Below are 72089 nucleotides of genomic sequence, written 5' to 3' on the forward strand. Positions count from 1 at the left end.
ATTTAATACAAAAATAAATAAATAAAAAAGCCAAAGGTGTTACTGTCCTGGCTCTCAGGAAGTTTAACACATTATTCTCTCATAAAATAAATGAACCATACTCTCCATCAAATAAATAAATAAATGACAAAAATGAGTCTTAAACCAGTAAAAGCCGAAATACTGTTTGAGTTTGAATTCAACATGTAGGTGTGAATTGATTTGATATAATGTTTGGTGTGGCTCATCTTAGTCATAAAAAGTTTCATCCTTAAAATTAATTTGTTTTTTAGTGGGCTCAGTATCACATAACATGTACATCTGATGGTGTTGCACAAAAAAAAAAAAAAAAAAAAAAAAAAAATCGGTTACATTGGAGTACAACCAGGCGACAGAAATGCAAAGAAAGTAAATTTACTGTCCTGTAAATTAACTGTATTATTAACACACTGTAAAGGTATTGGAGCTTATTTATGGCATCTATGATGAAAACTACTATGTGCTTAACAACACACATGCCCTTAATAATTACAGTGTGATCTAAATGTGTTGGCAAGTCTTTTTCATCAACTGAAAAAAAAAAAAAAAGTCAAAAGCTTAATGAAATCAAGTCAGCTAATAGCCAGTGGTAACAAACAGATAATACTTTATTTGTGTCAGCAGTAACAAACATTATAGTTTATTTGTGCCAATCGGAGGTACAAAGGGCAAGTGCCAACATGACTGCTTTTCAGGCATTTCACAACCCTTAGGCTAAAGTCACTGTTTATGATGAGTTAATAATCCACCAGCAGTCCCAGTTCATTGAAATCTGTTCTGTTCTGTAAAGAGAACTGAGTGACAGAGTGCAGTCTTGGGTGCACAGAGGGCATACACTGCACACTTGTCATATTTTACCCACCACTGGGTTGAAATCCACCTTCCGTCACTGTAGTCGGCTTTATATTTAAAGTTAAGTACGTTTTACTTCACAGTCGCATCTACTATCATGCTACAAGCAGTTGTTGATCCAGTCTCAGCTTTCTTATTATTAAAATGATGCTCTGAGGACATTTGTGTGTGTGATATGCAACCACTCCTGATAAAATCAAGTTAAGTTCAAGCAAAGACAGAGAGAAAAGAGATTATTTCACATTTTGACCTAAAAACATTAAAATAAATTTCAGCTTTTTAAAAAAATGTTTTTTTTTAACCCTTTCATGCATACTGGTCACTACAGTGGACAGCTATTCTAGAGCTGTTCTCTTGTATATTCATGAATTTTGTTGTTCTTTTCCTTTTTTTTTTTTTTTTAAACACATATCTTTATTAAAGTTTTAAGGCACTACATATCTTTTCTGACATGAATTGGTAAAATTATGCAGATCTCTCCTGAGCATAAAACCCCAGAATCACAAGCCCTCCCCATAGTTTTCACACAATTTATCAGTAAATACATGTTTCTGTGCACCAAAAATTAAACATGTGGTGTCCAGTTGAGTGGACATTTTTGCAACTTCGTGAAAAATTGGTTCATAAGAATTTTTTTTTTTTCATTATTATTTTTTTTAATGTGTTTTTCTTTTAATTTTAAAAATTATTTTATTCTTATTTATTTATTTTTCAGAAGAAAATTTTCAATCGCATTGTTTGTTTCATGCCTAAAGAGGAATAAAAACACTCAGGAAAAAAATTTGATTAAGGTTCTCATAATTTATGCATGAAAGGGTTAAAGAAATTAGTCACACTGTATGCATGGCAATACACTTTTATTAATTAATGCCTTTAGGTTGGAATAAGCCTTACTTTTCTGATGCATAATGCAACCATTTGTTTTATGAGAATACATCACCCCCACCTGAGTGATGGGATTTTTTTTTTACCCCATTTAGAACACGTAGCAAGCGCCCAGTTTAACAAACTGACAAGATGAACTTTATTTTACGGTGGCCTCTGTCCAGTCTAATGCTTTACTTGCTCGAGCATGTTATTTCAGACTAACCTCAAGTCAAACTCATATCTCTGTTGCTGTAAGAGACTTTGATTGACTTGTGTGCATGTCAGCAACCGCCAAACACGTTGAAATCCAAAGGGTGTATGGGCAATGAGTGACCTGAACCAATGTTTATCTTGAAAAGATATAAAGAGTTTGGGATCAAATGTGCAAATACCAATGGAACAGCTATAAAATACACTTCAAGTGAAGGGATTTCGCCTATGATTGAATAAACATGTCTCCATGTTGTTAACCAAAAAGACCCAAACATCCACTGGTAATCAAAACCATCTACTGATCTAAACTGTTTAATACCTGTTCACTAATTCTACCAATGCATGTAAATATTTGGTGTAAAATGCAGTTTGTCATCTTTTCATGGTCATCAGATATGATCCATTTGGAAGTTCAGAGGCTCTGTAGTGAACATGGAAACACTATCATCTTCTACAACATTGATTCACCAGTAAAACCCATGACGTTTGATAAATGACAGTGAATGGACACACTTTATTTATGGTCAGTTAATGATATATTTTACTGAAAAAGTCCCTTTTTCTTCAGTTTTCTCTGTGTTTGATATAATAACCCTTACCTTTAATCTGAGATTTTATCAGCATCTATGTAATCAGTGAATTAAATACAGGAAAATACATGTTTTAAACTGAAAAAAACAAAAACAAAACACAAAATAAGAAGGATAATGTTGCAATCAGTGGTGATAAATCACTTAAGAAAAGTTAAATATAGAAAACAATTAATTTGGGAACTGCAACAAAATGAGCTCTGGGTCTTTATGGGTTAAACTAGACCTCATCGGCCTTTTGCATATGTACATGTCTGTGTATCAGTGTCTGAGAATTTCAAGAAAATACAGCCGATAAATCTTGTTCTTAGTTCTGTAACATCGTATAATTGTGAACTTTGTCTAGAAAACATGAAAAAGGAGGTAGGGAGTGAGGGGGCGTGGGGTTCATCTGATCAGGACACATTGTCACCCTAATACAAATAAAACCACATGATGACACTAGTTTCATTCAACTTCTGTTTGAATGATCAGAAGAAAAGGTAAAAACATTCTTTTTTAAATATTTTGTTGTAATGTTGAAGTCAACAACTCTCCAGTGGTCAACAACTCTGAATTTATTACTTTATTAGTTACAGCAAAATACTGTAATTGAAACTTTATTATTAAAACAATTCTTTCTTTCGGGTCATTTTCATCGAAGTGGTTGAGCAGACAGTTTAAAAATAATTGTGTTTTTGTCTTTATTCGTTGGACAGATGGAGGCAAAAGCGCTTGTTTTTAGTCTCATCTTACTAATTCAAGGTATTCAGGTTATCTTAGCTTGTTTATTGGATTTATGGTATGGCTTCCTTCACTTACATGCATCTGTTTCTGCAGCATGTGGACCACTTTTTGCTGAGACACTGGACCAACCTGTCTCTCCTGGAATTTTGCAGAGGCTGGCGGAGAAAGCTTGGTATTTATCAAACCCACTCTGCTCATCCTCAATATTCAGCTTTTTGATGCAACCAAATCAGACATCTCTGTCAATGATTGCCAGAATCCTTAAAGTATTTTGCAAAGATCAGTTTACACAGTGTTGGGGCGGATGTTTACATGTACCTTGTTCTTGTACTGTGTCTTATAGGGAAGCAAAAGTCAAAGTCCAGGATTTTGGAGAAGCAGCGCTGGGCTTTGCTGGTGCTTACTATGAAGACCACATCCAACCAGTCACTGCAAGCTACACGGACTGGGCCTCAGGTTTAAAAAGCACCTTGTGGGAGAAGATTAAGACAACAATTGATGATTACTCGCCTTTTAATTGAGTTAGTCCTACTGATCATCACTGATTTTCAAAACGTAGCAAAAAAAAAAAAAAAAAAAAAACTCAATAAATGAAATATTTCCACCAGATGTTGTTATGTCAAAGCTTCCAATGTTGAACAAATGTTTGAACATTTCACAAAGACTCAAACAAGGTTGCATCAAATAATCCTTGTGGCCTTTGTGGTAGATGTTTTTATGACATGGAACTTTAATGAACACATACACAAACAGATGAACTTCAGTGATTCTCAGGAATTTTTTTTTTTTTTTTTTTTTTAAATCAGCTCAAAAAAAAAAAAAAAAAAATCAGCAAATGACACTCATCACAAATAAGTACAATGCAATTTTATGATTTAAGTGTCATTTGCAGTTTCCACATCACATACAGTGCTACTACTGGCTAATATTTCCCCATAAAGACAATGAATAAGTTACACTGACATACATTACATACAAACTATGTAACCACTGGTATGTTACTACTCTTTATCTTAAAAATTTCTTGTCTGCAAAAATCCAAAATAAGGGCAACTGAAATTAATGATTAGTAGTAAATTACACAAAGGCACAAAAGGTCAAAGGTTGAGTTTAACTTGCTTTATTTTAACATCCTAATACACACAGTATCTAGCATTAGCATTAGCACATAGCACACACACAATAGGAAGCACAAGCAGTGAGCAAAAAGCAAATGTTTTAAACATAATACTGTTCATTTATTCATTTGCTTGCACTTTATCTTGTGCGTGAAGGGTGAAAGGTCAGGGCAGAATCCAAGCGCAGTGTGTCTAGACAGGTGTTGGTTGAGTGACCTGCTGACCATGTAGCTCTGGTATTTCTCCACAGCATACGTTATGAGGAGAATCTGACTTGCCATGAAAGAAAATTGACTGGTGTTGATCTGATCAAAAGTCTGTTATTGCAACAGGTTACAAAAGACGAGGTGTTTTAGAAGATTTTCTGCAATGTGTAGAGTATGTTGGTTATGAAGTGCATTGATGTCTGTGCTCCAAATGCATATGCAATCCAACATGATAAGTGCATACTTGAAGATCCTTGCATAACCAGTCAAAGTCATATTTCCACAGTATTTAGAGTGAATATCATGTACAGTGGACTTTGTTTAGGTGAACATGTGTGTGGGTGTCTACATGTGCACCCACGTGTATGTGTGTAGGTGTGTGTGTATGCTCGTCAGATGACGTTTGTTTGCAGTCCCCCCTATATCATCCTGTCCAGATGTGAGCTCCGAGTTACAGACAACTCGCACTCAGAGAAGACTGTCATTTCTGGGACCTGTACACCAAACACAGAAGCAGGTAATTATTTCTCTGAATGCATCAATGGCGTCTCTTCTGAAACTAATTTGGAAGAACTGAAATTATTGTGTTGCATTTATTGTTTTTAGCTTTATTAACTTGTTCATCTAACTTGCCTATTACCCCGTCTTACTAATTTAAAATGTTAGATATGGAGATGAAATGTTGACTAGTGAAACTAAGGTTTATTGTTTTTTCTGTTTCAGAGATGAATGCAAAATATGCCATTGCGCTGATTCTCACCCTGCAGGGTAAGGCAACAATTGTCAGAACAGCAGTCGTTAAGGGATTGAATCTTAAATAAAAGCTGAAGTACATCTTTAGTTGAAATATGAAAAAATGAAATGACTATATCAAGTCTTCCTGTGTTGAAAAATGACATTATGTTATAGTTTGAGTCATGTGTTGCAGGAATAATATTTGTATAACTGATCCCTATTTCTCTATGTGAGATTACAGACAGAAATAAATATTTTTATTGAGTGACTCTGGCAGACTAAGGTTTTATATTTTTAACACTGACTCATGAAAACTGATTGAATGCAAGTAAGGTGAAATAGTCTCCACAATTTTCACAGCAGAATCAGTATAGTTCTGAAAAAATCACAACCTAAAAATGATTGCTTTGCATGTCGATATTTAATGACATTTTAATATCATAAGTTCTGTCTTGTTGAGTGCATGTTGTTCTATTCTGTTTTGTTTTTCCTAGTCTCCCTGAGCCTGTGTGACATCCCAGCACCCTCTCCTGAACTTGTTGAGAAGTATGACAACTATAAGAGAGTTTTCTACCAAAGGCTTCAAAATGCTTACAACAATCTGATGGAAAGAGTTGAACAAGCAAAACAGAATGAGCACGGACAAGCAGTCATGAGCTATGTAGATAGTGCAAAGGCAAACCCTAGAGTCGGCGCTGCGATCGAGCTGATAAAGTGAGTATTCACAGAAAGTATTGAGAAAACCTCAGGGGAAGTTTTCTCCATAGTTAACGTCGGTGGAATGTAATTTTGAAAGTGTTCCAAATTGAAATCCTATACGATTATTTTACATAACTTCTTTTTATTTGTGCAGGGGTGCTCATGAGGAACTCCAGCCCGCCATAGATGAAGCTCGTACTAAAGTCCTGGGGGCTTATGAGCATTATCTGCGCCCACAAGTTGGCCAATTTCTCAATGATGCCATTGAGAATATCAGGACTTACCTGAATGTATACATGCCAGCAAACTAATAAAAAAATGATGTAACGGAGCAAACCACCTGTCACCAGCCTGTAACAGAAAATAGATAATAGAAACTTTGTCACTTTTGGTTGAGATAAGCAATGCCCGACACAAATGCATCTATTGGCTCTCCTCAGATCTGTAACTTCACCAAAGAGAGTCAAATCAAAAGTATGGGGAATGTCAAAATCAGCTATGCAATTTGTGCATTTGCAGTGTTTTGTATTGGATACAATAACCAAAATCTGCATGTGTTTGTGTTGTATATGTATGTATGTGTTCAATAAAGTGAAGTGAAAAGTATTTCGTGTTTGTTTTCATCAAAACATTAAAGGGTTACACAGATAAAGCAGATGCTCATAGCATTTTATTATATTATTAGAGAAAACATGTACCACATTTTTGCTGGGATTCAAATAAGGGTGGATCTTATGCCAACAAATAACTTAGCCATCTCATTAACAATTTGGGACCAGTGAAAATTAATTTAATATAATTGTTGTAATTATTTAAACAGTTAATGTAATGGTAATAAGTATTGTTACAATAATGATGGGATAATCGACTTCTACTGGAACACATAAAACATATTGTTTAATATTCATTATATTATTAAATGTATGATTTCCCAACACAGAGCACTGCCTATTAAGTGTAATAGATGTCTTCAGTATGCTGGTTTGGGGAAATTTTAGATGATGATCTAGATGATGTTGTCCAAAAACTGTGGGCTGTGCTCATTTATTAAATTGTGCTAAATTTCACGCATGACATTATTTTTGATGAAGCATAAAAACTGAGTCAGAGTTGAAGATGTTTTATAAAGACTTGAAGAGGACAGATCAGAAACACCAGAAACATCAGTGTTATGCCAATATGCAGCTAAATGTCATCCAATCAAACAGAGCAGACCTGCCATGACACTAAATCAGAAGAATTTAATCAAATGTAAACACTGTCGCCCACAGCTGTCCTAACAGTGACCCATGTTCTTGAGTAATAAGAGACATGACACATGATCACATAACAGGTTGGCAATGTTTACTTGCAAAAAAGTGTGATTATCAAAAACTAGTAAAAACCATATCCAGATTTTTCAATTTTGTATAAAATGTGCTTCCAGAGGCAGAAATGATCTTTATCTGATTGTAATGTGTATCAACTGGTGTAAAATAATATTTGTACATAAAGTTAAACTTAACCCATAAAGACCCAAACATCTACTGGTTCCAAAACCACCTACTGATGTAAAACTTTAATATTTTCTGATTAACTAATCCTATCAATACATGTAAATAATTGGTGTAAAATGCAGTTTGTCATTTTTTCATGGTCAGATATGACCCATGTAGACGTTCAGAGGCTCCATAGTGAACATGGAAACACTCATCTTCTACAACATTGATTCACCAGTAAAACCCATGGAGTTTAATAAATGACAGTGGATGGACATATTTGTTTTATATTCAGTTATTTGTGTCTTTGCTGAAAAAGTCACCTTTTCTTCAGTTTTTTCTGTTTTGATACAATAATCCTCAACTTTAATCCGAGTTTTTATGAACATCTACATGATCACTGAATTAAATATAGGAAAATACATGATTTTCACTGAAGAAACAGAAAGTGAAGAAGATAATATTACAATAAATGGTGATAAATCACTGAAGAAATGTTAAATATAGAGAAATCATCATTTGGGAACTATCATCAAAGTAGCATTGGGTCTTTATGGGTTAAATTAAATCAAACAAAGCTGTTATTATTGCTTGCAAAACTAAATGTTCAACCATCACTAGAAAAATAATTTCATTACTTAGACAATATTCTACTTAAACAAACCTTCTTGGCTCATAACAAAAGTAATCAATATTTACTGCATGTGAACAAAAAAATAAAGCATAAAAATAAAGTTTTAAAACTGAAAATCAAGCAAAGTTCATATGTGTGTACCCTAAACAGCTAAAAGCAAACAAAACTGAATGGTCTGCATCATGTGTTCCAATTTCATTAAAGTCTTGTCAGGAATTCTTCTGACAAAACCAATTCCTTTCCATTTGTGATTAAAACACAGCTGATCAATGTGCTTGCTTAATGATAAGCTTACAAAATGAAGTGGTCTAAATTTGTAAATCTAATCTTTCTGACCTAAATATTTCATAACCTGAGTTAGCCAGATGACGTGTTCAACACACTCTCGACCTCGGTTCGTCTTAATAGGACTTAGGACTATTGTAATGTGACATGAATCACCAACGTTGCACAAGTAACAAATTCCTCCTTATGGAGGTTAGTGAACGGGGCAAAGAGTGTCCTGAATGAACTACCATACTAATCAGTTAAGAATAACTCATTTTAGAATTAGCTTCTCAGAAGTGGTGGGACATTGGTGTGATGCCCCTGTGCCTATCAAGTCAAGTTAGGGATTATTCTTTATTGTTGGCTGATGGTGTTAGTGTTTCTTTTTGATGCTTCTCATGCAATTCTTGTGTTCACATAGATACGCACAATGCCTGCTTTATCAAGATACTATTTAACCCCTACAAACACACACACACACACACACACACACACACACTGGACAACAGTGTGGGTTTATCTCCTGTCGAGTGCACTTTGGCTCTGGAAGCGACAAGTCAACACATTCGCACTCCTATATAAACAGGTTGGGCTAACAGTGCCTCTTATTCTTCTTCATCACAGCTCTTTCAGGAGACAAATACAGTGAGTACAGTCACATTTGTTTCATATATTTGATGGTACACAGTAGACCTTTCTTTGATGGGTGTTGAGTTCAAAATAAGCTTCAAAATAAGCTTCATGATCTCTAGTAACAAATGTTGTCCTGCTTTAGGGTGAGAACTGCGTACTCCTCACACAGTTTGTATGTTAAATCAAACCTATCAGTTGCAGCATGTGGAAAATCTAGGACAATGTCTCACCCTAGTGGAGACGTGTTGACATCTACTGTTACAGCCTTTGTGTTCAGTTTCTCACAAGTGTTTGTGAAAAGCTTAATAAACTGTATATAATAAACTTTTGTCATGTTTTTGTATGACAGTTGCCTCACTAGTGACACTATGAATAAGCTGCTGGTCATCACTGTGCTGGTTGCACTTCTTGCTCTCAGTAAGTATCCTTTCACTGGGAAAAGATGTTTGTTTCTTGCCTGAATTTTACACCCTTTATCTTTTCTGTCCTGTTTTTGTGAAGATGCTGAAAGCTTTCGCATGCCGAGGCAAGCTGAGGAGGAGCGTGGGACGCTGACCAGGTTCACAGATGGCGTCAAGTATTATTATAATGAAGCCGTCAACACTGCCAGTGGATACCTGGAGAGCATCAAGGGCTTAAAGATAGAAGAGAAGGCAACGTAAGGATCTTTAAAAGGCAGAATTACCATTGCAGGATGGAAAGATTAATGGTTACCAACAATTTTGTTGTTTTCTGTGTGCTGCCCACAGGAATTTTTATAAGGACGTCGCTGAAGTGGTGAGCACTTATGGTGGCATAGCGCAGGACCAGGCGTACCACATCCTTTACGGCCAACAGTAAATAAAAACTGATTTCCAGAGACATCACTGGAAACACAGGAACTTTATGGCTGATCCTTCCAAGCTTCAACACCATATGAGGAGTCAAAATGTCATTTCATGACCTTGGTCATATCACACAAGCTTCAAAACCTCCAACAGCGTCATCAAAAAATGATTTTTGTTGTACTATTTTGGGCCAATGATGATAACCCACAATGGGACTGTAAACATTTTAAAAATTCAACCAACACAGAACTACAGAGAAAATGAGATGAAACAACTTGACAAGAAAAAGCAAAAGGCGCAACATGTCATCGTGTAGCCGTACATGTTCCTCAGGGTGTTATCTTATTATTACAAATAATTTAATGGTCTATCACCACATACTGTTGCTTTTATTTTCTTCATTTGACCCTTAATGTTATCTGAGCTCCAAATGCATTTCAATGTTTGTGTCATATCTTAAAATAAAATATTTATACAACATACAGTGTCTGTAGTTCATACATTACTGTTTTGTATTTCTGTTTTTATTCCATTACATTTTATGTTAAAATATGTTTGGTAAACTGTACACATTTTACCTATCTTTTTGTGGAAAACATGTTTTCTTTCATCTCGAGGATACAACTGCTTGCATATTTATGTTTGCATGAATCTGCATTGAGACAAAAGACTCCTACCAGCTGAGGCAGCATCAGAATGGTAGTGTCAGTCGCAATTAATAATGGATAAAAGAAACAACATGTACAATGTGAATGCAAAGAAACCAACAGAGATGGAAAAACAACAAAGAGTATGAAGTTTGTTTTGTGGATGCTGACAGGCTGTGATGCAAGAGCTCTGAGTTCTAATTAATGCACGTATCTCCAACACATGGCCTCTTCTGAAGCTACAAACAACACAAAGAGCTACATTTGCTTTCAACTATCATCATCGTGTTTAGTTGTTACACATGATATACACTACTGAAACAGAGAGCTGAAGCACAAACAGCTCTTTGGGAATATTTTATGAGTTGTACAGTACTTCTGATTAAATACATGGAAATGCGATCTCCAATTTGGCTTTGACACTGTACAGCCCCATGAGAAATGCACTGATGATGATTTACTCTATTCTACCAAAACATTTTAAAGCGTTGGATTCTGGTTTTCATCCAGGTGCATTAAAACCACATGTAGATTTGTCCACCAGGAAACAGATACCACCAAATGAGCTCAGGCGAGACAAGTAAAGAGCTTAAATAACAATGGAAATAGAAAAAAATATAACTGACAGAGAGTGAAAGGTACATAGAACAGTAATAAAGCATTATGAACCTGCAGAAAGTGTACATGTGTTTGGGAAGCTCACTTTTTCTTCTTCAAAGTCAGAAACAGCAAATACAACTTCAATAAAGTATGACATAACTACTTCAATAAGAATAAGAACAGAAAAATAAGGTAAAAAGTAGCTGTTTCACTTCTTTCAGCACCAGAGATATGTGAAGAGAGACAGATATGTAGATTATTTCAGCAAAAATAAAGGTTAAAGGTCAACCCTTTATAGGGCACCCATAGAAATACTGTAAAATTCTAAATTTCAATCTTAGTGTGTTATTGGATGACCTAACAAGGCTTTATTACTTTTGTGAAATATTTCAAAGTGTTTTATTATGTAGAAAATCAAGGTTAATAAAGTACCATATTTGGTTCCCTACCCATAAGTGGTAAATAAATAAATACAAGTATATATAAAAAATACAATGTAAGAATAAGAACACATGTAAGGTGACAGGAACATGTATTTTAGAACATTAGACCAACATAAGTGCTGATCCAGACCCCTGCCCACATCCACATTCTCCCTTTGAACATCATTCCTTACATTAGTACCATTACTTCATGGTACCTAACAAAGCAGGTACACTCACTGTTCATGCCGAGGTTGACCTTACAGACCCTGTAGACCACATTGGACCTGAGATTGTTGACTCGCTGTCCTCACTGTAAATGTTGCAGTCACTGTCTTATAATGTATGTCGAAATTACAAAAAATAGTCACTTAACCAATAAAGGGTTATGGTTGACTTGCTTTATAATCCCCATAGGAAAGGGGAAATTCACCCCCTGCGTTATTACATTTATCCACCCCAGAACAAACACACTACCTAGTATCAACACTGTGTGCACAAATCTTTTTCCTTAATAATTTATAACCTTTATTTAACCAGGAAAAAAAAACCCTGAGATTAAAAACCTTTATTTTTAAAGTGTCCTGGCCAAGACAGTAGCAGCAGAAGTTACACAAAATAGAGATCCCAGTCCAATACCCACACTAAAAATACACATAAAACACAGTAAAAGTCAGTTCTAAAACCATACATAAAACACTAGAATAAGAACATAGATATAAAACACTATCATTGTTTTAAAAAGGTACTAAAAGTAAAACAAAGTTCCTTTCAAAGCAGAACCTGATTCAATTAATTAGAAAAACATCTACACCCAGATGTGTCCTTTTCCCATTCATTAAAATGATTTAAAAAGACCAGTTCCTTCAGTTTAATCTCCTTCTGTAGGTTGTTCCAGGCAGTGGGAGCAGAATATTTAAAGGCTTTCTTTCCTAGTTCAGTTCAGATTTTTTGGAACTCGTAGAGATAACAGATCCTGGGACCGGAGACTAATTATTTAAGTCATTCTAACAGATGTAGACCAGCAAATATGATGGAAGCAGACTTTTATAGATAAAAGAATACCAATGTTTCAGTCTGCGTGTAAAAACATTTGTCCATCCAACTCGAGTGTATAAAAGACAATGATGAGTCCGAGTTCTGAGGCCTGTGATAAACCTCAGAGCACCGTGATAAACAGTATCAAGGGTATTTTAACACTGAGACGACACATTCATATAAGTAATGTCCCCGTAATCAAACACAGACATAAAAGTGGCAGCAACAAGTCTCGTCTTAGCCTCAAAAGAAAAGCAAGATTTTATCCTGAAATAAAAACCCAATTTTAGTTTCAGTCCCCTAAATAGTTGCTGCATGTGGGGGGGTGAAAGACAGTGAGTTAAAACACCAGATGTCTGCACTCAGATACATGCTCAAATTGATGGTCATGGTAGTGGTGATTAAAGGAAGGTCCTGTAATAATAATAATAATAATAATGATAATAATAATAATAATAATAAAAATAAACTACTACTACTAGATTGAGATTCAGTGTATTTATCTGAGCAGGTATTGTAGTTTACATAACATCACATCAGCAGTAAGCCTTTTGTGCTGCACTGTAAAAAAAAAAAAAATCCTGTTTTTACAGGAAAAAAACTGGCAGCTGTGGTTTCCAGAACAATACTGTAAAAACACATCCAACTGTCAACATATTTACAGAGTAACATGTAGATTTAACATTGGATTTAAATGGTAAATGGTCTGCACTTATTTAGCATATTTTCTACACCTTAGAATAGATTGTGTCCAAAGCATTTTCCAAATCCACCAGGTCCAACTGGGAGCAATTTAAGGTTCAGTGTCTTTCATGGACACTTTAACATATGGACAGATGGAGCCAGGATTCGAACCACCAACCCTTTGGTTATTGCTCTACCAATTGCTCTACCAATTCTACCAACCATTAATTTACAAATTTAAAATGTTACATTGTTAAATGTTTACTTTACACACACACACACACACACACACACACATATATACATATATACACATACATACATACATACATATACACATATATTAAAAAAAGCAAATATGCTGTTATTTCAACACTATAGTGTTGCAATTTAAACGGCACCACATTGTATTTCAATTTACAGTTTTATTTTCTAAAAATTCTACATTTCTACATACAAATCTGGTTTGTTAACATACTCTTCCTGTAAGAACTACAGCTATATTTGATTTAATCGTTAACACAAAAATCTTCTCAAATAAACAACTTTGCATTGTATTGTCAGTTTTTTTATGTTGTAATTTTACAACTTTTTGGTGTTAATTCTACAGTCATTTTTTACAGTGTGCTCAAAAGGAGTAGGATGAAGTACAAACTTATGAACTCCTACCCCCAACTACTACAAATAATAATAATAATAATAATAATAATGATAATAATAATAATGATAATAATAATAATAATAATAATAATAATAATAATAAGTTGTATTTCTGAGGATTCATTATTTTATTAAACAACCACAGTGCTCTCAGTCCATTCAAAGTGTTAATAAACATCTAACTCGAATATTTAGTGACTTTTTCAGTAAAATACATCATTGACTGAACATAAACCAGGTTTCTCCATCCACTGTCATTGATCCAACTCCATGGGTTTTACTGGTGAATCAATTATGTAGAAGATGATGGTGTTTCCACGTTCGCTATGGAGCCTGTGAGCGTCCAAATAGGTCATATCTGATGACCATGAAAATATGACAAACTGCATTTTACACCAATTATTTACATGCATTGATCAGATTAGTGGATAAACAGGTGTTAAACAGTTTAGATCAGTAGATGGTCTTGTCGCCTGTGGCTGTAAAGGTCACCCTTGGATGCTTCATGGCAGCACCAGCAGAAATAGTTTTACAGCAGTTGGGATCAAGAATGATTTTGCAATAGTCTAATTTCACAGCAGCGAGGGTTTCCCCTGATAGTGCATATATTTTAGAGCTCAGTGATGAGCACATGAATTTCCTGTGCAACTCAAATCTGTTTTTTCATGATAGTGTGACCATATGGAATCTGATCTTTTCTGGGTTGCCTCCTGAATGAGACACACGTCTGGTCTTTTGGAAAGCAGCCTTAGCTTCAACAGGCACATTGAACCATCTTTTATGTCACTGTAAATGGAATTTTGTCACAACTCTGCGCTAGAGGTTGTCCCTCACATGATTTAAAGTAGATCACATGCAATAAATACACTGTTGCACATAAAGTTGGAATAATTTGGTTTTCAGGCATATTCCTGTCATTATACTTATTTATTCATATCAATAATCACCTTTGATCTGGTACAATGATTACATACCGAGTCCCAGTTATCAAGAATAAATCACATTGGTACAATCATTCCATGAGGAGAGGTAAAAATGTTCTATTCCAACATGGACACAGTAGTAAACTAAAAAAAACAGACTATCATATATTATAGCAAAACACTAATCCTTTCGTGTTTTAGCTTTCTCACAACTATTACTTGTTGTTGAGCAATTTTACAGCTTGTATTTGTGCATTTAATGAGGGGAATCATCTGGATCTTTCCAGCAGCTGTTGTACATATGACTCAGTTCAGGACTGTGACCAGTTTGCAGTGATAAGAAAAAAAATCATTTAATTACATTGGTTTCTTGACGTTTAACCTTTCCTACATGATTTATCACCCTTTACTTTGACATTATCCTGTTGATGAAAATCAGGTGGTTTTCTACATTCAGTTTACTGATAATGAAAATGTTCTTAAAAGCTAAAAGTGAATTCAAAGGTCATTAAATCAAAACTTTAGAAAAAAACTAAAGAAAAACTTTTTCAACCAAGTATGTCATTAAGTAACCATGACCACCACTGTCATTTGTCAAACTAGGCAGGTTTTATTGGTGACTTGATGTGGCAGGAAATGATGGTGTTTCCACATTCACTATGGACCCTCTGAACGTCCAAATGGGTCTTAACTGATGCCACTGAAAAGCTGGGAAACTGTATTTTATCTGAGTTATTTATATAGTTAGTGCTTCAGAAGTGTGTAAACATTTTAGATTAGTAGATGCTTTTGATCACTGGAGGCTGATTAGGTTTTATTTATTATTTGTTTATTCAAGGTTACTTTATTTGTACCCGTGGGTAGATTTGTTTTGCACTTGAGGCGATTGCTTTGGCATTACAGCAAGACATACAAGACATACATTGAACATGTTAGACAGGTACTTAATCGAGCTTACAGACAGGACAAAAGTGCTCAGTGTTCCACCATTCATTAGTATAGCAGCATGGATAAGTAAAAGAATAAAATAAATAAGATCAAATAAATAAAAACAAGATGCAATCAAACACAATAAAAACCCAGAAAATAAAAACAGTCTGGGATAAAAAACCAGGATGAGAACATAAAACTTAAAAAATTTTAAGTCACAAGTAATAATAAATAGAGCAAAGAAATAGAATAACTAACTAAAATAAGTTAATAAAGTGCAATGTCACCATTTCTTATTGAGCTCAGTGACGGCGACAGGAACAAAGCTGTTTTTTATAACGCTGTGTCCTGCACCTTGGGACTAAGAACCTTTGTCCAGAGGAAAGGAGCTGGAATTCACCTCGTAAAGGATGGGAGTCATTAAGAACTGATGAAGCCATCCTCTGTACCTGTTTAGTGTTCAGGGAGGCGGGACAAGACTGGGACTCACCAATCAGGTGACTGGACCATCTAACTATTTGATTCAGTGACTTTCTCTCTGCAACTGAGGTCTGACCGAACCACGCCACCAGGCAAAAAGATAAAACAGATTCAATAAAGGAACAATAAACCAAAGTTAAAATGGCTTGGTCAATGTGGAAGTGTGCCAGTGTTCTAAGGCAGTGAAGGCGCTGATGGCCCTTTTTACACAAAGATCTGCAGTTTTCGTTAAAACTCAGTTTTTCATTGATTAAAGTCCCAAGGTATTTGTATGATTGGTTATCCCCATTAGCTTCCACCGTAGTGGTTGCTAGTCTTCCTGGGGTAGCAGTTAAAAAGACAACAAAAGCTGATACATCATTCACAATAAATGCAGTGACAATGCAGTAGCAATACATAACAGTTAACACATCCAATAAGTACAACTTTCACATATGGTACACCATAGATGTTAGTGTTCTTCTAAATACATGTAAATTAGGTGAGTCTTTCAGCCTTTTTGGGAAATTATTCCAGAGTTGCAACAACCTGAATAAAACAGACTTTTGCAGTGAATTAGTTCTAGGCTGATTAATGACCAAATCAGCACTACAAGCACGCCGAGTAGAATGTGAGTGTGTCTGGTTTAAATATCTGGTATTTTCAAACATTGAAATTGGTTTACCAGCAAGTATTATTCTCTTTAAAAATACTAACAGGTTACACTGTAATTTATTTTGGAGCATAGGCCAAGATAACGTATGATGCATTTCCTTACCACTTGTAAAGACATTTCAGCACTAGGCCGGCAGCCTTGTTTTGGACTACCTGAAGCTTTACAACATCAGTTTTATTGGCAGCAGACCATATAGTGGAACAACATTTGAGATGTGATAACACAAGGGACTGAACTACCTGTTTTATAATCACTGGAGTGACAAAGTAGGAGCACCTTCTGACCACAGCAATAGCTTTGCCCATTTTACTAATTACATGGATTATATGGGGTGACCATGACAGATGGGGATCCACTGTGACACCCAAAAGTCTCGTTTGTTGAACTTGCTGTAATTTGGAGTGTTCTATTCAGCATCATTTGAGAATTATTACATAGATGCTGTTTACTTCCAATGAGCATAGATTTTGTTTTGGAGACATTTAGAATCATATTGTTATTTTTGACTCATTTAAGAATAGCAGCTAGCTCCTCTTCCAGTGCATTTGATATTTCAATCACATTATGATTAGAATAATACATTGTAGAGTCATCAGCATACATGACAACTGATGATTTATTTAATGCATAGGGTAAGTCATTCGTATAAACTGAAAAAAGGAGTGGGCCAAGACAGCTGCTTTGAGGTAGGCCACAATAGATACCAGAGCTTTTAGCCAAAGACCATTATAGAAGCTTCACTGGCTGTGGTCAGTGAAATAAGGTCAGTAAGGCCTCATTAAGGTCACTTAACGACACCGTCAGTTAACTGCAGACTTAACTTCCTGCAAGTCTTTCACAACGCCATCTGGTTGTTTATTTGTATTGTCAACCACCATTTGGAAAAAAAACTTGAAGTTATCTTGTTGTTTGATCACGTCTTTACAAAATTCCTTCTGCTGCTCCAGCATAGCATTTAGCATGCTAACGCTAGCATAGCAATCCTCCTCTGTCGGACATGGTTTCAAAGCCTTAGGAGGCATTATTCGTGTCTGTTATCCGTGATGTTGACCAAACAACCCCAAACACTTGCAGACACTTTAGGAAAAGCCCAGTGAAAGAGGTTTAAAGCTTAAAACTGATGACCATGAAAAGACCTGATGACCCGATCTGCTCCCGCTCAGGTCTTTGAGGGTTTAAACACAGACAGATAGTATGTGTTTTTGTTGTTTTTTGCTATAAATTCACCTCAATACTTAGGGTGTTAAATTTTAGGGTGTGTTTTAAATAAATGTATATAGGTATAGTTGTGAGCGGGGAATGGGAGATAAACTAATGTATGTACCAGCTGTAGTGGATAATCTTAATTGTGGCCTTTTAAGCTATTTTGTGCCTCTCTAGTGTTGATAACCAGCTATTTCTGACATTAAATACAGACTGACTTTGGTACTTGTACAACAGAACAATATTGTAACAGTCTTGTTAGAGACACAAATGTTTTCCTTTCCTTAGCCAAATTAAAGTTTTAGGGCATTCACAGTTGTGAAATGTGTGACATTATTTTCAAGATAAGCCTTCTGAGATTGCATCACAGTGAAATATTAACTTTATAAACAGCAGTGGGCATAATATCTCCTCTCTTATCCCCTTTAAGATTTCATCTTATAGTACCATAAACCATTAGTTCATTTATCTGTTGTCCATTTTAGAGGACACTTAAAGACTAACTATAAAAAATGGTTTTAATATAACCAACTAAGCCAAATGTTTCTTTTTTTTTTAACTGCAGGTCTTCCACCAACAACACAAAAGCAATAAATAAAATCGATTATGTTTCACAAATATCCTCTATACACTATAAAGTAGAATCTTGTTCTCTGTGAAGCCTTAATAAGTTACAGGAAATGAGATTTGTCCCGTACATCTATTGCGTTGCAAGTGGAGGTGTTGAAATTTTCTCAGAAAAGTTATTACACCTGAACGGGAAATGATGCTGGAAAGCAATAAAACAGTCTGTTCCTCCCACCGTTCAATACAAACTCACAGGTATAAAGAAAGGTGGAATGATCAGTTATCACACACGATACAGCCAACGACGACAAAAAAACAAGAGCCACAATATGAATCTTCTGTTATTGCTTGTTGCATTAGGGCTTGCAGGTATGTATTCACCGTATAATGTGTAAATTAAAATAAATCAGAACAATGACTTTCAGCTCTTGGTGCTTTTTTGGTGGTGTGTTACAGGAGCAGCTCCCCTCGAGGACAACAAGGTATGCCAGCCTCATTCCAGACCGTGGCATGTCTATCTTGATGGCTACAACTCCTGCAGCGGCGCTCTTATTAATGACCGGTGGCTAATAACCTCCATGGCATGTTCACCCAGGTATGTACTGGATATGGTTCAGTCATTCACATCAAATTAACCCCCAAAGAACAGATTTATATAACTCTGATGCTTTGGATTTATTTCCTTTCTACTAACTTTTGTATCAGTCAACATCAAGTCTGATACATTATTTCAGAGATGTCAAACATGTGATCTCCGGGCCAACCAGGGTTCAATCAGGAAAGAATTTGTGAAATGAAAAAATTACACTGAAGATGCCAACAATCAAACATGCTTAAATTATTATAGTTCAAGAGCCACATATAGATAAATTCAATCTTAAGCTGGTCAGACCAGTAAAATACTGCCATAATAACTTATAAATAATGACACCTGCAAATGTTTCTCTTTATTTTAGTGCAGGGTGTCAAACTCATTTTGGTTCAGGGGCCATATTTAGCCCAATTTGATCTCAAGTGGGCCAGACCAGTAAAATAATGACTTAATAACCTATAAATACAGCTCCAAGTTTTTCTTTTTGTTTCAGTACAAAAAAACCCCAATTAAATTATGAAAATATTTACATTTTACAAAAAGATGTGAATAACCTGAAAAACAGACACAGAAAATTCGTGCCATTTTAACAATATTATGCCTCAACTTATTATTTATACATGTACATTACACACAGTGTTACATAAACATTTGGTAACAGGCAGAATACTGTTAAAATTTTGGAGTCTGGAACTAAAATTTGAACAGTTTCTACAGTATTAAATTTCTTATTATTAACACAACTACAGATCACAGTGGACCCATAAATACACAAAACATTTAGTAACAGGCAGAATATTGTTAAAATTGCACATTTTGAGTTGTTCTTATTTGTTTTTATTCATGTATTTATTTGCGTTTTATTGTGAAATAATAAATTTTAAAATGTAAATATTTTCACAGTGTAATGTTATTTTTTTCACATATATTTTTCCACATAATGTTTCACAAAGAAAATTTGTAGTCGTCATTATTTATGAGTTATTGTGTTGTTATTTTTACTGGAGATCACATTGGTCTGTATGTGGAACCTGAACCAAAATGATCAGAATCTCTTTACTGTCACTGTACAAGTACAGTGAAATTGAGGATTTGGACAACCTTGACTGTTCAGGTTCATTTTTGCACTTTCATCCCGTGGGCCGGAATGGAACCTTTGGCGGGCCAGATTTGGCCCCCGGGCCGCATGTTTGACACCTGTGTTTTAGTGTAAAAAAGTAACACGACATGAAAATATTTACTTTTACAAACTATCATTTTTTTAAAAATATGTGAATAATCTGAAATGTTTTAGAGAAATAAGAGCAATTTTAACAATATTCTTCCTGTTACTTAATGTTTTGTGTCTTTGTAGCTCCACTGTGATCTGGAAGTTGCAATGCACATGTATAAATGATGAGATAAAACATAATATCATGACCTTCATAAAATAATTTCCCAAGTTATTTATTCAGGCTTATTTATTTATTTATTTATTTATTTTCTTTTGGACAAAAATTGCCGTTTTGCCTAAATCACCAGATACTCAATATCTGGTTAAGTGCTTGTGTGTTTGTAAAAAAAAACAAAAAAAAAACCAAAACACTACTTGGGTAATTATTTTAGGAAGGTGACAAAAATGTTAAAATTGCAATTATTTTTCTTCAGAAATTTTTGGTTGTTTATGTTATCCACATTGTTTCAAGGATAGTTTTCATATGTAAGCATTTTCATCATGTTATTTTACTTTTATTCACTCTAGAGAACAGTTTGGAATTATCATTATTTATAGGTTTTAATGTTTTTATTTTTCTGGTCCAGTCCTTGTGAGATCATTTTAGGCTGTGTTAATTAAAATGAGTTTGACACTTCTGTATTATTTGGACATATTCGGACAGCATCTCTAAAAAACGTCTAAAATATCTCCTCAGATATGGACTGCTGTCATATTTTGACATGAACCATTACTCACATCTGCTGTCAAGATATTAACACTACCCATATTTCACATTCAAACACAAATTGTCTTTATCATGATATTGTATTGATATGTAACACGAGTAATATTTTAAGTCCGAATATTGTATTGATACTCCCCGTACCAAATTTCGAGCCATAACACTATTTGTGTTTTATTTCCAAATACTGCGTTGATACTCCCCGCCAACATATTTTAAATCCCAACAGCATTTGCATTTTGATTCCGTATATTGTATTGATACTCCCCGTACCAAATTTCGAGCCATAACACTATTTGTGTTTTATTTCCAAATACTGCGTTGATACTCCCTGCCAACATATTTTAAATCCCAACAGCATTTGCATTTTGATTCCGTATATTGTATTGATACTCCCCGTACCAAATTTTGAGTCACAACACTATTTGTGTTTTATTTCCAAATACTGCATTGATACTCCCCGCCAACATATTTTAAATCCCAACACCATTTGCATTTTGATTCCATATATTCAGGGCCAGATTAACACTTCATTGTACCCTGGGCAACAATATTCAAGGGCCCCATCATCACAACCCCAGGATCCCTATAATCTGGCAAAATACAGAATAAGTTCCAGGAATATATGTAAACATACCCCATACTCCAATATCTAACTATTATCAATTGCATTTTGATGTACAAATGTGTAAATGCTCGTAGAACTATAAGTGCACCACTACAGCCTCTTGTCAAGGCCACTCACTTGCATATGATGATATGAAAACAAAACACATCCTCATCATCAGTATAATCTAAAATTGATCCACTACATTAGAAAGAGAGGGAAGTGTCCTCCATTTTCACAAAAAATAAATAAACCATTTCCAAAGTATCCAATATTTATTTAAGAACACTTTTTGCCAACACAAATGTATTGAATCGTCAGAAAAAGCCCACAGACAAAACACAAACATAATCTGATAGACTCAGATATGAATTTTAAACAGAAATCCCCTTGTCACCTCAGAATTCAACAAGAGAGTTAAAGTAAGTGCAATGTAAACATCTTGAAATCTGCTTTCTCTCAACAATAAACATATCTCAACATTTTCATGGAGCCACCACAAGGAAAAAATAAATATAATGTAGTATAATCTGATAAAATAAACATTTTGGTCCCAGTTTAACTTTTAAACAGAAAACACATCACAATTCAAGGCATGTCAAGGCAAGGGTTAAACATTTTAATACTAAATACTACATATACTAAATACTATAAACCAGTGCCGGCTGCTCGTCTTTTAGACAGGGGAAGCTCACTGTCGGCTTACATAAAAAAAAATAAAAAATTTTAAAAAAAATTAAAAAAAAATTAAAAAAAAAATTAAGAAAATGCTCAGTAACCTTATCGTACCAAGTAGGCGTCTTTTTCAGGGACTGGACCAGTGTCCTCTCAATATCCAGTAGACCTAGGCTGCTTAGATTGCCTTGGCTCATTGTGTTGTGGGTGTTAGACTTCAGCCTTTTTAAACTACAGATGCTCCTTTCACTCCAACCTAGCCGACAGTTTGACTGATTTAACTATCTACAAAACGATATTAAACTCGAACAAGAAATGATTAAATTATGGAACTGAAACAAGAAAACGCTGAAACTATGTTAAATTGAAACAAGGAAGTACAATGAGTGTGTTTTATTTACAGTGCAAAAAATGAACGAGTAATTTCGTAGTACTTTCTCTCTTGATTTCACAGCAGAATGCGCGATGTTACTAAACTGAACTGTGTCAGTGAAGGAGTAGATCTGAAAACAGCTGTCAATCAAACGGGATTCAGCCTTTCGACCGATCCTCCAATCAGCACGTGGGATTCTGACATAGCCCGTTCGAGCTCCGCCCACAGCTCCATTCACCCGCAGAGACACCCGGTGTCCGGGGGCGGGACAACATCGTGGCATTTATCCAATTACCGTCCAGTTTTGACGCAATGAAAAAAACTGTTCCATTCAGTCCCATTGAAGCCCAGAGACGCCCGCAGTCTACGGACAAATGCACTGAGCAGAGATGTATGAGAAAACAGCGCAACGGGAATGTATGAGAAGTGAACAACATCGCGTCCGTTGGTTTGTGATAAAGCTGATTTGAACGAACTCATCTTTGAGATGAACGTGTTCTAACACATTTGTAGTCAATAAAATGTCAACACAACCGAACATATTTAACCATTTCATTTTCATCATTTTAGGGGAAGCCGGGCTTCCCTTGCAGTCTATGAGAAATCGCCACTGCTATAAACATCTGGAAAACCGTCAATTTCTCTCAAAGAAATACTTACCTGACCAATACTAAACTTCCCACTTAGCTGCTTCTCCATGTTTGCAATGTTTGATTCGCGTATGTCGCGTAGTTCTTGACGTCTCACATCCCGCTCAGTGCACGCACGTTGATTTGCGTCACCGCTGATTGGCTTTTTGGACTGACCAATGAGGAGAGGGTCTCAGCTCACGGTCACAGACAGCAGGAGCAGGGTTTCTGTGCAGTGCAATGGCTCCGGGCAGCGGACAGTTTCATTTATAAGCAAAAGATAACCAGATATTTTCGTTATGCCTGAGCTACCCAGGGCCCTTCAGAGGTCGCGGGCCCCTGGGCAATTGCCCAGTTGCCCATATGGTTAATCCGGGCTTGCATATATTGTATTGATACTCTCCGTACCAAATTCCGAGCCATAACACTATTTGTGTTTTATTTCCAAATACTGCATTGATACTCCCCACCAACATATTTTAAATCCCAACACCATTTGCATTTTGATTCCATATATTGTATTGATACTCTCCGTACCAAATTTTGAGTCATAACACTATTTGTGTTTTATTTCCAAATACTGCATTGATACTCCCCACCAACATATTTTAAATCCCAACACCATTTGCATTTTGATTCCATATATTGTATTGATACTCTCCGTACCAAATTTTGAGTCATAACACTATTTGTGTTTTATTTCCAAATACTGCATTGATACACCCCGCCAACATATTTTAAATCCCAACAGCATTTGCATTTTGATTCCGTATATTGTATTGATACTCCCCGTACCAAATTCCGAGCCATAACACTATTTGTGTTTTATTTCCAAATACTGCATTGATACTCCCCACCAACATATTTTAAATCCCAACACCATTTGCATTTTGATTCCATATATTGTATTGATACTCCCCGTACCAAATTCCGAGCCATAACACTATTTGTGTTTTATTTCCGAATACTGCATTGATACACCCCGCCAACATATTTTAAATCCTAACACCATTTGCATTTTGATTCCATATATTGTATTGATACTCCCCGTACCAAATTTCAAGTCATAACACTATGTTTTTTTTCCAAATAATGCATTGATACTCCCTGCAAACACATTTCACATCCTAACACCACTTGTGTTTTTAATCCAAATACTTCATATATACTACCTGCAACCATATTTCAAGCCCTTAAACCCATTTGCATTTTGATTCCGTATATTGCACTGATACTCCCCGCAACCAAATTTCGAGTAATAACAGTATTTGTGTTTTATTTCGGAAAAATGCAATGATACTCCCTGCAAACATATTTTAACCATTTGCATTTTTGATTCAGAATTCTGCACTGATATACCCTTAAACCACATTGTAAGTTCTTTAAATTATTTCAGCAGTCCATATATTTCATTTTACCATTCATGGCCCATTGCATGACTTACTATACCCAGTACAGTTCATTGAAGCGTCCCCAATGAGCTTTACTCCTTTTTTCCCCTCTACACCAATTCTTATCAAAAATGGGTGATCTACTTTAAAGATACAAAATCAATATATATATTACCAACAAAAATCACTTGATACAAATAACTCACTATTTATTCTTGTATAATAATAAAGTGCAAACATTTTATACACACAGTGCCAAAACTAAGTGGAAACACAGACAGTATACAAAAAAACTAATATCCAAAACAAGTTAGGACTGGTCTAAAACTGAAGTTTCAAAATGTATGGAACAAGGTAGTAAAGAAAAACATACACCACAACAATCTCTTAAGCATCTTCATCATCTTTCACCTCACTCAAATGCAGATAGATTGATTTTCTATCTGAAGTAGGGAAGGGCCTTTTTGAAAAGTGTCCACTGCCTTTGCGTAGGTGTGTGGATCTTGGCTCGACACCCTTCTTTCGATTTTTGTCCAGTGCCTTCTGGCAGGTTTCCATAATTTTCGACAGCCGTGCTGCTCGCCACTCTGGTGAGGAAAATTTGTACACAGTCTTGTCCTCATCACTCTCCTCGTCGCTAACAAAGTTGGCATCAGCCCCACAAAGATACTCCCAGTCCTCTGGAGATAGGATCCCCTGTCCCACTTTGACCCGTTTCTTGAAAAGCTGTGTGACAGATGAGAAGAGGAAGTTAGTCTTTTGAAGCAAACAACAAAACATGTTGTTCAAGTTAATGTATGAAAGTAGCCTGTTTTTGAGTAATGACCTCTGTATGAAGATAGAAACAGGGTTCGCACACCTTTTTCATGGTCAAATTCAAGTACTTTTCAAGGACTTTCAAGGTCAGTTTTCAAGCTTTTCCAGCACCTTAACCAGTTGTAATTTGCACAATGCGATGAATTCATTCACACTCAAAATGGCAATTTTGGCAATGTTGCGTTGCGTCTTAGTAGCAGCTGGCTTCAATATTACACAGTGTTTCTAGTACTTCCGCCGCCGACTGATCGCGGTCACACGGTGATCGATCCCGAGATAGCCTACAAACACCCTGTGGGTGAGAGCAGTGCGGCCGGTCAGAATCATCTCACCACTTACACGTCTAGACAGTGCTTCTACATCACATATGCCTTGTACATAGCTAGCGGTTAGCATAAAAATGAACATGTAGGGCTAACGTAGCAGCCAGTACACTTGTGTGGCTTACCTCTCATGTGACTGGAGAGTGCAGACTCTCCCACTGCGAAAAGTCGAATCTCTTTTCTGCATACTTTGCAGTATGTCACATGTCAAGTTGCTCCATGTTTGAGCCATGTTTTATATTTTACATTTTCCAGCCACTGTTTGTTAAAATGACATCCTCTCGGCATGTTGGTTCGGCGTTCTCACCGCTTGGGAGCAACGTCACACATGACAACTGACCAGCATGTGCAAACAGCAAACAGTGAAGTCCACCAGAGAGAGCGCTTAACATTTTCTAATGTCCTTTTTATTTCTCTCTCTTTTATAAGCAGTCTATTAAGTGAGATTGCTATTTGTTGTGAAATGTGTGATTACAATAGCAAGCATTTATAAGCACTAGACCCAAAATTCAAGCATTTTTCAAACCTTAAAAACACAACATTAAAATCCAAGCATTTTCAAGGATTTCAAGCACCCGTACGAACCCTGAAGAAAAGTGCCATAAATCCAAAGAAGAGCAGACTATGATTTGCACTTGGAAAATCCGTAATTCTCAACTTGTAAATGTGCATATTACAATTTTTAAAAGCGCTTCTCCAAGTTTGCACTTGTAACTTCAGATTTGCAAATCTGCATCTGCACGGCAGGATTTGCATCTGCTACTTCCTATCTGCTGGCTCAGTTGCGTCACACTGGGCGCAAGTGGTGGAGCATGGTCTGCGAGTGCACTTTGTTTCTCATATTCAACCGAAAGAATCGTGCCAAAAATCACGTGAGGAGGTTGATGCAACTGAGCGAGCAGATAGGAAGTAGCAGATGCAAATCCTGCTGTGCAGATCTGCAGATCTGAAGTTACAAGTGCAAACTTGGAGAAGCACTTTTAAAAATTCTGATATGCACATTTACAAGTTGAGAATTACGGATTTTCCAAGTGCAAATCATAGTCTGCTCTTCTTTGGATTTATGGCACTTTTCTACCTTCATACCTCTGATATTCCTTACATAAAACAGGTATTTGATTACCATTATTAATAAATGCAACATTATGAAGCAAGGCAATAACTCACTCTATCTCTCCTGCTGGTAAGAGTCTTCCTCCTCTTTACATCCTCCTTGGTCCCCTCCAGGTCCTGCTTCCTACTGGCCTTGTAGGACTCAAAAGCCCTGTTGCAGGCTCCTAGTGAAAGAAAATTACAACACAAACACACTATATCATGAACCCTTAATGTTATATTTTAAGGCATATCAAAAGGATAGTGATCACTCAAAACATCAGCAGACAGCTAACAATTAGGCTCATAGATAACACAATCAGACTTATTTCTAACTTGGCTTGTGCCCCAGTGTGGCTCAGCATCTTTAATAGCTCCTATCACCGCCCCGGTCACCTTTTCATTGTGATCATTTCATGTGATCATTGTGAGCAAGACATGTTACAAAAAAAACCCTAACTGTGTCTTGTAATTTTTACAAACAGTGGCAATTCAGGGGGAAAGATGGGAGAAAAAAACAAAGCAAAACATACTTGTCCTCTGGCTGGAACTTCCATTGGAGATCTGTGAGGCTTCTATATGTGCGACGAACCAGGGCCTGTAAGGATATAAATACAGATTTAATTTAAAGATTAAGTAAACAAAGAAAAAGCATCTGTTCTAAGTCAATCATATTAAAAAAAAAAACAAGAAAAAAACAACAACAAAAAAACAGATGTCTTAGGAAAAATCCTGCCAAATTTGAATGCTAGAAAATGTTTAGCATGTTGAATAAGGTGTAACACACCATGAAAACTCATGGTCTGTTAAAGGTTCACACTTTTCAAAATTGCCCTATCGCTTTCTGCCACCGAGCATTGTGAGGAGGTACACTGAGTGGCGTTTTGAGAGCAGGGGAGGGGGAGAGACCGGCCGCTGAGTGCTTTGAATGGAGGTGAATGGGATTGCCCCTCACTGGCTCTCAAACTAATTAAATACACCATCAAATGACTCAAAAACACTTGTGTGGACAACTGGTAGGTTGCACAGTTGCCACGCTACAAAAAAATTATTTAATATTTCAAGACAGAGTTGTTTTAGAGTAGAGTTTTGTTTTTAGAGTAGAGTAACTTCATAAATTAGAAGATTTTTGGCAAGTCTCCATCTGAGAAATCTATGGAGGTTTAATATTACAACACAATTTCATACAATATGTAGTGGGAGGATCCCTACTTCATTTCTCTCAGATAAAGGCCTACAAATGTTTTGGGTGATAAAAAGTACATACCGTCAACTCGGGTGGAATCTTTGTGGTTGTGGTAGAGGTGGTAGAATTTGTCTCAATTTTCTCCACCCTCTCCATAATGTCATCCAACTTATTATTGATGGTGTCAGAGAGGGTGTCAACACTTTTTTGAAGTTGTAGGATTGCACTAAAAATGTGAGGGGAGAAAATGGTTAAAATCCCAATCTGATGTAGGCTGGGGCAAACACAAATAATCAAACAAGGCAAAAGACAAAATGATTAACTGTAGGGCTGCGCAATATAGCCAAAAAAATTAAATATTGATTTTTTTTCTACTTAAAATCTAATCAACAATTTTAATTGACTTTCTTCTGTGTAAATACACAAAGACACAAATTAGAATTTTCATTGGATGCTGAAACATCAGCATATAACTGTATAGGCCATATAACTTTTGCTATGGTAATTTTGCAACCCTTCTGTGGGCACTGTATTTAAATAAATACATGGATAAGAAAATAATAAAAAATAAATAAATAAAGCAGTACCGTATAACTGGAGAAAAAAAAGCGCAATTAATACATTACAACAATAAACAGGCACCGGATCAAAATAGCTGGGTGCCAGAGAAACATTAAACTCGATTTTCTGATGAAATTTTCTTAGTAGATTAAAAAAAATAATAATAATATCGAATTAAATCAAATTCACTTTATCGCCCAGCTCTTGCTTTATATTGACGATGCGAGACATGGACATGTCAAGTGTGTAGCTTACATTCATCATGATGAAAACACATTTCAGACAATAAAGTAGAGAATCCGACTAAAGATACTCACCTCCATATGTCATCTCGGGTTACTTGTCCCAAGTTTGGACGAGCTGGTGTCCGTTTCGACGTCCGTTTCGGCGTCCGGGAAGATGAGCCGTCTCCCATTCTAGACGGTGGAGTGTTCCCCCGGCGTGAGCGGGCAAGAGGCGACACAGACCTCGAACGAGACCTTGACCTAGGCCTCGAAGACTTTTTATTCTTTTGTCGTCCCACGACGTCCATAGCGCTTCAGAATCAGATGCGAAGACGGGACAAAATGGCGGGCTACACTTCTAAATATCTGGCGCGTGCTAACCCAGCAAGCAAATCACTGCCACTGATGTTGATCACAGCCAATCAAATAAAACTTTGTTAAGACTTGAAATGCATTGTGGGTCCTCGAGCTTGGCGAAAGGGCGAAATGATGCAATTTCAAATTAGACCTATGGGGGAGCCAGTCACGTCCATCCAATCACGGCAATCAGGACATACAAGACGCTCTCGCTGGCACCCCACTCATCTCATCTCCTGCTTTTGTGATATAACAAGACAAGAAAATGCATCGACGGAGGAAAAGAACGTGGGGGCTTCTGTTTTGCGATCATTGTGAGGAATACGTCTCCAAGTCGACGTTTTATCGTCATCGAGAAATGGTAAGGTTATTTACTACTATTATTACTACTACTATTAACTTCGGATAAGTGAGTAGCATTCTAGCCGCGGCTAACTGCGGCCATAGTGCTACTTCTCACAGCTTCATAACCATGGTGGCCAGACTTCGGACATGTTATTTGGGGGGGTGGGCTCGAGGAGAGCGCCGGCGCACCGCTCCACATGGCTACCGCTTGGAAGCCCCATGGAGATGAACCTCCGGCGCCTCGCTCCGCTCTCCTCCCACACCCCGCGGTAACGAGTGAGACACGGTTCACGGTAGACGAGTAGCCGCGCTCCTCGCGACTGAGCGTAGAGTTTCGCGGATAACAACACTATTCAGAGCATGGTGAATGAGCAAGCTACAAGTTATCCAGATTTGCGTTTTGGAAGCATTTATTGGCGATTATCATTAGTTTTGAAGTGATCATGAGGGGCTGTACGGCTCACATTTAGAGGCGTTGTGCTATTAATTTGTTACCTACCAGAAATGGTACTTTGTCCGCAGCGATGGGAGATGAAATTATATACCTTTCCCTAATTGGCTGTAAGTGTACAGGTAAACTGTAATTGTTTCCAAATGACTGAAGAATATTTTATTTGTATTGTGACCTACAGGAGATGAGCAGACCATTGTCCAAACAGATTGAAGATTCTTCATCAGAAGATGAGCGGCAGCAGCATCAGGTAATTGATGCTGTGATTAAAATTATAGTTGACTATGTCATATCTATTAGCCCACAATGGTGTCGGATGACATATACATTGCACTTAACTACTGAGTGTTCATATGTGTAGAAATCTTTATCATACGTGAATATTCATCATATTTTGTTATTTTCACCTCCAGAAAAGGAGAAGATTACAACTGATTGAAGAATCTTCAGAAGATGAGAAGCAGCAGCATCAGGTAATTGATGCTGTGATTAAAATTATAGTTGACCATGTCATATCTATTAGTCCACTGTGGTGTCAGATGCCATAATTATATACATTGCACTCAACAACTGAGTGTTCATACCTGCATGAGTTGACTGCATTTGTGTCCTAATGACTGAAGAATATTTTCTTTGTATTGTGACCTACAGGAGATGAGCAGACCATTCTTCAAAAAGATTGAAGATTCTTCATCAGAAGATGAGCAGCAGCATCAGGTAATTGATGCTGCGGTTAAAATGATCGTTGACTACATCATATCTATTAGCCCACAATGGTGTCGGATAACATTATATACATTGCACTTAACTACTGAGTGTTCATACGTGTAGAAATCTTTATCATACGTGAATATTCATCATATTTTGTAATTTTCATCTCCAGAAAAGGAGAAGATTACAACTGATTGAAGAATCTTCAGAAGATGAGCAGCAGCACAAGGTAACTGTGGTTGATGAACAAGTACAGTCATAAAAGACTACATTTTCATAGAAATGACAGTGTAGTTATTAATGTCAGGTGCATACGTAAGATTACATTGCCTAACTGTGTGTTCACACCAAAAGCGTCAAAAGCTGCAAGGATGCCGGAAGTTAATACATTTTCAATGAGAGCCGGCGTCCTGGGCGTCCAAAGCGTCAAACGCCATCTACCGCTCACCTAGAGCGTCCAAAGCGGCACAAGAGGAGAAGTTGAACCTCGCTTAACTTTATGGTAATTAGCTATGACGCGGTTCAGCGGCAGCCAATCAGAGTAGAGGTGTCCTTTGCTCGAGCAGCAGCAGGCATGAACTCCAGAACCAAAACATCCGAAATCACCCGAGCGACACTGGCCACTATGTAGCTGACAGTTCTCACACCCACACGGTAGCTACTAGCAATTGTGTGGTATGATCACCAGTAGCCAGGAAACGAAGGCAAATTGCCAGACGCTGTGATGGGGAGATGGGACGCCGGTAGTTCATGCTCTGCGCAGCGATGAGTGGCCCAATCTTCATCAGCAGAGTGTCGAACTGCTGGACGTCCAACCTGAAGTAGCGCTGGAAGCGCTCTCTGTCCAGCCACAGCTCCATCACCAGCCGGTGAAATTCTCCGAGCTCCTCACGGCGCCGAAGGATGTCGTGCACCCAAACCCAGCGACGGCGTCTTCTCCAGTAGTGCAGGCAGGCAACAGCACACAGCACAGCGATGTCTCACAAATCCATGATGACTCGATATGAGTTTGAGGGTTGGACATGCATATTTATAGTCATCGCAGACTGATACAAATGAGCGGGATTTAATTTAATTTGCTGCGCTCCCCGGCCCTTTAAATGACAGGCGGGATTTAACTTTTGATGTCAGACACGTCCAAAGCTGCAAAAACATTACACTTTGGACGCTTTGACGCTCGGGCTAGAGCGTTTTTGCAGCTTTTGACGCTTTTGGTGTGAACGCACAGTAATTCAGCTATTGATATCCTTGCATGTTGTAAATCGGACAGAAAACAAAAATCCAAATGATGGAAAAGGGGTCAAGGTATATGTACTTTGTATAAATACCCCACAATCCAGTTACTAACCTAGTTTGTCTTTTGTGCTCCAGATGCTCAGAAGCGTCCATTCTCTTTCGACTGAAACATCTTCTCAAGATGAGCTGGTCAGTAAACTGAAAGTTAGCTGTTAGTTGCTACCATTAAAACATCATCTATAAAAAGCACACCAAAAGAAGCATGTGTAAAGAGTGTTAAATTAGAGGAGATACTTATTACCTGTTTTGTTTTTGTTTTTTTGTTTGTTTTTTTTTAGAATTTTGGTTAAGGTTTTTTTGAGTGACAGTGACCTTTACTAATAGTTAGGATTTAAAACATTCCACAATCCAGTTATTAATCCAGTTATTTTTGCTCCAGGTGACCAGAAGCTCCCCTTGTAGCTCCACTGAAAACTCTTCAGAAGATGAGCAGGTACATGCAATGAATTGTTAAAGATGTATTACCATTGTATCATTTTAATGATAATGATAAAGTTGTCATGTCATTTTAATGATCACAGAGTGAGAGTGGTCAAGAGTGTTCTTGACCACAGATACAAATTAGCTTACTTGCTTCATATTCTGCCTTTGTTTTACCATTCGAAACAGTTTAAGAACCTTTAAAATGTAGGAATTTAGCATTAGGTGCAAATATATCTACAAATCCTGGTTTACCATCCTGGATGTGAAATTCACATTTCATTTTCATTCTACTGATCAGATTGTTTGCTGTTTGTGTGTCTTCTCATTTTAGTCTTCTGAGGACCAAGAAGTGTGGAGTGAAAATGAAGAGAGAGAAACTCCTGAGGAAACTGGTGGAGGTGCACCACATGCCATTGTCACATTCTTGCTTTTGTTACTGTCAAAGTGGAAATCTTTTTTCACAGTCTCTGACAGGGCATTTGAGTCAGTTTTAAGAATTTTCAGAATTATGTTTCATGTACTAACTAGTGCATTTCAATTAACGCCTTTACAAGATATCATAGCACATTTCCCTGCATCTTTGTACATGTTCAATAAGGCAATATCCGCAAACAGAAATGATTTTACAACATTCGTTGTATGCCCAGAGTGTCATTCTGTGTATACCTTAGATGAAGCTGTAATAGTAAAATGTGATGCAAGTGGGAAGGCCATCCAGAAAAAGTCCAAAAAATGTTGCCACGTATCATTTCCCAGCCATCCACAAAAGCGATTCCATAAGAAGTGTGACACTGTGCTAATGAAATCTGTTATCGGGAAAGATGGAAAAGAGTTTCTTTACCCCAAAAGAAAATTCTGTTATCGTAGTTTGATCAAATCTATTAGTGATATGTTTAAGAGACCTAGCTTCAAAGAGTCCTGTGAAATGTGGAGACAGCGTAATGTGAAGGGGGGAGTATATGGTGACATTTTTGATGGGCAGGTCTGGAAGGACTTTCAGGTATTTGAAGGCAAGCCATTTTTAAAAGAGGTTGGGAATCTTGGTTTTATGCTCAACGTTGACTGGTTCCAGCCTTATAAATATGTCAGTGACTCTATTGGTGTAATGTACTTGGCATTGATGAATCTTCCAAGGGAGGAAAGGTTTAAGAAGGATAATATTATAGTAGTTGGAATTATACCAGGTCCCCATGAGCCAAAGGAGCACATAAATGGGTTTTTAGAACCTTTGGTCAGTGATTTGAAACTATTGTGGGCTGGTTTAGATATTGATGGACAATTTGTCCGTGGAGCGTTGTTGTCCTTAGCAAGTGACATTCCAGCTGCTAGAAAAACTGGAGGTTTCCTCGGCCATATGGCAAAAATGGGTTGCAGTAAGTACCTAAAAAGCTTTCCAAGGACTAAGGACAATAAGGTTGATTACTCTGGGTTTGATGATACATGGCCTGTTAGAAGTAACCCAGACCACTGTAGATATGCCAAAGAAGCTAAGAGGGCTCAAAACAAAGCTGAAAAAAGCAAGATCGAAAGTAAATATGGAGCCAGATACAGCTGTCTCCATGAATTACCGTATTTTGATGTTGTTCGAATGCATGTTATTGATCCAATGCATAACTTGCTAGAGGGTACAGCTAAAAGAGTAATGCAAGTTTGGAAAGAAAGAGGGGTAATCTCCAAGAAAGGATTTGCCACAATAAACTCACTGAAGCTTCCAAGTAACATTGACTCTGGTATACCTTCAAAAATTGAGGCCACTTTTGAGGGTTTCACTGCAGCACAGTGGAAACTCTGGGTTTGTGTCTATTCCACATTTGCCCTTAAAGGAGTCATAGTAGAAGAGGACTACTCTTTGTGGAGAGTTTTTGTTTCTGCAGCACAAAAACTATGCTCCAGAGTTATTAATGAGGTGCAGATTGAGGATGCCCATAGATGTCTCCAAATGTTTTGTAGATCCTTCGAAAACCAATATGGTAAACAGTGGTGCACTATGAATATGCATTTACATCTGCATTTGAAGTCGTGTGTTAAAGACTTTGGACCTGTTCATGGATTCTGGTGCTTCTCATTTGAACGTGCCAATGGCACATTGGGAGATTACCACACTAATAACCAAGACACTGAGGTGATTATGATGCGAAAATGGCTCGCTGACTGGCAGGTGGCAGGCAAACAGTTAATGTGCCCAGGTCTTTTGGATAGATTTGATGCAGAACTTGAAACATTATTCCATAAGACCCCCACTGCCACAACTATCCAGGCCGAGAAGTTACAAATCCTACACGATCTCTCTCATGATCATATCCTCTGCGGAAAATATGAGTTTGATGATTCTCTAGAAACTTTTCTTCCACCTGTTAAACAAAGCACAATGTCAATTTCAGACAATTCAGATCTACTCTCAGTGTTTAACACTTTCAGTGCCATGGGCCGATTAAATCGGCTTTACGAAAACAACCTGTAAAGTGCCACGGGCCGATCAGATCGGCTTTGGAGAACACGCCACATTTGTGTACAAACAAACCATCCACCCCCATTTCTTTCTCACATTTCGATGACGTTCTTTCTGTGTCCCCCTTTTGAGACCAAGCAGACGGGAATTTGAGGTCACGCGACCGAATAATATTTTTATATCTTTTTAATGTTTCTTATTCTCCGGTGTTTCATCAGAGGGAGCCCTCCATGCCGGGGGGCGGCTGTGGACTCCGGGGGCTGTGGTGGCGCCTTCTCTCACTGGGGTCCGCTCCTTTCTGGTGGGTGGGGGTCCCAGTTGGCCCTCTCCCACTAGTTGGGATGCGGGGCTGTGTTGCTGGTGCCTGGTCGCCGGGGTCGGCGGCTGCATCCTGGTGTGGATGGCTCCCTGAGACAGCACCTCCTAAATTGATGTTTTACTTTTACTTGTACATTTTTGTTCTGGTCTACCCGTGCTCAGTCAGTCTTCTTAAGTATGTGTGAGCTTGTGGGTTTGCATGTATATGTGTGTGTGTGTGTGCGGGTGAGTGGGTGGGTGTGGGTGGGGGGCGGTACTGATTTTTAAACTGATATGTAAAGCACTTTGTGCTACAGTTTTTAATGTATGAAAAGTGCTATATAAATAAAGATTATTATTATTATTATTATTATTATTATTATTATTATTATTATTATTATTATTATTATTATTATAAATTATACAAATTACGATCAATAATGAATCGGCTGCGTCCGGTGCGTTTTGGATCTAATCAGCAATCGGTCGGATGTTACCGAGCGGTTTCCTGCAGGATTCTTCAAATATTATAAAAACGACGCGAAATACTGAAAAACGGCCAAATTCTGTGGCACTTTTAAGGCTTATTAGCCCCTTAACTGTCTGGCACTTAAAGAGTTAAGGTGATGTATCCGAAGGAGAAAATTGAGAGAGTATCTTTAAACTACATGTACTGCAACAGATTTAGTTTAGCTGGTGATGTATTTTCAGCATGTCGCTATAGGTCAGGATCATCATCATTTGTGACTGCAAAATGGTTGTGCGTTGACAGAGTCACAGGAGATCCCATGATTGACCCAAATGCACCATTGCGCCCAGGAGAGATATCAAATATATGGAAAGTGTTTGTGTGGCGAGATGAATGTTTGACAAAGGTTGAACATGCAATAGCAAAAGTCAATTGGTTCACAGAGCATGGGGATAAGTGGCATTTTGGGCAAAACAGCAATTGCACAGTCTGGGAAACTAATGAAGTACCATGGTCATATGCATCTTTCCTTCCACTGAAAAGAATTGCCAGCCAGTGTGCATGCTGCACTTTCAAAGTCAACTTTTCTACTTCAAGGCAAGAAACTGTTAAAGTATTGGTAGCACTGCCTTCAGCAAGATGTGTTTAGCTGATAGAATCATTGTTGATTGTTCACTTACTTTTCAAATATGCAGTGTTTGATATGTGCTTTTTACTTGCCTTCCCTTGCCTTCATTCATTCATTGTTGTACACAATGGCCCCTAACAACCTTTACACAATAGAGGGCCATGTATATATGTACATGTATGTGTGTGTGTTTTTTTCTTTTGGTCTATCTAGCCTGCCCCATTCCCCTAGCAATGTTGGTGATGTAGGGAGCTTCTGTTGTTTTATATCTGTGGTACTGCTTTTGTGTCGGGTTTTTTTTTGTTTGATTTTGCTTTTGTAATGTATCTCAACTGTACTTGTTTTTAAATTTCAAATAAATGTCAGTCAGCCACTCCCTCCCGACAAATCCAGGGACACCTACATGACTCCTGATGACTCCTATGTCTATGCCAGCCATCAGGGCAATTAATTTTTAAGTGTACACTGACATAGGGACCCATTTAATTTAAATTTGAAGCAAATATTGACTGAATTTTTGACAAATGCATATATGCCTGAGTTTTGATCATTCCCGCATGTAATTGTGTCAGTAACCCGCATGGTTCGTGTCAACAAAATCTTAAATATGCATTGGAAATGGTCTCTATTCTATAGCGGTTCCGGACTTATAATATGGCTTTAAGTTATGTATCAACTTAATATAGACTGTATATTTAGATATGCCATACATCTATATTCCACAAAGAATGTTGTGATTAGTCTGATATGTCCAGATATGATATGAGGTGATATTTGAAACACTCTACAAAAATAAGATGTTGCTGTATGCTAAAATATAAGTCCCCATGATGTGTATTGGAGTCATATTTTACCAAATATGGGATATCATAAAACTCAGAATATGGATCAGAAATGTTCTGTATTTTACAGAGAATTCAGTGACATATCCAATGAAAAATTTTCGGATTCTTGCCCTTTTTGCCCCATATGAATCACCAGATTTAGTCAACTGTCATGACCTATCCACATCAGGTAAATATCTCAACTAAAACAGGCCTGATGGCAAAATCCGTAATAAATATGTTTTATATGACAAGGTAATGATATATGCCAACGAGGTTGCAATTATTCTACTCAAATTAGAGTGTCATTATCTTACTATATTCTGCTGTGCGTCATATTCATACTTTGTATATGACAACGAGTAGTATCCTTCATCCATATTTGATTAGATATGGCTCATGTCAACAAAACCTTAAATATGCATTGGAAACTGTAGGTATTTTCTAGCAGGTCTAGAGTCAAGATATGGCTTTGACTGATATATGCAATCAATATATGACACATCCAGAAATACCATAGACCTAATCAGTATTCTACAAAAATATTGTGATTAGATATGGCCTAATGTCATATAAAAAACATATACATGACGAAATTTGAAATGCTTCCCATATTCCAATACCATATTTTGTCTCCATGCTCCATACTGGGTTCATGTTTGAGCAGATATGGTGCATATAAACAAAACTCAGAATATGCATCATAGATGTCCGTATTCTAGACCAAATCCACAAACAGATATTTAGGGATTCCGGGTGTTGTCGCCCTGAGGACATTTACGGAACACATACATGATGAAATCGAAATATTATTCATATCCTTTCACAATATATTGTCTTCATGATGTATATTGGATTAATATTTTGCCAGATATTGTGCATATCATCAAAAATGTCCGTATTCTAGACAGAATCAAAAACCGGATATTTGGGATTCTTGCTCTTTTCGCCCAGTGTAAAGGGTTCCACAATGTAGTTACCCAATCACTTTGTACACAGCGCACATTATCCAGGGTCAACGTACAGGTTAAACTGTTTTTCAGCATATTAGAACAATGTATTTTTAGCCTCGGATAGTGACGTCTGTCTTGTGAGCTGACGCAGTTGCATTTTTTATTTTTGGCAGTGTTTTTACCCAGAAAGCAACATCACTTTTTATACCACAAAATCTATGCAGTGAAATCTAATTTGCTCTTCGGAAAACCCAACAGATGTACGTAATATGTTCTATTTTTAAGAGTTCACCCATTCTAGTTAATTTAGTATTTTCCAGCATTGCGTCAATTGCTGTTATGTTTTCAGTCTGACCTTTTGCTTTTAGAGCCTCCAGTGCTTCCTGCTATTTTCTTGACTAGATCACAATGCAGAATGTTTTCAGTTTTTTTTTTCCCTTCCACTCACAGAATTGATCCATGAATAGGTCAGACAGTGTTATCAGCTGGTTCTATCATTTTGTTGTTGTCTGAGATAATGTGTTCTATTTAACCCTTTCATGCATACTGGTCATTACAGTGGACAGCTATTCTAGAGCTGTTCTCTTGTATATTCATGGGTTTTGTTGTTCTTTTCATTTTTTATTTTTGTTATTTTTTTTTTTACACATATCTTTATTAAAGTTTTAAGACACTACATATCTTTTCTGACATTAACTGGTAACATTATGTAGATCTCTCCTGACCATAAACCCCCAGAATCACAAGCCCTCCCCATAGTTTTCACACAGTTTATCAGTAAATACATGTTTCTGTGCGTCAAAAATTAAACGTGGGGTGTCCAGCTGAGTGGACATTTTTGTAACTTCATGAGAAATAGGTTCATAATTTTTATTTTGGTTTTTTGTGTATTTTTTTTTTTAAATTTCAAATTATTTTTATTTTACTTATTTATTTTTTATTTTTCAGAAGAAACTTTTCAATCGCATTGTTTTTTTCATGCCTAAAGAGGAATAAAAACACTCAGGAAAAAAATTGGATTAAGGTTCTCATAATTTGTACATGAAAGGGTTAAGTGTAAAGAAATGCAACCATTAAAATTTGTCTCAGCTGGTCAGATGCAGATATGTCTGGGTGTTATACTTGACACGACAACCCAAACAGCATCAATTCAGAGAGACTTGGTATTATTGACAAAAACAGCAGATGTTGCTTATATTTTTGCCTAAGTAACCCATAAAGATCCAGTGCTACTTTCATGGTAGTTCCCATCAAGGTTATTATCGTTAACGAAAACTAACGAAATGACGCAAACTAGAATTGAAAAAAACATTTTCGTTAACTGAAATAAATAAAAACTAGAATAAAAAGAAAAAAACGATAACTGAAACTGTATTGTGTGTTTACAAAACTAACTAAAACGGATAAAATTATGGATAAAATTCCCTTCGTTTTCATCTTTGTCAACGTCTGATTGATACGAAAGCGATTTATTTCGCTCTAGCAATTTTAGCTAGCGGCACCATACGACACTTGACGGTCCATCACTTGTGGTTTCCAGTAGTCTTCTGGTCTCCACTCTACCTGGAAACATAGAGACTAAAGTTGGGAGAAAGCAGCAGAGTCCTGTCTGGGATTTATTTGAATACGACGGAGAAGAAGAGAAAAGATATGACAAAACTAAAATTAATACTAAAACTAAATTAAAACTAAGCATTTAGAAAAAAAAATGAAAACTAATAAAAACTAACAAACCTGCTCTAAAAACTAATTAAAACTAACTGAATTAGAGGGAAAAAAGTCAAAACTAAATAAAACTAAATGATAATGAAAAATCCAAAACTATTATAACCTTGGTTCCCACATGAATTTTTCCTCTGTTTAACTTTTCTGAAATGATTTATCACCATTTATTGTATTATCCTCTGTATTTTGCATTGTTTCAGTAAAAATCAGGTATTTTCCTATATTTAATTTACTGATCATGTAGACATTCATAAAAGCTCAGATAAAAGTTGAGGGTTAAGATTAAGATCCTTTATTGTCAGTATATAGTACATTTCACCACACACTGAAATTCAACCTCTGCTTTTACCCCATCTCTAGAACATGCAGAAACACACCACACACTAGGAACAAATGGGGGGGTTCAGTGCCTTGCTAAGAAAAAGCCAATAACTTTTTCTGCCAGTCTGTAGAATCAAACTGGCAACCCTTAGGTCACAAGCTGACTGTTCAGCCAACTCTCCAGACCTCTGGGCCACAGCTTATTACTTCAAAATCAGAGAAAACTGAAGAAAAACGGACTTTTTCAGCAAAATCTATCATTAACTGAACATAAACCAAGTGTTTCCATTCACTCATTTATTAAACTCCATGGGTTTTACTGGTGAATCAGTGTTGTCTAAGATGACGGTGTTTCCACATTCACTACGGAGCTTCTGAACGTCCAAATGGGTCATATCTGATGACCATGAAAATGTGACAAACTGTATTTTACACCAATTATTTACATGGATTGATAGGATTAGCGGATCAACAGTTATTAAATATTTTAGATCAGTACAAACTTCTGGTCGCCGGCGGATGTTTGGGTTAAACCACACATGTTCACTACGTCTGAACTGAACCTTTAAACCAGGGGTGTAAAAACTATGAAGGCTGATGTTGAAGGGCTGATTTGTGTTGAAATAATTAAAACTTCTGCATTGGCATACAGTCAGATATGAAAACTGGTCAGGGATTCCATTTAATGCTTTATTTTTTCATTTTAGGCAGATTATTTACAGGTGGAATAGTTCAGGTGATGACATGGATAGGATGTCGTGGATGAGATGATTTTAAATGTTAAAGGGAAACAATAACTGTATAATGAAAACAATTCCAAACATGTTCAAGGATATTCAACTAACAATAACACAAAATATAACTCACTCAGGTATGCATCGATCCAGTTAATGCATTCAAGTCTTTGTTCTTCAGGCCACATGCTCCCAGTCAAACAAAGGGAAAAGAGGATGGTCTGGGCCTGATCCTTCCTCTTAAATGGTTGGGTGTGGCCTGATAGGTGAGGCGAGGTCCTGCCCCTCCCCAAACAGGAAGTGGAGTTTTTAACAAGAGGTGTCAAACTCATTTTAGTTCAGGGGCCACATTCACCTCAATATGATCTCAAGTGGGCCAGATCAGTAAAATAACACCAGTGAAAAAAGTAAAATTCTATTATGATAATGTTTATATCTACATTGTTTTCCTTAAAAATCTGAATAATGTGAATAACTTGAAATGTCTTAAGAAAATCAAGTGGAGGTTTAACAATATTCTGCATCAGCTTATCATTTACACATGTGCATTACAACTTACATTAAAAAATTGCATTTACTTTTCTCAAGACATTTCACATTGTTCATATTTCTTCAGGTTATTCACATTTTTTTTCAAAAGGATAGTTTGTTAATGTAAACATTTTCATGTAATTTTACTTTTTTACACTAAAGCAAAGATAAAATCGGCGGTTGTCATTATTTATTGCTTATTATGACAGGTATTTTCTGGTCTGACCCAATTGAGATGTAATTGGTTTATACAGGGGTTGGACAAAATAATGGAAACACCTTAAAAAAATCAACAAAATATAATTTAATATGGTGTAGGTCCGCCTTTTGTGGCAATTACAGCCTCAATTCTCCAAGGTTTTGATTCATACAACTTGTGAATTGTTTCCAAAGGAATTTTAAGCCATTCTTCAGTTAGAATACCCTCCAACTCTTTTAGAGACGATGGCGGTGGAAATCGACGTCTTATTTGAATCTCTAAAACTGACCATAAATGCTCAATAATGTTGAGGTCTGGGGACTGTACCGGCCATACGAGATGCTCAACTTCATTAGAATGTTCCTCATGCCATTCTTTAACAATTCTAGCTGTATGGATTGGGGCATTATCATCTTGAGGTGAAGGTGTTTCCATTATTTTGTCCAACCCCTGTAAGTGTATGTATAGAACCTGAAATAAAATTATTTTTACACTAATGATTGTTAATATCTTCGGTGTAATTTTGCATTTCACAAATTCATCCTACGGGCCAGATTGGACTCTTTGGCGGGCTGGATTTGGCTCCCGGGCCGCATGTTTGACACCTGTGCTTTAAACTGTTCACTCCGTTTCTGTTTGAGCCTGGTAAATTACAATCCTCTTTGTATTTCACACTTTTTTTTCCATGTTTTACTCCACAGACCATACAGTACCGTAGCAATTTTGGGGAAACATGATTTGTTTGTGGAGGAAGACACTGAGCAACGCATTCAAATCAGCGACGTATTCGTGCACAGCCCCTACCGCTCGCCCCTCCACAGTCTCACCCTGGCCCGCCTGGCTGAGCCGGCCCACTTCAACCAGTACGTCCAGCCCATTCCTCTGCCCACTCGCTGCCCAAAGCCTGGAGAGACCTGCCACGTCAGCGGCTGGGGCTCCACAATCCCAAATCAATGTAAGTGGATTTAAAGGCACTACTGTGGCTTTTCCACCTCATTAGACTGTCACCACATTGCAGTTTTACTATAATTGCAGTATAAGCCACTGTTCCATAATCCAGTCAACTATTACCTGTCCCATGAGACTTTCTCTCAAGAGATTCGTGTTTGGCTTTACACTTCTCATTAAATACAAAAGGTTAGGTTATTAATTAAGTTGAAAACACTTTATAAAATATTAATAGAGACCTTTCTCAAACTGACTGTTACACCTCAGGTCTCATTGGTTCTTTTGTCGGCGTTTACATATGCCTTCTACATATGATTCTTACTAACCCTTTAAGTGCCAAAGTCGTAATAATGCAACAAGCAACATAACCGAATGAAACCGACAGCTTTTTGAAATCTTGATGACAAAATTGAATATTTTTGGGGAAAAAAAACAAACTCTGGCAGCAAAAAGGTGAAGAAATTACTAACATTAGCATATTTTAAAACTACTTTGATTTTGGCACAACCCCATGTTCAAAATCCATTACAAAAAGCTATAAGCCTGCCAGTGTTTCCTGGGGTAGCCCTCTCATGACCTTTGACCTCCTGAAACACATGCAACCAACCTGATCATTATAGCTACCAATACCTGCAGCTCAAAAAAATGTTGAAAAATAAAATGAGCCGATTTTTTTTGGTAGTTCTAGGTTTAACTGGACTTGTGGGGGGAGTGGTCTATGTAGGTGACCACTCCCCCTACAAGTTTAAATCCAATTTTCCCCCACTGGCTATTAGAACTGAAGAAGTTTCTTGGATGAGAGATGAAACATATTCAAAAGAAAGAAGCAATTCCAGTTGAACCCAGAAAAACTACCAAGAAGAATGACAACACAGATAAAATGAACACATTTATGACAACTTCACCACTCTGTTAATCGTCAATGACATGACAACTCCATTACAGTACCACCAGATAAATGGTTGTACGATTTAAACATACGACAGACAGACATCACCTGGAAAACCACATGCAATAATATTTTTTCATCGTCATGCAACGCCAAAACTCAACTAACCCACTATGAAATCCTTCACAGAACACATATCACACCTCACATTATGCACCATATGGGTCTCAAAGGTTACGTTCAGACTGCAGCCAAATGTGGCCCAAATCAGATTTTTTTTGCCCATATGTGACCTTTATCCGACCTGGTAAAGACAGTTTGAACAGCACAAATCTGATTTTTTCAAATCTGACCCAGGCCACTTTCATATGTGGTCCTAAATCTGATATGCATGTGATATTTTGCAATGCGACTTCAGTCTGCACGGCCAGGTCGCATTTATCCGACCTTTTCGTCATTGAAATTTGACAAACATCACAATTCTGCGTCTCAGGAGTGTTACTTCCATAAACACAATGTGTGCCTGCGTGGTCAGGTATTACGTCAGGACCTCTTTTGCGTATGCGGGTCACTTCAGGGTCGCATTCAGTTCATACTCAAAACTGATAGAAGTCGCATTTAATGTGTAAAATATAAATGAGCACACACACACACACAAAAAAATCGGATTTCACCAAAAAATCTGAATTATGCAATAAGACCTGCTGTCTGAATGTAGCCAAAGACACCAGTACTTCCACACAGTGCCCCACTGAAATAGATAACTACTTCTACTCCCCCTGGCTTTGAAGGTCATCATTTTGGGTCAGAGGTCATGAGAGAGGTCCTGGATTCTCAGCCTTAGCATCTGTCACCCCCTAGTAACTGTATGTCTTAAAAACAAAAAAAAAACAAAAAAAAATCAACAATCCAGTGGCTACATCAGCTAACAGATTATCTAAATCTTAAAACTCAAAAGGTCCTAAATTGGCACAGAAAATGACGGCTTATATAGATTTAGATTTGTTAGTATGATGTTTTATACCTAGATAGAGGATAGAAGGATAGATGGATAGATCTTAGTGTTATGATTTATCCTTTTTTTATTAGTGATAGTTAACAAAACAATGTGGACAGAAAAAACAACAACACATAAACAAAGGGAAACTTAAACAAATAAACAAACAAACCAAAAACAACAACAATGACAGTACTGACAAACAACAACATCAGCGTCATATTACAAAGAAAAAGGTCATAAATGTAAATAGCAACTAAACCATATAGCTTGGTTAGGGGTGATAGGGAAAAGGGGAAGAGGGGGATGTAAATGAAAGTGAGAAAGAGAGAGGGGGGAGTGAGGGGAAAAATAATAATTGTTGTAATAATACAAAAATATTTAATAATACCAGTAGCCTAATTTGCAAGAATTATTGTGGCAGCGGTAGTGTTATGATTTATCCTAATTTACTCTTTCACTTTAGTTTTTGATTTAGTTAGTTTTACAATTGATAGTCATATTTTTCTGTAAGACTTATTTTTGTTCTTGTTGGAGTTTTTGAGGTATCATGAAGAAAGACTTTAAGAGGATGAAAAAGGTTCTCTCTCTCTCTCTCTCTCTCTCTATATATATATATATATATATATATATATATATAGGTTATACAGGGTGTCCCATAAGTCTCCATACATAGGAAAAATAAACGTTTCTTGACATAAACCATTTTTATTTATATAATATGCTCTATATGACTGCCATTTTGTCAGGAACACATTTCAATGCGTGTCCTCCACTGCTGAAGAACTATAAAGAAGAAATATGAAGAAATACATGTTAGAACCATATATGTATGGAATGTATTATGTCTCCTATGTATGGAGACTTATGGGACACCCTGTATATATAGATGGATAGATGGTAGACAGACACAAAGACAGATTGTTAGAAATTCTGTAAAAGTGTTGTCTCATTGGAAGAGGGTATTTCCTGTCAAAAGTTACACATTTCCATCTTCTTAAGTAATAAGCAAAGCAGTTTGTAGTGACATGTAGTTTTATTCCTTTATTAGTGCATTGCTGCCTTTTGCAACACAAACCTCCATTAACCCATAAAGACCCAGTGCTACTTTTGTGGCAGTTCCCAAATGATTTTTTTTTCTCTCTATTTAACCTTTTTTAAATGATTTGTCATAATTTATTATCATATTATCCTCTGTAATTTGCATTTTGCACTGTAAATCCTGTATATGCAACTCATGTATAATTTAGATGTTCATATAAATTCAAAGGTTATTATATCAAAACAGAAAAAAGTGAAGAAAAAGTAACTTTTTTTAGCAAATCTATCATTAACTGAACATAAACCAAATGTGTCCATTCACCACCATTGATCTAACTCCATGGGTTTTACTGGTGAATCAATGTTGTAGAAGAAGATGGAACATATCTGATGACCTTGAACAGATGACAAACTTATTTACATGTATTGCTAGGATTAGTGGATGAACAGTATTAAGCATTTACATCAGTAGATGGTTTCAGTCACCAGTGGATGTTTGGGTCTTTATGGGTTAAATCATTCAAATCAGGATATCATGATGTGAAATTTTAAGACAATTACATATATTTTGCAATAGAGATAGAAAGCATTGTTTTCAACCAGAGTTACCATTACATTAAAGTGAATTATTTAAAATTCATAGATTCATACTAGCTTTGTCTTAAAATGTTCACTATGATTATTATTATTATTATTATTATTATTATTATTTTTTTTTTTTTTAAACTGTGTGTTTTTAAATAAAAGCTGAAGTCAAATGAGTTGAGGATATATTATTTTCTCCGATTACTTTTACACTTTCATGTTTAACCCCAAGCGGAGGGGAAGGTTTGTTTCTAATCAGCAGGTGGGCATGCACTGTCTGAAAAGAACTAATTCAATATTCTGGCTATTGCTGCCCTAACAAGGCCAGCATTATTTATTTAAAGAAGAAGAAGAAGAAGCGGAAGAAAAAAAAAAAGTAAAACAAATGCTAAGAATCCTTTGCTTTAATCGGAGGACTTTGTAATTGCCTGTCAAAATCCCCCGTCAGTGATTGAGACAAATTAAAAGAGGTAGACCTTGAAAATAATATTTACTCAAGGTTTGGTCCTCACAAACCAGTGTAAGAAGAGGAATGCAAAAAAAAAAAAAAGGGATATAAGTCAAAGATAGAAAATCTATGTAAAAGAACAAATCAGGGGATTGATTTCTCAAGGCATATGTATTCCAACTGTTCTTCTTTGAAACAGCTGGGTATAATGGACAGATGAAATGCATAACGGTGCCCATTGTGGACGACCAGACCTGTATGAACACCTTCCCTGAGTATCTGTACTGGAGTTACTACATGGTGTGTGCTGGTCAAGCAAACACTGACAACTGTTTGGTAAGGATGAAGACACCACATGAGCATGTCTTTTTCTGTCATCTTTCTCCTTTCCTATCCCTTCATCCTAACCCTGACCCTAACCTGTATGTCCATTTAGAATCAGAATCAGTATCAGAATACTTAATCCCACAGGGAAGTTATTGGGTGTTACAGTCATTCCATTCAAGTAGAATAAAAAGTAGCAGGAAAGAAATTATCAGTATAACAGAAATTGGGAAAAAAAAATTACATATATATATATACACACACACATACATATACACACACATTTTATTTATAAATACATATATACATATACATATACACATATATATATACACACATATATATATACACACATATATACACACATACATATATATATACACACATATATACACACATACATACATATATATATATATATATATATATATATATATATATATATATATATATATATATATATATATATACATATACATATACATATACATACATATACATTATATATATATATATATATATATATATATATATATATATATATATATATATATATATATTATATATATATATATACACACACATACATATACACATATATACACACACACATACACACACACACGGTGGGGAAGCAAAATTTACAATATTTTGAGGCAGGGATTGAAAGACAGTGTATGACCAATTAGTTTATTGAAAGTCATGAGAATTTATTTGCCACAAGAAAATTTACATAATAGAAAATGTTTTTATTCTATGTGTCCTCCTTCTTTCTCAATAACTACCTTCACACGCTTCCTGAAACTTGCGCAAGTGTTCCTCAAATATTCAGGTGACAACTTCTCCCATTCTTCTTTAATAGTATCTTCCAGACTTTCTCGTAATAGTTTTGCTCATAGTCATTCTCTTCTTTACATTATAAACAGTCTTTATGGACACTCCAACTATTTTTGAAATCTCCTTTGGTGTGACGAGTGCATTCAGCAAATCACACACTCTTTGACGTTTGCTTTCCTGATTACTCATATGGGCAAAAGTTTCTGAAAAGGTATGGATAATAGAGTTAGGTATGATTATGACATCAATATATGTTTGGTTTCAAAACAACTGACGTAGTGCCTGCTGAGAAAAAACAACTAAATGTTCATTGTAAATTTTGCTTCCCCACCCTGTATGTATGTGTGTGTGTATGTATGCAGATAGAGAGATAGATAGAGAGATAGAGAGAGATAGATAGAGATAGAGAGAGAGATAGAGAGAGAGATAGAGAGAGATAGATAGACACACATACATACACTATCACAGCAATGTATACAATATGTAGTTGACAGTGTATTATTAATATGATAATTAAACATACATAATATGTAATAAGTGTGCCAAAATATAGTTGTGTGTAATTATATTTATGAGGTTGTGCATATTCATATAATACCTGTGTCCCATTCCCTCCTCGCTGTCCAGACTGATGGTTCCAGTGTGATGGTGTGTGACGGCCAACTGCAGGGTGTGCAGTGGTTCAACCATGGCTGCCGTAACCCAGCTGACCCTAGTGTATACAGCAAGCTGTGCCTATACAAGGACTGGATCAACAACATGATGGACCGCTACGTACCCCCCCTGCCAGAAACCACTACCATGCCTGCAGAGACTCATTCACACCCACATATGATGTAAACACTGTCTGTAGGTTCAGAGTTTTAGAAAAAGTTTTAACATGAACTCTGAGTCAACAGATCCTGGAACAAAGCTATTGATTTTTTTTTTTTTCCCCTCTTGGTAAGGTTAATTTACATAAATATTTATAAGTGGCATATTTATTTATAAGAATTAACATATGCCTCTTATGCAAATTTTAGTCTTTCAAAAAAAAAAATCAGGCAGGAAAATCTGTATGCAAACTGTATGTAGATAAGAATAACAAAAAAGAATGTCATGCTGCATGTTTTATTCATGACTTTTAGTGCACCCTTTACTTGATGATTCTTCCTTTTTCCTCATTTGCCTCAGTAAACAATTTCCACAGCTGGCTAGTAACTGCTGCTAATTAGCTCTGATCTTTTCAAAATGAGATCATGATTTCACACAATGCTGCCGACACTGACAGCACAGTGGATGTGCCACAAAATACGTAGTCTTTCCACACACATAAACCTCAGTCTCATGACTGATGGTGTCTTGATTATATAATTAAAGCTAAATATAGGAAATTATCTGATATTATACTGAAACACACATCCAAAGATGAGGTTTTATAAAATAATATTCCTTGAATAAAGATGTGTGATTTTATTTGGAAAGTTGCTATATAAGGTATCTGTCATTTCAAAAAAACAAACAAACAAAAAAAAAAAAAATCACTGAAATGTTTATGCTTGAATCAAACAGTATTTTAGTGTAATATTACAAAAGAGTGGGATGAAAGAACAGTAGTTTTGTGTGAATAAAGTCATTTGCTTAATGTGATTTTAGTAAAAAATTATATTTTTTCAGGTCAGCTGCAGATGTTTGTATTTGTATTTCTGTAGTTTCTTGTGATATGTGCATCGTATGTTTCAAAAATTTTGTGTTTTAAATCCATAATTCCATCTTATTTTACCTCCAGCCGCTCCTATTTTTACGGAGACTTCTCTGTTTTTAATTTGTCTGTGTTACTTTTTGGTATTTCTGATACGTCCATTGTATGTTTCAGATGTTTTGTTCTGCTATATTGTCAATGAGGTTGCATCTTCAGTATATCTCCAAGTTTAAGTAAAGGTTAGGAATGAATTTGTAATGTGAAATAGAAATGAACAGATACATTACAAGACGTTATAAGAGATAAAATTTCACATGACTCTCAAAATATCTGATTTCTTATCAGTGTGGCTCTAATATTATCTGCCAATACGGAACAATATTCAAAGATATCACTTCAGATGCTACAAAATAAGACCAATATTAAGGTGTGTCTACAGATATGCACTTATAACATAAACCACCACTAGATGGGGATAACACCAAGTCATAGAAAATTCCCTCCATCATCCAAAGAGAGAGAGAGAGAGAGAGAGAGAGAGAGAGAGAGAGAGAGAGAGAGAGAGAGAGAGAGAGAGAGAGAGAGAGAGAGAGAGAGAGAGAGAGAGAGAATAGAAAGCAGACTCATAATGGAGTAGACAAGTGACATGAATGTTGTGTTCTTTGTGTGAATCTGATTTGAGATCTGTGTTCTGCTCTGACACCACTGCAACCACAACATTTTTATTTTTTTTAATAGCAATAAACCCTTGGATCTAGTGTAACATTACCATGACAGAATGTGTCAAAGAAACTGAGAAACACATGAAGGGGTTTGGGAGATGGTACACACACACACACATACATGACACACAAACCAGACACAGCACACATATGTACACACATGTGCACACACACACATGCAAATGACTGACAGCTGTGTCTATAATCACCCAGGCAGTCGAACATAGAGGCCACTCTGCCATCTGTTCTCAACATTTCTGTCTTTTTCCTCACCCCCTCCACCCCTCTCCTCCCCCCTCAGCGGGAGGCAGAAAGCAAACTGAGGGCCTGACTTTGTTAACGGGGATGTCATTTTAGAAATCAGTGTGATATTAATTGGTGTGGGGTTTTTAGAGCAACTGCTTGTGTTTGTATTTTCCTTTCAACTTGAATGGTCATTGTTTATAATTTGGGGGGATTTAGTAAAAACCAATTTAATGTAATAGCTACTGTCAGTAATTACTGGCTTTTGCATAAAGACACAATAGATTCTCCGCTTATTCCCTCAGGGAGAATACCCAGGACATCCATCCCAAAATTCTACAGGATTTCCCCAAAATACATTTTCTGTCTTTTCAGTCCCAAACGATTTGCAGTGTGTACTTGTATGTTGCGGGTATATGTATAAACATATGTATGTGTATATGGATGAATGAGTGTGTGTGTGAATAGATATAGAAATATAAAAGAGTAACAGAAAACGAAGAGGGATATGCGAGGGCTGTTCAATAAGTTCATGGCCTCACCCAGAAATACTGGTTGTTATAATACAGGATGTTACATTCTTTCGTGATGGGATAGTGATGCTTGAACATCGATGGACCAAGTGCATTGCTGTAAATGGAGATTATGTTGAAAAATAAAATATAAATTATCAGTCTGTGTTGTTCTGTTCTGGGTAAGGCCATGAACTTATTGAACAGCCCTCGTATGTATGTATATATATATATATATATATATATTATTAATAATATTTTAGGAAGAGGGGGTGGGATTAAATGAGTTGCACTTCTTCCCACCCCTTTTCGGGCGTGTAGATGGCGTATTGTGCTGTTCTTCTAAGATTGTTATGATTAGGGGTGTGTATTGGCAAGAATCTGGCGATACGATACAAATCACAATACTAGGATCATGATACGATATATCACAATATATCATGATACTGTTAAAAAGGCAATTTTTTGTTTGTTTCTTATTTTTTTTAAATGATTATTTCCTTGAAGAATTGAATTACACCAGAAATACTAAACACATTTTTATTTGATCAGAACAGGATCTAGCGCTATATCACAAAACTTTTCTGTGTTAAAACTTAAATTATGTTTTATGGACATTACAGTTTAAGATTTTGTTCAAATGTTCATATTCTATTAGTTCATAACTAACATTTTTGTGCAATCCCAACAAAGATACTAAGATTATTTAATAAAAGAGTGTTAAACTAGAAGCACTCGGAGAGCGCAGACCTCCGCCAAGGCAGATCAGTGCCCCAGATTTGGATGAAAATTTCAGGAAATAATGTGAAAAATCCACAGGTAATTTATCATCAGAAACCTCTGGCTTTGAGAAACATTTTGACAACTTTCTGACTGTACCTGACATCTTCTCTTGTCTCCTTTGGCGCCTACTCTTGCGCATTTTTAAGGGGCCCACAAAAGGTATGTCACAATCAAAAAATGGTAAGTCGCACTTTGAATTTCTATCTACATTAACAGCCTTTTTGGACGTGGAAACTCCTCCACTAGCTCTGCTCTTCCATCTGTACTGTCTAAATATGTCTTCCTCTGTGAGCTGCTCTGTGATCTGGTCACCACATAAACAGGCGTATATGTTTGAACAAGGTCTTGCAAAATTGGGATATCCTCACCCAAAATCACCTGATGAGCAAGATTTTCTACCACCCCAACTGTTAACAGGAACATTTGACCTGCCACTTCCACATAAACTATGGTGGTTGGGTAAATCTGATTATCTCCATGCACACAAGAGATATCAAGGCCTGGACCCACAAACTGGCCCTGCCCCTTCAAAACTGAGGGGTCTGTTCACTACCCGTGTCTAACAAAGCTAAGGCTGGCTCCCCATTAACTTTGACCTCAGTAACCTGTCTCCTGCCTTGACCCTGCACATCTTCCCTTCCTGGTCGGGGTACAGTACAAAAATAAGCAGATTTTGCTTTCCTATCTGGACAATGTGGCTTTATGTGCCCCTCCTGGCCACAAGAATAACACACAAGCACCTTGGCAGAAGAATTACTTTGCTTAAGCCCTACCCTTTCTGTCCCAGCCTTAGTAATTCCTCCCACCTGACCCGGACCACCACCTACACCAGAACCCACAGACTTACCCCCTGATGCACTGCTCCTGGAGGGGGGCTCAAATCTGAAGGTCTTTGGTCCCCGTCTAGCCGACAAGAAGTTCTCCACCATCTCTGCTGCTTCACGTCCCGATGATGGGTTTCGCTCCTTAACCCACACTCTCAGCTCTGGGGACAGTGAGCGGTAAAACTGCTCTAGAATGAGGACTTCCCCCACTTGCTCCTTCGTCTCTGGCTGCATCCATTTCAGGTAAAAGTCTTTTAGGCAGTTGTAGAACTTCCGCGGAGTCTCTCCCAGCTGCTGGTCCGGCTCCCGAAACCGTTGGCGGTATACCTCTTCATTGATCTCATATTTCATCAAAATTGCTTCTTTCACGCATTTATAACAACAAGAGTCTTCAACAGCCATGGCCATATATGCTGCACAGGCCTTACCAGTCAGATATGGGACCAGCCTCACCGCCCAGTCCATCTTTGGCCGGTGGTAGGCAGTGGCCAGTTGTTCAAATGTGGTGAGGTATTGTTCTATATCATCCCCATCCTCTAATCTGGGAATTGCTGAATGTGCTGAGCCTCTTGTAGTGTCCCTCCCCCTGGGGGACACTGGAACTGGTTCTTCCAGTTGCCATGGAGGGGAACTGGGCCCAGGTTGGTTTCCACCCTGGGCCAGGGTCTCACGGCCACCTCTGAGTCAGTCCACCTGCACCTGCATTTGTCACCATTGCTCTTCTTACCTCACTCTCTCTCTGCTCCAACGTTCATTCAGATCTGATTGGAACTTCAAACATTGCTGAAGCGTACCCATAATGGTGCTCATGCTGGCGCCCCCTGGTGACTCTTCTTTGAGCTCTTCAACAACTGGCACTCCCCCTGTAGCCCCCTCCACCTGAGTGTCCTCCTCCGGGGTTTCAGCCACCTTCTGGACCTTGGGTGCTTTAGGTGGCATTTCTTTGTTGATTCATGCTCAGGCTAACTGCAACGATCCCACTCCTGACACCAAAATGTAAGATTTGTTGGTCTTCTTCCTTTAACCAGGGAAGCCACAGCGCCCGAGTCAAACAAAAGCCATTAGGAGTTGGAAAAATACTTAACTTTTTTTTTTTTTTATGCACCAACAAAAATACAGCAGCATCTTCCCCCTTCACAGGCATCAGGGGGGAAAGAAAGAAGAAAAAGGAAAAAAAAAAAAAAAAGAACATTTACAAGTCTGTAGACCCCCTTTAAATAGATAGGCCTGGCCCACTCCACCACCCCCTCATCCACAGGTGAATCCAATACGGACTAGTTTACAAGTCTGAAACAACATCCACCTCACTTAACCCCCTCTACAAACACAAACCTAAATATCAACCTTAATATTTAAATTAATGTATTATCTCTAAAAAAAAAATGTACCCCTTGTGATAACTTTAATCCTGTCCTTCCCTGCTACACCTCCCCTCCCTTTGGGCTCCATGGTCTGGCCTGATCAGGTCGATCGTCTGCACCTGGAGAGACTCTGGTGGTGAATGATCTGGACTGATCAGGCAGATCTTTTACACCTGCTTGCACTCACATGGGCGTACATCCATGTGAGTGCCCCACCTGCTGACCTCAAAAGGAGAGAGAGAAAACAAAATGAGCCAACTTCAAGTGAAGACAAACTAAATAGGTACCGTCTTAGATGTCAACACAAAAGTGGTCATCAGTAAATTAAAGGATTAAATACCAATACTGAATAATTAAACTAAATAGGTGCAAGGATAAATACAAGTACTAAATGATTAAACTAAATGGGTGTGAGGTGGATGGGATACACCTGGTTAGTGGGGTGGTGGTGGTGGGGTCACTACAGCTCCCTCACACTGGCACAAGGAACAAATGATTAAATTTTGGTGGTGATCAGGGGGGGTTGGGGGATCACAGGGGCCCACTGATCTGCCTTGGTGGGGGTCTGTGCTCTATGAGTGCTTTTCTAGAAAAGACAGCGTAGACCTCCGCCAAGGCAGATTAGTGCCTCCCCCCCAATCACCACCAAAATGTAATCATTTGTTCCTTGTGCCAGTATCAACATTTCCTTAAATTTTCATCCAAATCTGTCCATAACTTTTTGAGTTATCTTGCACACAAACAGACAAACAGACAAACCAACGCCGACAAAAACATAACCTCCTTGGTGGAGATAATAATAATAAATAAAATATAAACAAAAAACAAAAATGAACCTCCACAATATCTGCATTTGAATAAATACCTAAAATATCATTACAGTACTTTTTAATATCGATACAGTATTGTGAAATATTGCAGAACCAATATTTATTTTCTCACACCCCTAGTTATGATTGTTGACATTTGTATTATTATGTATGTTTTGTTTGTTCACATATATGTTAAATTTCATTGCATGTTCGGAATAAATGACTACATCGCTAATCACTAATATGTGGCTTCTCTCACTTCATCTCGCCCTCTATTTCATATCCCTGATCATTTCCATCTTAATTCTCCAGGGTCTGGCATTAACTATCTCATGTACCTGTGCAAACAACACAGGCCATTTCTTCTTTGTAATTTCGAGGTGATAAACAACCTTTCATTTCCTCTTCAAACACAGTGAGCTAAAGTCATTCAGTATAGGGTAGCTTCATGTTTTTTAAGTGTCTCAAAGCAATTGTTATGCTTTCTATTTTAGGATGAAATTATTTCCGTGTGTTATTGTTCCTCTGCTAAAGCTTTATCCTGGGAAACACAAAGTACAAATTCCACAGTCAGAATTCTGTAAAAGTGGAGGATAGTAAATACAGTCTTATTGCTTGGACACCTGAAGCCTCATATTTGGTTTATCTGTATCAATTTATGCACAGTGTGTAGTTGGGGATTTATAGCCTCCTGTCAGTTACTTTAGAATCGCTTCAGAAAGAGAGTCTTGAAATATAAAATTATCCTTGAAAAAATCTTTGAAAAAGAGGTCTGAGATGAGATATTATAGTGTCTAAGAGGCTTTCAAATGTTGACTTTTTATTTTTATGAATGACAAATGTTTTGTATCAGGTCATAGTGTTGTAGAATCACTTTTTACAGCACAATATCCAGGCATTTCCTGCATGGGTTCTGTGAGCTTAAGGTCTGGGGGCAGAGTACTTCAGAACAATGATACTTTCCTCTCAGGTCAGATTCACATTCCAAAGCTTCCATTCAGGATTTAATGGACTAACGTAATCAGAAGTTGTAAAGATAAGATGGCCTTGGTGGTCAGAAGGATATTTCTACCGCAGAATAAATCCTTAGCACAACTCTGACTCCCACGCTCTTTGCATTTTTGCAGTTTCATTTCTTCCAACAATACGACTATACGTTGGATGGATTGTGAACCCGACTATCGCAGTTTAACTTCCTGACTCCTGGCCCTGCCCTTTCCAAGTCTCTCCCCGTCTCTAACATACTGTAAATTATTTACCAACTTCTCAATATCCTCCCTTTCTCCTCCTCTCTTTTCTGGCTTCCATTACTTAGGCATGCATACACAGCCCACACTGAAAACAAATATCAGCCTCAATTGCCCAAACACCATGGCAAAAACTGATAAATGAGGGAATTAAAATGAATGATGATCCATAGGGGGAATTTTTTTTTTTTTGCTTGGGTGTGACAGTGCTTATCAGTGGTTGGTACAATATCTGTAGAGTAAATGTGAGGCATCTCCCTCCCTCCCTCCCTTCATATTCCTCCATCGCTCTGTTTCTCCGGCGTACTGTCACCATCACTCATTGCAGGCTTGCATTCCCCACATTCCCATGTGGCACCTGGCTCATGAGAGAGGAAAAGTGGCGAACATAACACTCTAATGCACATTCACAAAGAGAGAAAGTGCACACACACAATCACACCCTGACTTTTTTTTTTTTTTTTTTTCTGACTGGTCTTTTCTATGAGATGGAAATGAACACAGGAAGCTGACTTACTTACATTTAACACAAATATGTGCATGTGGGAATATCTGTGTGCGTGCAAATACACTGTACATTTGTGGGTTTCAATTCACAAGCCTAATGGTTCACTGAGAAAAGCACGGGCCAAGTCAATCATGCCCACTCCCTCTCCGTCATCCCATTGAGACCTGTGGCTCATCAGGGGAGATAATTAGTCTGAAGAGCTTTAATGAGACTAGCCTAATAGCTACAAGAGCATACTGAGAGCCACGAGCGTGCATGTGTGTTTTTGCGTGTGTGTGTGGGATGTGGTGTGTGAGAATGAAGGCATAAGTGATTAAAAACCATGTTTTGTTAATACATGTGTTCATGAGAGTGTGTGAATAGGTGATGATAAGTCAGAAGCTGATGGGATAATGAATATTATGGCTACCACCCTCAAAACCACCCACTCACCGGCACACCAAACCCTCACCCACTGTTACTTTGCTTTTCTCCCACTCCCTCCATTGTTAGCATTACAGACAAGTGGTGACTTCACTCACTCCCTGCAAATCCAACCCTGATGCACACAACCTCCTTCTGTGTGTGTGTGTGTGTGTGTGTGTATGCATGCGTAGGTATGTGTGTGTATTAGGCCTGTAACAGCAAACAAAATTTTCGGTTTGGTACGTTTTCGGTTTTCAAAGCCACGGTTCGTTTTTTTTCGGTTCGATACGGGAAGAAAGAAAACCAAAATGCCTATTAATGCATTTATGAATTTTTAAAACATTTTTCCCCCAATTTTTGGAGACAATAGAATATAGAAAAACAGGAATAATATAATTCTGCTGCTACAAATGAAATTGAAAATAAAATAAATTATTAAATTTACTAAATGTATTTTAAACATTAGTATTGCACTTTTCCCAGAAAGGTAGTTTTGAACAAACAAGAAAAATCTAATCACAGTTCTGTCAGTTTTCATTCTGAATAAAAATAACACAAAAAATCCACGTGAAGTGCAACATTAACAAGAGGGTAAACTGGTATTCTGTTGAAACAAACTGAAGGGAAACTTTGACAACACAATGAACCAAATTATTTATTTTAGGACAGAGAACAAACTGTTTAGGACACTGTGTGTATTTGTGTGTGCCTGTGTGCACGGGGGATTTTTTTTTTTTTTTTTTTCGGAGCCGGGGCATGGGGGGGCACGCAATTATATACCTGGGGGTGCGGTCCATAACTAATGTAACGAATGCTGTCGTGAAACGAAAGTGAAACTTTACATACTTTCAACGTTCTATTTATTCCTCTATTATACAGCGTGTGTGATAGACAGACAGACAGTTCCGTGTTGAACGACGTCTTTCATTCCTTTTTCTTTTTCTCATCATACTGTGTTGTTTCGGTACAGCTGTGTACCGAAACGAACAGGTGGGTACCGAAACGGTTTGGTTCAGTACGCGTACCATTACAGGCCTAGTGTGTATATATATATACATATATATATATGTATATATATATATATATATATATATATATATATATATATATATATATATATATATATATATATATATATGTATATAGGGAGAGAAAGAGAGAGAGAGAGAGAGAGAGAGAGAGAGAGAGAGAGATGCCCTTTTTAAGTGTATTTTAGCTATTAAAACCTGGATGGTAGAAAGCTTCTTACAGCTCAACCAGGGCAAAACTGAATTTTTAGTTGTCGGTCCTGAGGCTACGACAGAGAAACACTGACCAAAACTACAAGCGTGTTCCTTTAACCATCAAAACAAATAAAAAACCTGGGTGTTATCTTTGACTCTGAGCTCACTTTTATCCCACACATTAGATCCACCATAAAAACTGCTTTCTGGTCTTCCCAAAGATAGAACTTCACAACTCCAACTTCTCCAGAACTCAGCTGCTCCAGTGCTGACGAAGACCAGAAGGCAGGCTCACATTACAGCAGTTTGAAAACCACGGCATTGGCTCCCTGTGTATTTCAGAAATGATTTGAAGGTCCTTTGAATGGTTTTTAAATGTCTTAATGGTCTTGCTCCTTCTTATCTTGTAGACTTGCTTTTACCGTCTGAACCCTGGTGCAGCCTGAGCTCCTCTGGCACTGGCCTGAGAACTGTTCCAAAAGCTAACACGAAGACTCACGGTGAGGCAGCTTTTCAGCATTATGCCCTTGAGGAGAACCTGAGGAGAACCTGAGAAGAACCTGAGGAGAACTTGAGGAGGACCTGAGGAGAATCTGAGAAGAACCTGAGGAGAATTTGAGGAGAACCTAAGGAGAACCTGAGAAGAAATTGAGGAGACCCTGAGGAGAACCTGAGGAGAACCTGAGAAGAACCTAAGAAGAACTTGAGGAGAACCTGAGGAGAACCTGAGGAGAACTTGAGGGGAACCTGAGGAGAACCTGAGGAGAAACTGAGGAGAGCCTGAGGAGAACCTGAGGAGAACTTGAGGAGAACCTGAGGAGAACTTGAGAATAACCTGAGGAGAACCTGAGAAGAATCTGAGGAGAACTTGAGGAGAACTTGAGGAGAACCTGAGGAGAACTTGAGACGAACCTGAGGAGAACTTAAGGAGAACCTGAGGAGAACCTGAGAAGAACTTGAGGAGAACCTGAGGAGAACCTGGGAAAAAACTTGAGGAGAACCTGAGGAGAACCTGAGAAGAACCCGAGGAGAACCTGAGGGGAACTTGAGGAGAACCTGAGGAGAACTTGAGAATAACCTGAGGAGAACCTGAGGAGAACCTGAGAAGAATCTGAGGAGAACTTGAGGAGAACTTGAGGAGAATCTGAGAAGAACCTAAGAAGAACTTGAGGAGAACCTGAGAAGAACCCGAGGAGAACTTAAGGAGACCCTGAGGAGAACCTGAGAAGAATCTGAGGAGAACTTGAGGAGAACCTGAGGAGAACTTGAGGAGAACTTGAAAAGAACCTGAGGAGAACCTGAGAATAACCTGAGGAGAACTTGAGGAGAATCTGAGAAGAACCTAAGAAGAACTTGAGGAGAACCTGAGAAGAACCCGAGGAGAACTTAAGGAGACCCTGAGGAGAACCTGAGAAGAACCTAAGAAGAACTTGAGGAGAACCTGAGGAGAACTTGAGAAGAACCCGAGGAGAACCTGAGGAGAACTTGAGGAGAATCTGAGAAGAACCTAAGAAGAACTTGAGGAGAACCTGAGAAGAACCCGAGGAGAACTTAAGGAGACCCTGAGGAGAACCTGAGAAGAACCTAAGAAGAACTTGAGGAGAACCTGAGAAGAACCTGAGGAGAAATTGAGGTGAACCTGAGGAGAACCTGAGAAGAACCTGAGGAGAAATTGAGGAGAGCCTGAGGAGAACCTGGGAAGAACCTGAGGAGAACTTGAGGAGAACCTGAAAAGAACCTGAGGAGAACCTGAGGAGAACTTGAGGAGAACCTGAGAATAACCTGAGGAGAACTTGAGGAGAACCTGAGGAGAACCTGAGGGGAACTTGAGGAGAACCTGAGGAGAACTTGAGGAGAACCTGAGAAGAACCAAAGGAGAACCTGAGGAGAACTTGAGGAGAACCTGAGAAGAACCTAAGAAGAACTTGAGGAGAACCTGAGGAGAACCTGAGAAGAACCCGAGGAGAACCTGAGGGGAACTTGAGGAGAACCTGAGGAGAACTTGAGAATAACCTGAGGAGAACCTGAGGAGAACCTGAGAAGAATCTGAGGAGAACTTGAGGAGAACTTGAGGAGAACCTGAGGAGAACTTGAGGAGAACTTGAAAATAACCTGAGGAGAACCTGAGAATAACCTGAGGAGAACTTGAGGAGAATCTGAGAAGAACCTAAGAAGAACTTGAGGAGAACCTGAGAAGAACCCGAGGGAACTTAAGGAGACCCTGAGGAGAACCTGAGAAGAAATCTGAGGAGAACTTGAGGAGAACCTGAGGAGAACTTGAGGAGAACTTGAAAAGACCTGAGGAGAACCTGAGAATAACCTGAGGAGAACTTGAGGAGAATCTGAGAAGAACCTAAGAAGAACTTGAGGAGAACCTGAGAAGAACCCGAGGAGAACTTAAGGAGACCCTGAGGAGAACCTGAGAAGAACCTAAGAAGAACTGAGGAGAACCTGAGGAGAACTTGAGAAGAACCGAGGAGAACCTGAGGAGAACTTGAGGAGTAATCTGAGAAAGAACCTAAGAAGAACTTGAGGAGAACCTGAGAAGACCCGAGGAGAACTTAAGGAGACCCTGAGGAGAACCTGAGAAGACCTAAGAAGAACTTGAGACCGAGAACCTGAGAAGAACCTGAGGAGAAATTGAGGTGAACCTGAGGAGAACCTGAGAAGAACCTGAGGAGAAATTGAGGAGAGCCTGAGGAGAACCTGGGAAGAACCTGAGGAGAACTTGAGGAGAACCTGAAAAGAACCTGAAGAGAACCTGAGGAGAACTTGAGGAGAACCTGAGAATAACCTGAGGAGAACTTGAGGAGAACCTGAAGAGAACCTGAGGGGAACTTGAGGAGAACCTGAGGAGAACTTGAGGAGAACCTGAGAAGAACCAAAGGAGAACCTGAGGAGAACTTGAGGAGAACCTGAGAAGAACCTAAGAAGAACTTGAGGAGAACCTGAGGAGAACCTGAGAAGAACCCGAGGAGAACTTGAGGAGAACCTGAGGATAACCTGAGAAGAACTTGAGGGGAACACGAGGAGAACCTGAGAAGAACCTGAGGAGAAATTGAGGAGAGCCTGAGGAGAACCTGAGGAGAACTTGAGAATAACCTGAGGAGAACTTGAGGAGAATCTGAGGAGAACTTGAGGAGAACCTGAGGAGAACTTGAGACAAACCTGAGGAGAACTTAAGGAGAACCTGAGGAGAACCTGAGAAGAACTTGAGGAGAACCTGAAAAGAACCTGAGGAGAACTTGAGGAGAATCTGAAAAGAACCTGAGGAGAACCTGAGGAGAACCTGAGGAAAACCTGAGGAGAACTTGAGGAGAACCTGAGAAGAACCTGAGGAGAACTTGAGCGCCAGTGCAGGTCGCTCCCTGTGATGGCGCCTCCTCTCTTTTGCTTTATGGTCCTCCTGTGCTCAGCCTGTTTCTTTTCTTTATTTCTTTATCTATTTCTTTTTATCTTACTGTTAATTATGCATACTAACACTGGGTACGTGTGTGTGTGTGTGTGTGTGTGTGTGTGTGTGTGTGTGTGTGTGTGTGTAGGTGTGTGTGTGTGTGGGGGGGGGTGGGGTGGGGGGGGAGGATGTTTGAAAGAGACACAAATGAGGTCGGGCTGGAGGAAGTATAATGCATTCATATTGGAAAATTGTTGTGAATTGTAATGAGCATGTGTGCTTTGGTGGACACAGTCTGTTCAGTAAATGCAGTACAGGTCACTGCAGTGCAACAAGTGGAGACACAGTAATTGGAATATTGTATGCTGTTATACACTTATACTACAGCTTCATTGTGCAACATAAATACACAACATACAGCTGCATGTGCAACTACAGCTGGAGCTAAAAGAGAAGAAATCATTTGAACATTTATGACCATTTGAGCCTGTTCCTATAAAGTTACCATGACGCAAAACTAAGAATACATCGAAATCTTAAGGTTTGGATATCTAAACTGTGTGCATGATTCTGTGCTTGTGCAAACTTTTGTGTGCTAATTTTAGCTGACACCATTTCTGAGCTAGCAACTTTTTTTTGTTTTGCTCGTTCGCTTACATCAGTCTATGTAAAGCACTTAGGTTTATGACCAGGTTTAGCGCTGTGTTTTTCAACCTTGGGGTCACGACCTCACGTGGGGTCACCTGCAATTCTTAGCAATTGATTAAAAAAAAAAAAATTACTAATATTTGTTTTTAATGATTCAATATATATTTCATTATAATTAAAACACCGCATACTTTTCCTCATAAAAATCAAGTTCAAATAAAATGCAGGATATAATGTCTGAGAGGGCATATCTATGGAAGCAAATCCGTGTCGTCAGATTTTGAATTATAAAAGATTTGTAGCTGAAAGAAAAGTTTTGAACACACGTAAAAAAAAAAGAGGTTGTAAAAATAATTTGTGCAAGTGTAGACCATATTTGTATCATTGGGAATGTTTTGTTCATATGATTGTGTTGTAATGCAAAAGTATTGCGTTATAACACAATACTTTTTGTTTTTTTCTTCACGTCCCTTCCCGGGCTCCGTAAGATTGTGATGAGAAATTAAACGGAAATCATATACCAAAGAGGCTGTGATGCATCAATAATAAGCCTAGATGATGTTGTTATTAGGGTCTAAATTTTGTCCTCGGCTAATGTTATAGTGTTGGTGTCGTACTTGTTGAACTGAGGGGATCGAATGGACGACTTCGAGCCCTCTTTTTAAAATATGCGATACACGGGAACGCCCCCTTTTTCTTGGTACCTTAGTGCCGCCGAGTTTCTATTTGATTTTCGAGTGTGTGCAGGAAATTTGCCGCTACTATTTGATTGGGTGGAAATTTGCATATAGGTGGGGTAATGTTGATTGGCAGGTCAGTGAATAACGCTCTGATTGGTTTTTCGCTCGGACATCAGAACAAGGCCAAAATTCGTAATTCGTAACTTGTATTTGGTGATCTGTAACTTCAGTTTCGTAACTCGTAACTTCAGTTTTGTAACTTGTAACTTCAGGTTCATAACTTCCGTTTCGTAACTCGTAACTTCAGTTTCGTAATTCGTAACTTCACTTTTGAAACTCGTAACTTCAGCATTGCACCTGAGGGTGGCAGAGTTGTGCCTCCATCAGATTTAGTTATACATGTGAACAAAACATTCCCAATGATACAAATATGGTCTACACTTGCACAAATTATTTTTACAACCTCTTTTTTTTTTAACGTGTGTTCAAAACTTTTCTTCAGCTACAAATCTTCTTTTATAATTCAAAATCTGATGACACGGATTTGCTTCCATACATATCTTGACTGACCCAATCATATGACCGCATGTGTTACTACGCTTCAACCCGCCCAGACACAGTCGCAGTCAGAAAACCAGACGGAACAGAGAATTGAAAGATTTCTTTGCCTGCCTGACCCCGCTAAGATGTCTCTAAGAGAAAAATGTCTCCGTTTTGAATGTCTGGGGTCACCAGAAATTTGTGATGTTAAAATGGGGTCATAAGTAGGGATGGGACTCGTTAAGAATTTAACAATTCCAATTCCATTATTGATATTGCTTATCGATCCGATTCCTTATCGATTCTCATTGAGTGAAGGAATAAAAGAGTACAAACGGGTGTGTTTGCATTAACTGTCTTTAATATTTCCATCTCTGCACAAAAAATATAGCATATACACTATGTACAAATAATAACAGATGACGCTGGGCCCGGTTGGGGGGGCGCAGTGAAAGTGAAACTAAAGACTCTTTACTAATTCCTCTATTACCGCATTTCTACTATGTGGAACTGGTTCGACTGGGCTTGGCTTGTCTCTCGTTGTTGTGCACCTCATTTCCTTTCCCTTCTTACCTTCGGAAACTTGTATTTGAGGAGTTACCACGTTGTTGCCCACACCGGAACTGGCGTTCACTCTGCCGCTACATTCACAAGCGCCACTAAGTAGAGTATCAAATACACGACATTCCTGTAAATGATTCACTTGCTGTGGACAAATGTTTGAGGATATTGGAGGGATTCCACCCTTTTGAAGACATGGAAGCTTTGCACGTGTTCCAAGTAAGTGGACCTGGTGTCATCTGTTTAGACCGTTTCTGCCTCAACGCCATGTTGGCTACGTTCTGACCAAAACAATGCGTGTGACGTCATTGTGCATGCACAACAAAGGCGGAATCAATAAGCAAAATCGTTAAGCAGGCATGCAAAGGATTCCAAGGAATCAAGCTACTGGGAAACGGTTCTCAAAAAAGAATTGATTTTCGATTCCCATCCCTAGTCATAAGCCAAAAAAGTTTGGGAACCACTGCTTTAAAGCCATCAAACAACACCGACTACAATATAAACTGTACAAATTTAATCCTAAAACTTCAACCTTTAACAATCATGGAATATGTTTGCTCTAAAGTCTAGTATTTGATCTAGTTTGACTACTGTTACTATTTGAGACCACACCCTGTTTATTGTAAGTGAAAGTGCCTTTATTCTTCTGAATCTCATTCATTTAAGTCCGACAGGGGATAGAGTTTGTGTATTTGTTGTGTGTATGTGGGTACAATTACACGACCAGTGTAATGGAACTGTATTGACTGATCTGGGAATGTTTGGGTATACGTGATGTGGAAGGAGGAAGATCACAGGCACATGTACTCTGATAATGCATTAGTATTGATGGCACTGTGTTGAGGAAGATCACAAACACACTCTTAAAATATCATCCACCCCCACCCCCACCCCACAAACACACACACACACAAACACACAAACACACACCGACTCAAGCGCCGACACACATGCACATTTGAAGTAATGGTTTCTCAAAAAGGGGCCACGGCAACAAAGAGGTAAACCCCAGTGGGAATCCATTTGCCTTCCTTTTTGCAATCATCACACACTTTTCTAAAAACACTATGGACTGTGGCTGTTGCCATGGATACATGTGGCTTCACTCCTCCCTCTTACTTATGCTCTCCAAAGCATCTTATTTTTCTCTGTAAGGTCTGCAGTCCCAGCGGATTGGTTAACATTTGTGGAACATACCTGAACGTGTTGTTCCATGTATATACGTGTGTGTGTGTGTGTGTGTGTGTGTGTGTGTGTATGTGTGAGGAATGCAGGAGGAACACTCTACCTGGGGGCACATTTTACATCAGGGAGACAAAAAAAAAAATAACACCCAGTGATCCTGCAAAAATACACACACTGGGCATGATTCTGCTAACAGCTGCTCACCAAAGTGTGCAAGCGCCACACACAAACACACAAACACACAAACTTAAGCTGAGGAAGACGTCCCATCGTGAACACCAGGTAAGTCTGAAAACTCCCCCTTGAGCTAAGCCGGGACTCATTTATAGGTTTGTCACACAAGGGAGAGAAGTCGGCTCATATATCACCACAAAACCTGGAAACTCCCTGCCTGCAGACAAATGTCATCCATAGAATACTGAAAATGCCACAGACTGTTATTTTTCTGAGATAACCAAAGGAAAAACAGTTAGCTGATCAAAATGGATATGATCACAGCGATTCTGCTGTAGCTGACTATTCTTGTCTCACACCTGAGAATCATAAATAATACATCATTTAGCAAGATTTGCTTTTCACACCTGTGAGACCATTTAAACAGGTACACTTTAGAAGCAGAAAATGACTACAAACTGATAGGATCCTATTTGTAAGCTGAGAAAAAGCTCCATTTAACAGCTTATATAAAAAAAAATATGAGAAATTGAATTTTGGATTCAATTTTAGAACTCACTTCTTGTTGGTGGTTACTGCTGTTTCATTGTTGGTTCTGTCATATTTTATATTTTGTTACTTTTTCCTTAAAAACTCAATTTGAAAGACATTATCTTCACCTTATTTACAGTTAAGAGTAAAATGTGTATGTAAATGTTTCAGTTGTAAAATCTTTTATAATACCGGTATACGTTACATCACTGACTCCTTGTGGAATTTAAAGTATTTTTTACTCTTGTGTTTTTACTACTGTTGTTTTTAAGTTTGTGATACTGCTGGAACCTGTAAATTTCCTTATGGGATGAATAAATTATCTATCTATCTATCTATCTATCTATCTATCTATCTATCTATCTATCTATCTATCTATCTATCTATCTATCTATCTATCTATCTATCTATCTATCTATCTATCTATCTATCTATCTATCTATCTATCTATCTATCTATATCTACAGTATCTCCCATAAATACCCAAACATCCTCCGTCGACCATAAGCATCTACTGATCTAAACTGTTGATCCATAATCCTATCAATACATGTAAATAATTGGTGTAAAATACAGTTTGTCATCTTTTCATGGTCATCAGATATGACTCATTTGGACGTTCAGAGGCTCCATAGTGAACGTGGAAACACTGTCATCTTCTACAGCATTGATTCAGCAGTAAAACCCATGGAGTTTGATCCATGACAGTGGATGGACACACTTGGTTTATGTCCAGTTAATGCTATATTTTACTGAAAAAGTCATCTTTTCTTCATTTTTTTCTGTTTTGATACAATAACCTTTGACTTTACTCTGAGCTTTTATGAACATCTTCATGATCAGTGAATTAAATATAAGAAATACATGATTTTCACTGGAAAAATGCAAAATTCAGAGGATAATACTATAATAAATGGCGATAAATCACTTAGGAAAGGTTAAATAAAGAGAAAAAATTCATGTGGGAACTGCAACAAAAGTCCCACTGGGTCCTTATGGGTTAAACAAACAAATAAAAATAGGAATAATCTTTTACTCATGTCAAATCATTCACATTCTTACATCTGATGTCTATAAGTCTAATGCCATGTGTCTTATTTGAAGCTCAAAACAAAAAAAGTGGCTTTGGTTTGATTTTTTTTTTTTTTTAAAGAAAAAAAAAAAAGCTGTATTATTTTTTTAACGCTGGAAACAGCCTTGACAAAAAACAACATTTCCTGATAAGATCATGACCTCATTTCTACTGTAATGTCACAGCGAACCTTAGCTCCTACCCTTCATGTCAAAGGTTGGCTTCTTTGCAGAAATTTTCCAAGCTGTTCTACACTGTGAAGCCCACAGAAATAACACGATGGTTTTTTTTTTTATGTGTTTAGAGGCAATTTCATTGACTCAGGTTTGTTTCTTTCAGCTTTACTGCAATCACAATATTCCTAACCCTTAAGTCAAGTCCTCACAAGTGCTTGTCAAAACAAATTTATGTCCCCGTAATGATATAAATACCCAGACTACACACACAAAGAGGGGAGGGTGGGGAAACACATACAATTAGTGAGGAATGTTCACCCTCTAACCCCACCCATGCCGCCCCCTACCCTGCAGCAAGGGTTGAAAAAACGCTTGCTATTACAGTACAGGTCATGACTAGATGGTCAGAAATCTGTATTTACGTTAAAATATTTCCATACTTTTACACAGGTCAAAGTTAATGTTAGTAGGTAAACAGATAAAATATACTGTATATGAATCTACATACTGTGTGTGGTCCAGGTATTTATTATGTGAGGACATGACACCGGTATAACAAATGAAACATGATGTATAAACAGTGTGGGGAGTAACATGTTACAAAAGTAATGCATTACAGTAACAGATTACTTTTTGCTGTAACACAGCAGTGTAAAGCATTACAAATCAGTTTTTGGTAGTATTTTACTCAGTACATGTTCAGTAGCACTTGTGTTACAACACACTTTTTTCCCATAATTTAATTGGTCAAATGAAAAAAAAAAGGGGGGGGGGGGGGGGGGGCGCATGACAAATTCATGGGGTCCAGCATTCCTGAGGGCCCATACAGCAGTGGAGTGTGCCCGGACAGTTAGAGGAATGGTAAATAAAGCTTTTTCAGTTTGATTTTCACTATCCCACCGCTCTGAACATCACAACCCCCCCCCCCCCCCCCGCCCCAAAAGATTGTTTCCAGTGAGTTTTTGTTGCAGGGCCCAACATGATTATTTTTCAGGGGGCCCAAATTTGGTTGCAGTGCCCAGCAGTAGACAGTACACTAGGGACATGAATGTAGCTAGTGTTGTCAGATGTACGATAATTACTGTATTTGTACAAAAATTTCACCTTCTGTACTGTGTCAATAATTCCAAAAATCCCAGAATGTACGATAATTTGACCCTTTCAATACATGACTATTTGCAAATACAAACAGGTGATTTAAATTTTTGATTTAGAAAGTGTGTTTTGAACATAATAAAACTGTAAAACAGCTTTCTTCAGTGAGTTCTTCAGTTATCAAGCATTTTAGTCATTTAAGTGGATTAATGGATTAAGTCTCCAAATACTGATGATACAAGACCTTGATACATGATAATTAAGACCATGGTTAAATTTGACTGGTATTCTGGGCTGTTCAGTGCAGTGGCTCATCCTGCACACCCCACAGGTGGGGGCGCTGTTCTGCCAGTGGCAGCTTTTTTCCATTAGTGCTGTTAGTTTATTTAAAGGTCATCTGTATTATAAGCTCTACTATACACAGTCTGTGGTAATGTTTTACTGAGGCAGATGGTCCTGATCAACATCAAATCGGGTATGTACGATCATTTCCTCAAACACGATAATTTTAAGCTTCTGCTACGATAATTTGTCATTTCCCATCTGGCAACACTGACGTATGCTCATTACCAACCCTAACCCTGCTTTCAAGAATCTAGTTAACTTGGTCCATGTGATCAGCAATGACAAGGTAAGCTCATGTTTTTATGATTACTTAGAATTCTTTATCATTTTCAGATTTATCTACCGCTGTCCTCTGCGCCACACTCAACTGTTTGAACATGTAAAATGTTGAAAAAAATGCAAGCGTTCCTGCTGGAATTCAAAACATCACAGACTGTAGTGTTACTTACTGAGCTATCCATCCACATGTACTTCAGAGTGCCAAATGAATGTGCCCCAAGGTCTCCTATCTCTTGGTTGGTGGGTGGTTGTTATTCGACAAATTGGGGGGGGGGGGGGGGGGGTGTTCTACTGCACATGCCCCATTTATGACGAGAGTCTGTATGTTACTCAAAAGTAAGGAGTTATGTGATGCATTACAATTCTGAGACAGTAATATTGTAAGGTAAGGAATTACTATTAAATAACAGTAACATGTAATCTGTAATGTATTACATTTTGAAAGTAACTGGCACAACATTGTGTAAAAAAATTAAAATTAAGGTTTAAGTGTTTTAAAGCAAGAATGAAGTTAATGTAGTGGTAAGTTAAGCCTCCTGGAAATTAAAGTAGTGTAATTCAGTGCAATATCCACTAAACACATGGAAACCCAACATATGTGTGTGTGTGTGTGTCTTAGTGAATGTGTGTGTGTGTGTGTGTGCGTGTGTGTGTCTGAGTGAATGTATGTGTGTGTGTGGACATAGTTAATTGGTAAGAGGCAGACACAGCCAGGTAGTGCAAGGCAGAGGGAGTAGAGTCTGGGGGCTTTGGACCTAAATAATTTACACTAAGATGCACTTTCAGTAGTTGACTCTTGGAAAAACATCTCACAAAAACACTTCTCGGTCTCTCACTGACACACACCCACATGGCTACACAATTTTTCCCCCATGTGTGTGTACGTGAGGAATTGCAGAGCTACGATGTGTCATCTGATTCCCCACCAAATAAGATGGACAGCCTCTGATAGGCTGATAAGGACAAGGAGAGAAATCCCAGGTCTGTTTCCCTACATACATAGAAGGAAAACCTTGACACGGGCAGAGCGGCAGACAGAACAGTGCCTGTCAGTGACTAAATACTGTGTCGTGTTTTCTATTACCAGCGAGAGCACTTTGATAAGACCTGTGTAATAAGCAGCACTAACTCATCACTCGGTAGCTTTTCCATTAAGGTAAAGGAAGTAGGGGAAGGTCACAGACGTGAACGAGTGGTATAGAATTAAAGCTGAGGTGAAAAGGGGAAATTGAAAATGGAAAAAAAGGAAAGACATGGAAAAAATGAGACAAGTCCGATCCAGCTTGTTCGAAAAACACACAAAAACCTTGTTTAACTAATAAAGACCCGCTGCTACTTTTGTGTCATTTCCCAAATGATTTTTTTCTCTATTTTTAACTTCTCTTAAAGGGGTCATATTTTGCTAAACCCACTTTTATTAAGCTTTGGTACATTTATTTGTATATTTGAGGACCCTAACAGTTTCCAAAGGGACAGTGGACAGTGGACAGTTTAAAGGGCCAGCGCTCAAAATGACCTTTTTGGTGTCATTACTCAGAAATAGAGTTGAAGATGGACCTGTGGAGTTGAATTAATGAAGAATTCAGACCCAAGCATAGCATTTACTGTTTATATAGAGCACAGAGAAATGTTTAAAAATGCAAAATCACATTTAAAAAGAGCAAAATATCATTCCTTCAAGTGATTTATCACCATTTATGCTAATTTGGTGAAAATCAAGTATTTTCTTATATTTAATTCTCTGATCATGTAGATCAGGGGTGTCGAACTCATTTTAGTTCAGGGGCTACATACAGCCTAATATGAAATAAAGTGGGCCGGACCAGTAAAATAATGTAAATAATAGGATAAGAACTTATAAATAATATCAACTCCAAAGTTTTCTCTATGTTTTTGAGTCAAAAAAGTAAAATTCCGTAATGAAAATGTTAACATCTATGAACCATACTTGAACATAACATGAACAAATATGAACAACCTGAAAATTCTTCAGAAAAATAAGTGCAATTTTAACAATATTACACCTCAGTTTATCATTTATACATGTGCATTACAACTTACAGATCACAGTGGATCTACAAATACACAAAACATTTAATAATAGGCTGAATATTGTTAAAATACTACGTACTTCTCTTAAGACATTTCAGGTTGTTCCTATTTTTGTGAAAGGCTAGTCTGTAACTGTAAACTTTTTTTGTAATTTTGCCTTTTGACACTAAAACAAAAAGAAAAATTAGCTTTTTTCATTATTTATAGGTTATTATGATAGTATTTTACTGGTTTACAACTTTAGATTGAACATCCTTGATTGTTAATATCTTCAGTGTAATTTTTATATTTCACAAATTCATCCCAGGGGCCAGACTGGACCCTTTAGCGGCCGGTTTTGGCCCCGGGCCGCATGTTTGACACCTGTGATGTAGATGTTCATAGAAGCTCAGATTAAAAATGAGGGTTATTATATGACAAATAGAGAAAAATGAAGAAAAGTGACCTTTTCGGTAAAAAATATCAATAACTGAACATAAACCAAGCATCTCCATCTACTGTCATTGATCCAACTCTATGGGCTTTACTGGTGAATCAATATTGTAGAAGATGACGGTGTTTCCATGTTCACTACGGAGCCTCTGAATATCCAAATGGGTCATATCTGATGACCACGAACAGATGACAAACTGTACTTTACACCAATTATTTACATGTATTGATAGGATTAGTGGATCAACAGGTTTAGATCAGTAGACGGTTTTGGTCGGCGGTGGATGTTTGGGTCTTTATGGTTTAAGAAAAAGAAAGAAGCATACACATGAGATCAGGTTTACTCCGACAGCAGGAGAACTGAGGATGAATACAAGAATGAAAGAAAAAAGGGGGACAGGATGGGATATAAAAGCAAAGCTCCATTAGTAAGTCAGTGAAGCACATCATGGTAATTATCAGGTGTACTCTTGGGATGCCCTAAGCTGTTCCCACTGTCATTGCTGTTGCCGCTACAATGCACAAGGGAAACAAACACTTGCATATTACGGTACATTTGTACAATGATGGAAATCTAAACAAGACCAAAGGGAGTGAAGGAACGATACGTGCTGGCGTATGTTTCTGTGGTTTGTTGTATGCCTTCGGCCTCAGTCAGGTGTGTATATGTGTGTCTGAGCTGTGTTTTTATAGTTGGAGTTGAGCAACAAGGTCAAACGCAAAGAATGTGCTACTCTTTCATTA

At 37.7% G+C, this 72089-nt stretch overlaps 1 protein-coding gene across 1 annotated transcript; it reads left to right on the forward strand.

The window, feature by feature from the left end:
• The first annotated feature begins 18933 nt into the window (after nucleotides 1-18933).
• LOC115436207 (trypsinogen-like protein 3) lies at nucleotides 18934-48750 on the forward strand. The gene is made up of 5 exons (XM_030158985.1): nucleotides 18934-19041; nucleotides 19129-19267; nucleotides 42493-42746; nucleotides 46899-47035; nucleotides 48488-48750. Exons 1-5 carry the CDS (start codon nucleotides 18945-18947, stop codon nucleotides 48698-48700), a joined length of 840 nt encoding a protein of 279 aa, XP_030014845.1. The 5' UTR covers nucleotides 18934-18944; the 3' UTR covers nucleotides 48701-48750.
• The last annotated feature ends 23339 nt before the right edge of the window (nucleotides 48751-72089 follow it).

This window comes from Sphaeramia orbicularis, chromosome 16, assembly GCF_902148855.1.
Source record: "Sphaeramia orbicularis chromosome 16, fSphaOr1.1, whole genome shotgun sequence".
In the NCBI taxonomy this organism is placed as follows: domain Eukaryota; kingdom Metazoa; phylum Chordata; class Actinopteri; order Kurtiformes; family Apogonidae; genus Sphaeramia; species Sphaeramia orbicularis.

Coding starts and splice junctions, on each gene's coding strand:
- LOC115436207 (XM_030158985.1), top strand. CDS start 18,945: ATGATCAGTTATCACACACGATACAGCCAACGACGACAAAAAAACAAG. Junction 42,747..46,898: donor CTCCACAATCCCAAATCAAT/GTAAGTGGATTT, acceptor TCTTTGAAACAG/CTGGGTATAATGGACAGATG. Junction 47,036..48,487: donor CAAACACTGACAACTGTTTG/GTAAGGATGAAG, acceptor CTCGCTGTCCAG/ACTGATGGTTCCAGTGTGAT.